The 72,089-nt window shown below is 42.0% G+C and overlaps 1 protein-coding gene across 2 annotated transcripts; it reads left to right on the top strand.

Moving 5' to 3' along the window:
• The first annotated feature begins 25,262 nt into the window (after positions 1 to 25,262).
• Positions 25,263 to 65,334, top strand: PTGFR (prostaglandin F receptor). 2 transcript variants are annotated; one of them, XM_043491112.1, is made up of 4 exons: positions 25,263 to 25,998; positions 28,231 to 29,069; positions 61,590 to 64,379; positions 64,588 to 65,334. In XM_043491112.1, the coding sequence occupies exons 2-3, from the start codon at positions 28,290 to 28,292 to the stop codon at positions 61,893 to 61,895; spliced, it is 1,086 nt and encodes a 361-aa protein (XP_043347047.1). In that variant the 5' UTR covers positions 25,263 to 25,998; positions 28,231 to 28,289; the 3' UTR covers positions 61,896 to 64,379; positions 64,588 to 65,334. The 2 variants fall into 2 exon arrangements, with proteins under 2 accessions (XP_043347047.1, XP_038269605.1); XM_038413677.2 differs by having other exon boundaries at positions 25,299 to 27,290.
• The last annotated feature ends 6,755 nt before the right edge of the window (positions 65,335 to 72,089 follow it).

Genomic DNA, 72,089 nt, shown 5'->3' with positions numbered 1-72,089 from the left:
ACCATTCCAGAGGACATGCTTCCATGCTGATGATGCTCATTAAAAAAAGAATGTGTTATTTAAATTTGTGACTGAACTCCTTGGGGGAGAATTGTATGTCTCCTGCTCTGTGTTTTACCTGCATTCTGCCATATATTTCATGTTATAGAAGTCTCAGATGATGACCCAACAAGTTGTTTATTTTAAGAACACTTTCATTGCAGATCTGAGAAAACACAAAGAAGGTACCAATGTGAGATTTCTAAAGATAGCTACAGTACTCGACCCAAGATTTAAGAATCTGAAGTGCCTTCCAAAATCTGAGAGGGATGGGGTGTGGAGCATGCTTTCAGAAGTCTTAAAAGAGTAACACTCCAAATGAAGAAACTACAGAACTTGAACTACCAAAAAAGAAAATCAACCTTCTGCTGGTGACATCTGACTCAGATGATGAAAATGAACATGTGTTGGTCTGCACTGCTTTGTATTGTTATCAAGCAGAACCCATTATCAGCATGGACGCATGTCCTCAGGAATGGTGGTTGAAGCATGAAGGGACATACGAATCTTTAGCGCATGTGGCACATAAATATCTTGCAATGCAGCTACAACAGTGCCATGTGAATGCCTGTTCTTACTTTCAGGTGACATTGTAAACAAGAAGCGGGCAGCATTATCTCCTGCAAATGTAAACAAACTTGTCTGTCTGAGCAATTGGCTGAACAAGAAGTAGGACTGAGTGGACTTGTAGGCTCTAAAGTTTTCCATTGTTTTATTTTTAAATGCAGTTATTTTTGTACATAACTCTACATTTGTAAGTTCAACTTTCATGATAAAAAGATTGCATTATAGTACTTGTATTAAGTGAATTGAAAAATACTATTTCTTTTATTTTTACAGTGCAAATATTTATAATAAAAAATAAATATAAAGTGAGCACTGTACACTTTGTATTCCATTTTGTAATTGAAATCAATATATTTGAAAATGTGGAAAACATCCAAAAATATTTATATAAATGGTATTCTATTATTATTTAACAGCGCGATTAATTGCGATACGTTTTTTAATCGCTTGACAGCCCTACTTTTTATAAAGTTCTTTGAGATCAACAGATTAAAAGAACAATATGAATGCTAAGTATTATTTAGTAGTAGTTCATCTGTATACATTCCAAACTTCTCAGCAGCTTAAACTTTTCTTTTAAAAATTTTCTTCAAAATTACATTTATCTGAGAGCAAGACAAGCAGAATTCCATCCTGGACCAGTGATAAGTTTACTGTCAATTATCTCACAACTCATATGTATAGAGATGGGTGACAGATACAGTTGGAAAGGAGAGGTTTTCAGCTTTCCATTGGACATTCAGCAATTACTTTTAGCCCTGAAAGATCCCAAAGTGTCAAGCTTTAAAACTACAGAATAACTGTATTGGGAGAAGTCACTTTAGGCAATTTGTAGAGGTTTTGAAAATGTATTAGCTATAATTTTCCTTCTTTTCTAGAGCTTGTACAACAGATCTCATAGTACAAAGGCACCTTACTTTATGAACAGAAAGATAAGAAAATTAGCACCAATCCAATGTTTTAACATATTAAAATATTTGTAAAATATTTTTCTCTATAAAATATGTAGCAGTCACATGATTGTGTGGTGTTACTGGCACTTGTTTAAAATCACCTGCAAAACTCACTCACGGTGAATGCAGTCATTCCATAGTGAGGCTGGGATAAGCCTTATACCATACCAACAGGCATTCTATTTTTTCCCAGTTGTATAACACACATCGAATTTGGTCTGAAGAAAGAGATCCCTAATGTCGCAAGGTAAAGAAACACAACACTAATGAGAAAAAAAAGGGGAGGTAGGCTGGACCAGAACTCTGAATCCTTGTACCCTAGAACTTTCAAGGTATTCAGAAATTGAACCTCGCTGTATCCAAAACTGAATTTTGCAGGTGAAAGCCTCAGATCCTAACACTGGGCTGTTTGAAATCTTTTTGAAGCCCTTTGAATTCTGTCTGATCCATCTCAGCAAAACCAAGCCAACCAACCAAATAAAAATACCAGCAAGCCAAAAACATGTTATAAGTTGATGTCTGAAAAACATCATAATTCCCGTCTTGGAAAACTTGGAATGAATGACATTGTAAAACCAAAATTGTGTTCAAGGAGTTTTGCAGAAATATACGCGTGGAGAAACTTTGTGATAAAAGTAAAATGTCAGCTAGTATAGCAGGCTAATGGGACATAATGGAAAATGTAAATCCACCTATTTATTTATAAAGATGAAACGTAGAGTTTCACTGACATTCAAAGCAAAGCAACATTACAGAGAAATGATTACTGGCAGTAATTATTACTGAGAGAATGTTAAAATTCTTAAGATGAGCATCAGAGTATGTCTTGAAATTCTATTAAAAATCAAAATACAAAATGTAGTGGTTGTAGTGCAAATATATCATCCTTATATATGTTATTAAAGCCCCAGTATAATAAATACATATATGTCAGAGAATCAAAACTGTACAGGAAAATTAGAAATTTTCCATAAGCTGTACTGAACTCCAGCCTGCATTAATAGGTTCAGTTTGTGAGACAAGTGGGGGCTATGGGGAGCAGTACCAAGGAGATGGCAGAACCCTTCCATTCCATGTAAAGAGGGGCCTCTCTAATGCTGCACATGGATTTAGGGAACAAAATTTGGGCCATTATAATTAATATTCCCTTTAGATCTTTATGAGATAGAATTAATAACATTGCAGATACAAAGATTAATTCATGTCTTGTGTGTTTTTAAATGTCACTTTATGTGGATGATATTTTGGTTTTCTTTAATGAACTTTAGATTTTGATCCAACATTTACTGAATGCTGTTGAATTTGGGTTAAATTTCCTTGGTCCTCAACCTGGCCTCTATTTATGGGAATACTAATAATAGGAATTAGCAATCTACCCAATTTGCAGGTGGAATCAGGTGGCCAAAAGGCAATGTTTTATAATGTACTCTTGCAAAAAATGATTGGACCCCAAAATATGGGTCCAAATAATTAAGAGCATAAACATGTGTCTCAAAATGAGAGGTCACCTTTTAAAATTGTCCTTTATCTTCACTATCTGGATGTCAGATAAATTAGTCAAAGGTGAGGCTTGCCCTTTAAATTAAGGTTGTTTCCAAACATTTTCAATAATTTTTCATTTAATTAAACCCCAGCTGGCTTAATGGGCCCAGGAGTTTTTACCAATTACTCACACAGCTGGAGCAAACAATTGAATTAAATTCAGAACAGATTCTGATTGTAATCTGTAATGTCTCTTTAGTGTGGTCTCCTCTCAAGTTTACTTTCTGGACCAGGATGGGTTCCATACTAACGGTCCTCACCAAACACATCCTTGGTATTCTGAACACATTGTCATTTGCTTTTCCACTGTATTCTTCAGTGAAATTTTTATCAGCATCAGCATGAACAGGTTCCATTGGCATGAAAAACCCATGTACTTAAAAAAAATGAGGGAAAAGTTCTTCTTGATATATAAGAAATTAGGAGTAGTACAAAAAAAGTCTAACTTTCATGCGATCTGTGTATTGCCCCTTAGCCCTTGTCTAGCTGCCCCATGAAAAGCGTTTGCCTTTCCTTTCTTATCCTTTTGCATTAGGCATTCACTCTGCTCTATATGAAATATTGGTATTTATGTACTAAAACGTACGTCTTGTCTTTGAGAACATCCCAATAGGACTTATTTTGGGGCAAGTTCTGTTTTGTATATTTAAAGTCAAATCCTTGTGCCAAGCAGGAGTAAACAGGGGACTTGGATGTAATCCTCCTGCTCCAGATCACGCAGCAACAGTGGAGCTTCTCTTTGGCCACTACTGCAACCTTAGGAGTGTATCTACGTCTGTGACTACTGCATCTCCTAATCTGGCTGGAGATTTGGTTGGTGAATCCAGGCAGTCAAAGATCCACAATGCTCAGACCCCTTCCCTGGCCTGTTCCTAACCCAACCTTCTACTACTCTCAAGCAAATAGAGCCCAGAGCTATGTGGAGTCCCCTGTGCCAGCTTCCTCAACCCTATGCTCTAGTGCTGGATGGCCCAATTCCACTCCAAATAGCGCAAGCAAACAAACAACCCCCTACCCAAAGAAATAAAACAAAAACCCCAAACAAACTCCAGTAAGCATATTATTTGGAACTATAGTTGTCCTTCTGATAGTATTGTAGATCATGATTAAATAGTACAATGACTTTTCTGGGGCAAATTAGCTACTTGGTTTAGGGATATAGCTGTACAGATCCCATTAACGTTAATGGGAGTTACAGGATTACATTGCTGCGTACCTCATTGAAAACTAAATCTCTTCTAATCAAGGGAGGAAGTTTGTTTACCAGTTTTCCTCATTCTCAATTCTACTTTGCATATGTCAAAATTGTGACAATGACCTTAAACCATAGATCAGATAATTCTAAATGAAACACACTGAAAATGTCAGGTTTCAGAGCAGCAGCCATGTTAGTCTGTATTCGCAAAAAAAAAAGGAGTACTTGTGGCACCTTAGAGACTAACAAATTTATCTGAGCATAAGCTTTCGTGAGCTACAACTCACTTAATTGGATTGTGAGCTGTAGCTCACGAAAGCTTATGCTCAAATAAATTTGTTAGTCTCTAAGGTGCCACAAGTACTCCTTTTCTTTTTACACTGGAATGTGAGTGCATTTTCTCTGATGTACAAAGAAAACAAAGCTGTCTGTCTTCTTTTATAGTGCTATACCCAAGAGTTTATTAATGAAGGTTACAGTGACAGGCTGTATAATTACAAGACAAAACAAATCTAATACATCACAGTTCTGTCACTGTACACAGTGGAGATATACACCAGAGCTCTTTAATACAACATTGGCACTTAGTAACTAAGACCCCAAATATATGAGTTCTCACTATTTAAAAATTGTCCAGGTGTCAAAGTCTTTTAGAAAGACATAGAAGAGAGAGCTGAGAGAATAGAAACCCAAGGGCTAATGGCTAGATTTCTTCAGTAAATCTGAGGGAAACTCAGAGTTGCTGCAATCTTTTGCAAGGCTATACAGTTGCTGCACCTAAAGGGACTTCCTTTTTCCCCCTTGTTTATGAAAGAATTACAAATAATATTAAATGAATATCAAACATTGATACTATATGATGTGCCAGATACAGTAGTAAAATGGGAGAATTTGATAGAATCTAATATGATGATTAAAATATGTGTAAAAGGGAAGGCAGCTATAAGTGATAACGGCTTTGGGCCAAATCTTGTTAACTTTTAATGCCTAGGTTTATCTCAGGGGTAATCTTGTTAGGGAAATAAAGGTTTTGCTTTCATACTGATTTCTTTTAGTATAGTGACAAAGTGAAGAAGTAAGTCTAATATTTACAATCAAGCATGCCTATGCTAGTTAGTAAAATACACCTGGGTAGAAAGAGGCTCTAAGTAAAAGGAACCAAATACCTTTGGTATTTGTGAAACCAAATAGTGTGTTTATAAGGACACTTGCTCACAGAGTGGAATAATAGAAATGTGGCTCTTTAATTAATGCTGCATTGAGTCTGTGCATTCATATATCCCAAAGGTTTCACCATTGTTAAAACAAGGTGAATGGGAAAGGAAGATTTATACATCTGTTCCAGCCTGCTGGCGAACAATAGTTCTTGAAATGACTTTGCATTGTGTAATGGACTGTTAAAACAAGTTTAAAAAGTATCAAAAAATATGGAGGGACTTAGTGTAAACTATATGAACTTTAAACTGGACATTTCAGCAGCTAGCACAGCATTGATGGAGAAACTGCAACTTAAGCAAGCAGAACTGCAAAATTGGCCAAGGGATGCACCACAAAGGGTCACACAGAAGGTAAGTTGTGGACCAGCTGATGTTCAAGGTATGCCTCAAATAGTTGTATCATCAGTTATGACCTAATTTGTCTTACACCAGCTGGTGTGACAAAATGTGTTACACAAAGAGCCTGGAAAATTCCAGTCCCAGTTGCAAGAACTCAAAAGTTGAAGTTTTGTTCCATGATTGGCTAATGAGAGAGGATGACTGTCATTTTGGTTGGACATTCAGAATCTTTGGAAGAGGTTTGGGTCACCATCTGATCGATCCACACCAGCATTTCCAGGAAAAAGAACCAAGCTGGACCACCCGGAAGAAATAGAATAAAATGGCTTGTCTGCTTCAGCATGTTGCTTCCTGGAAGCTGAGACCTTCTGGTGACATCAAATACCTATCTTGGATAGGCATATTTATTAGTCTCTATTTTCCAACAATTTGGGTTACTCAATAATAACTTCAATAATTAATTTCTTTCCAAAATGAGATGTATGGGACTAAATCCTGATAACATCTGACCTCTCTTTTATTAATAAATGGTAACAATTTTTCAAGTAAAAATAATGCTACCAGTCAGATGTTCCCCATGTATTGTTACATTTGGTGCAGGTTATGTCTTTTAAGTTGACCAACAGTGTCCGATGATTTTTCTTTTTCACCTACATCTGTCAAAAGAGACATGATCGTTGTGTATGTCTTCAGAGAAATACATTTGTACTGAATTTGTAGAGTGAAAAATGCAGGATAAAAAGATCAGGATTAGTTATCAGGTCCATTTTCAGTAGTGGGTATACTCTCAGGAATCCATGCAGATATAGTATTATCATAGTATCACCAATAATAAACGCTATTTCCATTTTTCTTCTGAGCCAACCTCCTTTTATTGAGGGCCATTAGTCCCTGGGTGGGTATAATGCATTCTTCTTGAAGAAGATTGCTATTTGTATAGTAGCTCGCAGCCTCTTTCATGACTTGTCAGTATAGAACAGGATTTAGGAAAACCACAGGTAGTCACGCTAGAGCACAATTTTTATTTAATCAGCATGGATCCATTCCAAAACCCATTGACTTCAATGGGCTTTGGATGAGGTCCTTTGTGAATTACAAAGCTGGAAAGGATTATAGGGGCTTGTCTATGTCCCACAGCCTGAATAATCACCTTCATGTTCACTACAGCCAAGTCTTGTCTCTCTCCTACCACAAGGGACACTACATTGCCAATCCAGTAGAGTGGCAGAATGAAGTGAAGCTGGAGATCAAGTTTATTACTTTCCCAGTGTGCCTCATGTTAGCCTGTATGGACAGACTTGAGCTTTTGTCTAAAACTGCTGGGCATCTGCTCTAAGCTGGACCTAAAGGATGCTTTAAAGTTCTGCTATAAAGTTCAGTTCATCATAAAGCGATGCACAGGAAGTATTATGAAAAATCTTTATACCACCCCTGTTCTGAAGCTTTAGAGCCTGATCCCCAGCCTGAGCCCAAACATCTACACAACTATTTTTAGGCTGTAGTGTGAGCCCAAGTCTGCAGACCTGGGCTCTGAGACTCACTGCTGCTTGCCATGTAGACTTACCCTTTGTGTTTGTTTTTCTGTTTTGTGTAAGGGGGGGTTGAGCGTGAATGGTTCTTACCTACCTAGCTCACAAGGTTGTATGGCTTAATCACATTTTCAAAATATGATGCAATATAATTAGTCAGCTCTTTCAAAATATAATGCATCTCTGGGCATGATCAAGGCTCTTTGAAGTTAAGGGATAGTATTGTGTTGCTTTCAGTGAGCTTTGGGCATCTAATAGCCAACAGTCATATATAAAAGAGAATTTAGTGAAAACATATCCAAGACTTCTGTACATCCACCTAAATCCTACCCTCAACTTGAAGTCTTTATTGAATTTTTGATGTTGGCATGACACAATACATGTCTAGCACAAAGTTGATCCATAGGCAATGACATACTATACAAATATTAGCTCTGATATCATGGCCCAGCATATGTAAAAATGAGGAAATGGTCCCATTTCAGATAGTGTGTTATTTTAAAATAAAACTATTGGTAAATTGTGTAGATTATTCTGAATTCATAGCACCCCATTAATATATTTGTAATATGAAATTCTGTGAGCTTTTACACCAAAAAGAAATGGTTGCTGTTTTAAAAAAATGTAGCTGTGTACAGTTTCCTGATGCTTTCAGTAATCAGAGCAGCTATTATTTATCCAACCACCTTTCTGTCACAGAACCGTAATCTGGAAATGCATGCTCTTTTTTTTTTATACAAACACAAGCAACATTAGTCACAGATTATTAAACCACAAAGAAGAATTTCACTCAATCACAGCTCTGACAAACCTAGAGTTATGCTCTCATAAGCAATACCAAAACCCATACTGACAATGAATTGCATTTTTCATTTTTCACACAGGCAACTCCCTTGAAGACTTGTTCAGTTTAAAACCCGCTCCCATTCATCTGAGGGCATGGCTACGCTTGCAGATGTAGAGCGCTTTGAGTTAAACTCACCTTCGTAGAGCACAGTAGGGAAAGCGCTGCAGTCTGTCCACACTGACAGCTGCAAGTGCACTGGCGTGGCCACATTTGCGGTACTTGCAGTGGCATTGGGAGCGATGCATTATGGGCAGCTATCCCACAGAGCACCTCTTCCCATTCTGGTGCTGTGGCTTGTGGGAAGGGGAAGGAGGGTGCGGGGCATTCTGGGTCCAGTCCCAATGTCCCATGATGCATTGGTTCACATCCCAGCAATCCCTGTGCTTCCATCCACATTTGATGCCATCTTTCAAAGTTTTTTGTACTGAGCGCTCTGTCTTCCCTTTTGGTCTGTGGGAATGAAGCCCAAACTGCTGAGGAGTATGCTGACGAGTCTCGCCAGCATGTCACATTTGGCAGTTGAGTTTTCTTATGATCCAAAGTGACAGTGAGGGCTCCAATGACGAAATCGACTCGAGTAACGCATATGACATGAATTTGCTTGTGGCATTCACAGACATGCTCACCACCATGGAATGCCGCTTTTGGGCTCGGGAAACAAGCACTGAATGGTGGGATCACATCGTCATGCAAGTCTGGGATGACGAGCAGTGGCTGCAGAACTTTCGGATGAGAAAAGCCACTTTCATGGGACTGTGTGAGGAGCTCGCCCCCACCCTGCGGCGCAAGAACAGAAGATTGGGAGCTGCCCTGACGGTGGAGAAGCAGGTGGCTATTGCAATCTGGAAGCTGGCAACTCCAAACAGCTACCGATCGGTCTCTAACCAGTTTGGAGTGGGAAAGTCGAGTGTTGGAATTGTGTTGATGCAAGATTGCAGGGCCATTAATCGCATCCTGCTCAGAAGAACCATGACTCTGGGTAACGTGCATGAAATTGTGGATGGCTTTGTACAAATGGGTTTCCCTAATGCGGAGGGGCAATAGATGGCACACATATTCCAATTCTGGTACCAGCCCACCTAGCCTCTGTGTACGTTAATCGGAAGGGGTATTTCTCTATGGTTCTCCAGGTGCTTGTGGATCACCATGGGCATTTCATTGACATTAATGCAGGCTGGTCTGGAAAGGTGCATGACGCATGCATCTTTCGAAACACTGGCCTGTTCAGGAAGCTGCAAGCTGGGACTTTTTTCCCAGATCAGAAGATCACCGTAGGGGAAGTCAAAATGCCCATTGTGATCCTTGGAGAATCCCTCCTGGCTCGAGAACAGCTCCTGGCTGCATGCATCTAGGGATTCTGGGGTGTCTTCCTCTGCCTCAGCACTCTCGCTCCCGCTTTGCTCCTCCTCCTGCCTTGGTGTGCTGGGCTCTGAAGTGTCCATGGGTACTCGGAGTGGAGGTGGGATCACCCCCAAGTATCGCATACAGCTCTTTGTAGAAATGGCAAGTCATGGGGGCAGCACCAGAGCAGCTGTTTGCCTCCCGGGCTTTGCGGTAGGCATTCCGCAGCTTCTTCACTTTAACCCTGCACTGCAGTGCATCCTGGTCATGGCTTCTTTCCATCATGTCCCTTGATATCTGACCAAAGTTATCGTAATTCCTATGGCTGGAGCGCAGCTGGGACTGGACAGCTTCCTTCCCCCAAACACTGATGAGGTCCAGCACCTCGCCATTGCTCCATACTGGGGATCGCCTGGTGTGTGGAGGCATGGTTACCTGGAAAGATTCACTGAGAGCACTCCATGCCTGGCTGAGCAAACAGGAAGGGGATTTTCAAAATTCCCAGAGAATTTAAAGGGCAGGTCTGACGGTCACCTAAGGGCAGGGCAGTAGACTTCAAAGTGATGACCTGAGTGGCTAGAACAGGCATTGTGGGACACTTCTGCAGGCCGATCAGAGTGCACTAACAGACCAGGGCATCCACACTGGTGCCGCGGTGCTCCAGTGAGGGTGCACAAAACGTTATTCCACTCGCTGAGGTGGAGTACCAGGAGTGCTCTAGCCATGGAGTCAGAGCGCTCTACGTGCCTTGCCAGTGTGGACGGGTAGTGAGCTAGTGCGCCGGGGGCTCCTTTAATACGTTTTAACTCACAAGTGTAGCCAAGCCCTAAATCACAATACATGTTCCTGAATATAATGACTTGCATGTAGAAAACGAAAGAAGTTGTCATCATCATACTTCTTAATTTTTTTAGAGATAAGAGTTTGAGGGGCAGTGAGGTTTAGTGCATGGGGCCCTGGACCGGGAGTCAAGAGACCTGGTTTCTCTTCCTGTCCTTGTGCAACTCACTTTACCGCTCTTTCCCACTACTTTTCTATTTAGATTGTAAACTCTTTGGGGAGGGCCTTTTCTTACTATGTGTCTATACAATGGGAACTGATCTTTGGGGCTCCTATGCATTGCTGTAATATAAATAATAAGACCATCATGTGCATCTTCTTCCCTTTCCTCCCGCCCTTCCCTCAATAATGAACTTTGTGTGGGATGCTACATGAGTTGGAATTACTAGAATCCACCTAACCTGAAGACCTTTTTTGGGAAATGGGGATCTAGGAAATGTTTTGAAAATTCCATCCATCTGGTTAAATCTTGTTCTTTTCAAAAGCAGAAGACTTGTTTTTGAAATGAATTATTATTATGCGCCTCAGGAATAAGTCATCTCTGTCAGGGATGATCCAGAATTCAGGGAGGAATGAACTCCTGGAGTGGCAGAGAAATGAACCCAACCTTCTAGTTTGGTGGCAGAATTTTAACAAGGGGCTTGTGGGAACTAGCAGGAGGCTTCTGGGACCTATTCCACCATGTCACTACAAAAAAAATTATTGGGCAATGAGATTGTCTAGAATTAACTTCTTCCTATAAAATCACAGTATTGTTTTAAATATTGTCTCCTTTCTTAATTACTAAAAAAGCCCCCTGCATTAGTAACCGCCCTCATTTAGTAGCTGTCCCTTTACCAACAGACCCGCAAAGGAAAGCAATTATATTTAACAGAAGCCCCTGTTGTTTTGAGTTCCCCTCTTTGATTTAAAGCTGCAGGGGGACATAATTAAGTATAACATATGGCGCATCCTCCAAAGCTATGTGGTATCACACAATTAAAAACAAGAAAGAGCTCACAGAAACAACTGATCATAGTTAAATGTATTTATATGTTAGTGTTTTATCCTCAGGCATATAATGAAAGAGTATAATTATAATATGGTTTATTGAAGTGCTGAGAGAATCTTAATTTGTTGTAAAATTACTTAAGTGACAAAATCCTATAAGATAGTCTCCTATCTTCTGGATAAAACTAGAAATTAAATTGTGTCATAATACAGGATTTTAATTAGATCCATAACGTATGGGCCATCAATTTTTAAGGAGAACTCTTCACTGAAATGACTGGAGAATTCTCGTTGAAAGTGACAGAACAATAGGGCCCTATGCATTTATTTTAAAATACCATTTTCTAGTGTTTGAACCATATATTAAATCTTTGAAAATGCTGCAGTAGCCAAATAAATAATACCACATAACTTGATGAAAGCGTACAGCAGACATACACTAATGAGATTTATTCACATAATGGACTTATTTTAGCAGTTATGTCACATGTCATAAACATAATATGTTAAGACAGTTTGAAGGAAATGATTTCTTTATTTAATTTAATCTGAGCAGAATCATTGAAGAGAATAATAGATGATTCCTTCTGGTTTAGACTTCCAAGAAAGCTTATCTCTTGCTATGTCTCCATTCTGGAAAAGAATTAATATGACACAGCATTTAATATCACATTGCAGGTTTTTTGTCCTTATGCATCAGAATATTAAAGAGGTGATGCATAAGATAAGATATTGTACCGAACATTTTAAATTATCTCAACTATGTTATAGTGACACCATAGTTATGGATAGGCTAGTACTTCCACCCTGATGTGGAGAGCTTTCCCAATGATCAAAATGGGTAAGATTCAGATCTGCAGCATGCAGTGACATCTTGTCTATACATGAAAATGATTCAGCTCTGAAGTCTAATTTCTCAGGGCCTTGCTGTGCTAAAAATAGGAACTTTGTGATTGGAAGGGGAGATTGTTTGCTTCTATCCATTGAGATGCCATCATATTGGACTTTAAAATTGTATCTTTGAAGTCATTTTCCATCATTTCTGGAGATGTTTATGGCTCCCTGTGAGTCCTATACAGTTCGGCTCAAGGACCAAGATTTTCAAAAAGTAGGAGTTGGAAGTCAGGTTTCTAAATCCTCATGTAAATGTAATAAACAACAAATACTTTTAAAGTCAATTAGAATTTTCTATTGATTATGGCCAATTAGATGCTTGGGGAGACAGGTATCAAATTATAGCATGAAAATCTCTAGAAATGTCCATAGGAAGTGCATAAATCCAAAGGTAATCAAGACTCCATTCAATCAACTTCAAATAGAGTTAATTAAAAAAAAAGTATTAAAAGAGGTACCTGGGACAATACCTGCTGCCTTGTTCCCCCGCCTATTTTTTGTGATTTTACGATCACATTTTCATATTTTTTTCAAATATTCCTTTCTCCCCTTCTTCTGTGTGAAAGACCCACACAAACAGCAAGGAACACTCACTGATAGCACAAGGAAAAAGTGAAATTCATTATATACAAGGGATTGGGTATCCTCTCTCACAAGTTTTGCAATGATGTAATGAAAAAAGAATCAGTTTCAACTTCCACAGTGTTATCAAATATACAAACTAAGCAAACCCCAGAAGAAAAACAAGATTATTTTTTCTTTCAACACTTTTCAGGTATAGTAATTTTAGGAGTCCCTTGTAACTCTAATAGGTCAAACAACTTAGAGGAAAAGTATCATTATTAAATTGACCATGTCCCTTTTAGGAGAAAGAAATGTCATTAAATAAACTGATATAATGAAAGGCTTCAGTGGCCATGTCCAAGATTTACTATTGGCTGCAGCACTCTGTTAGCAAGTCAGTTTTGTTTGCAGTGTTGTTGTAGCTATGTTGGGCCCAGGATATGAGAGAGAGAAAGAGAGAGAGAAAGAGAGAAAAAAGGTGGGTGAGGTAATATCTTTTATTGGACCAACTGCTGCTGGTGAAACAGACAAGCTTTTGAGCTACACAGAGCTCTTCTTTAGGTCTGGGATTTATTCCTTGTATTTAGCTGACACACTCTGATTACCATTTCAAGACCTGAAGAAGAGCTCTTTGTAATTCAAAAACTTCTCTCATTCATCAACAGAAATTGGTTGAATAAAAGTCAAGATATTACTTGGCCCATCTTGTCTCTCTATCACTTGGTAAAGTTTCATCTCAGATGAGGTAAGATGCTTTAACTACCCTTTGCTAAGCCACTATATAATTACAATATAATAATAATAATAACTTGGAGCCTCTCAGGCTCTCTCTTACAAGAGACATATTTTCTATAAATCACAGACACAATAGTTTATTGTCTTGGCACAGAATAACCAAATTTGTTTGAAAGGGTTCATCACTGCATGCCTCATTGCTAATGTTTCTAGTTGTCTGTTGCAGATTTTTTCTTAAATGGTGCCAATGCATAGTGTTACTGACACATCTCTCTCATCCTCAAAATTGTATACTACACCCACCATTATGGTATCTGACAGCAGTATCTATCCCAACTGCTTACACGTTCCTTGCTTTTTCTGGTCTCTGTTCTGACAATTCAGATGATGTCCAGCTCCTCGTATTCTACAAACGGTGCTGCTTTGAAGGAAAAATCTGTGGGCCATCTTTTCCACAATTCTCAAATGTCTTGGAAGGGCTGTCTCCCGCATCTCATCCATTCAGCATGGTTTGTACAAGTTGGGAGCAAAATAACTAAAGCTGGGATTTTCAAAGGTGCTCAATTCCCATTGGAATTTGATGTCTAGGAATTGGATGTCTAGGTGCCCAGCTCCCTTAAACAGCAATGAAAATCCCAGCCTAAGGAATGAAAACAGGGTCTTGGCTTGCAGGCCCCCTGAAGAGACTTCTGGGTTAGTGCCTCGACTCTGACAAGGTCAAGACTTACATTAAGACCCTTAATTTAATATAGTTTCCTGTTTGTAATAACAATAAAAAGAATTCTAGCATGGATGCCCCACCCTCCGGCAAAGAGAACAACATCGTTCTTTTTGTGATGACTCTAAAACTCACCATGTGGATTATACACATTTTTTTCCTTAGCTCTATAAAGGGCAGAGATTCTTTTGTTTGTCAGAAGACATGCATCACCACCGGGATGGTAAGACTAAACTTCTTAATTGTGAGACTTGGTAGTGGAGGGAAGGAGAGGGATGACAAAAACCTAACAAACCCCACAAAAATCCCACAGTTGTACTTCCAGTACAAGCAAACATACCTTGTTCCTTTTTAGCAGATAGAGATTGTATCAGAAAGATGTATGTTTATTCAGACTATTTCTGATGACATTTTGTTTTTTATTCCACATTGGTAGGAAACGAACACTGGTGTGTTTTTACTTCCTGAATTAATTTAGGGCTTGTTGTTACAAACTGCCAGTTATTTATATTTAATTACCAAGGAATTTCCTCCGCCAAGAACACAGGAAATATTCAGTCCAGGATTAGTGACCCGTATCTTAGAACCTGCCAGGACCACTATGTACATGGTATATACAGAATACCCTGATGGTGTGGCATAAAAGTTTGAGTGGCCTAGATAAAGGCTGGTCACATTACCTGAGTGGCAAAGCCAAGAATGAATTATTCAGGTAATCCCAAATGAGAGTATTCTGCTATGCCATATATTTTACAGAAAAAGCATTTAAAAATATTAGAGAGAGCTTTAGAAATTGTTATTGATAGTATTTATTTTACCCTATTGCCTCTAAAACCAGACAACCCTATTACTATGAGATCAGCTGTACAGAGCACTGAAGGAGAAATTCCAACTCAATCTCTGTACTAAGTATTTAATGCAGTATTTCTGACATGAGTGCACACAAGAAGTAACTTTGCTTTATTTACACAGCCCTACAGCCTTTATTTTCTAACTCAGGTAGGAACTTATAAGTGTCAAACCAGCACAGAATTCACAAATGGTTATTGATCTTAAAAAGGGCTATCATGAATGGATAATTCTTTAAAGAATTTTGGTTTTGGTTTTTGTTACAGTATTTTGTACTTTTGAAGACTTATGGATTGGTGACATATTGTAGTAACTAGCTAAATACATTTAGAGCAATATTATTATGTACTTTGCCACCTGCCATATCACTGGCCTCATTTCCTGACAACATATTCCAGACATGAGGTAAAATTAATTTTTGATGCAAAGACAGTCCAGCTTTAGGGCAGGTTTGCACTTAAAATGCTGCATTGGTGCAGCTGCATCACTGTAGCTGCACCGCTGTAGCACTTTAATGAAGATGCTCTACTCTGACAGGAGAGAGCTCTCCCATCTGCGTAGTTAATCCACCTCTATGAGCAACAGCAGCTATGTTGGTGGGAGAAGCTCTCCCGCTGACATAGCACTGTCTACACTGGCTCTTAGGTCGGCATAATTATGTTGCTCAGGGGTATGGATTATTCATACCGCTGAGCAACATAGTTATACTGAAGTAATTTTGTAGTGTAGACCAAGGCTTGGTTGTTTCAGAAATGATGTAGTGAATTATCCTTCACTGGCAAATTATGTAAAATAAATGTCTCTTTTAAAATAGGATGCAAAGCCCAGATAAAATCAGACATCCATGTATTGTAAAGCACATCTTATTTTTTGCATACTATTAATAATTCTAAATGGATTAATTGTATTTTTTGTTTTTCTTTTTAACAATAGACATCTCTCTCTTGCTGTGGAACTCTGGACCAGGCACCAAGCTGTGCATCACTCAACCTCAGAGAAGACCAACTGTGGTGAGGATTTGCTGGAACTGCCATCCACTGTTTACCTCAAGGAGATAGAGGACCCATAGATTACGGAGCCATGCCAAGGAAGGGTAGTAGGAAGTAGCCATGGGGAACCAGGCATTAGTCTGGTTGTAGCGCTGAGAGACGAGTCAGCGTGTTTCGGTAGGATCCCCGGTGACCCAATGGCGGGACTACCTGCCACTGTTGGGGCCCTCGGCAGGACCAATGGAGTAGGGTGGCCCTGGGCTCCCTATCTCCTGCTGCGAACCCCACCCCTTGGGTGACGTCCTACTCACCATAGGCCAGAAGGCCTGTGCCTTATCTGTGACTTGCCCCAGCCAGAAGTCTGTGAGCCCCAGACTGTCTTGTTTGCTGTCTGTAATAGCCAGGAGGCTTGGGCTATAGATTGCTCCCTGCTCTGCCCCACCCTAAGGGACAGAGGTCCAGACTGTAGTCCCTATCTGCCCTAGCAAAGAAGCTAGACTAAAGATGATTCTGCTCTGCCCAAAGGGCCAGGGAGGTAGACTGTTAATTGTTGTCTGCCTAGCCAGGAATCTAGGCCAAAGACTGCTAATCCCCTGTAATTTGACTGTTTGATGGAGTGAGGCAGAGTGGCCTCCCTCTGAGCCTGATTGGGAGGGATGGCCATAGAACACTACACAGTCCAAACCTGTGTTCAAGGTCACCCCAGGATCTATCAGTTCCTCTCAATCATATGGCAATACCTTCTCCATCCAGTGTCAGTTTCAGACTGTAGTTGAACGTCCTGTGATTAGTGGTAAAGTAGGTGGAATTTATTTTTGCTGGATTCAGCTGGAATTTATGTTCCTTTGCACATCTAATTACAATTTCCAAGTCCTCATTCAATCATTTTCCAATACCTCTATTTCACAACTCAGGATGAAGCACAATAACACCTGCATACATGTACACAGTTTATTTCAAGCCACCTGACAGTCCAGAGGAGTATAGTAGGAAAATAAGAGAACTTCAAACTGAGTCCTGAGGAACTCCCACCCTGAGTGGCCTGGTCTCCGAAAAAGTACCATTTAATCTTATTTTTATTTTCCTTTTGAATGTAATATTGTAAGGAAAGTGAAACTTTTTGGATTGGACTCCTTGCAGCAAGGACCCTGTGCCAGTTGTCAGATTGGCCAGTTCCTATACGATAGGAAATCTCTTATCTAAAGGTACATTTTTACCAGAGATTCTAATCTCACTGAGTTTCACTAAGAGCTTATCATGTCAAACCTATCAAATGCCGCACTGAGATCCAGAAAGACTCTTATTGATGACTGGTGGCTTTTGTTGGAATCCATCAATACTAGTCTGATAGAAGGCCCACAATAAGTCCATAGCTGAGTACAAGAGACTGTGTGCATTTGGGTAGGTTCTATTTTCCTTTCTTTTAAAAGTCACCATAGAAGCCTTGTTTGAACCATTCTTTCCATTGTCTTTCAAAGGTGAATTGAAGATACAGGGTGATAGCTTCCCAGAGAAGTGGCATCCTTGCCAGTCTGAAGAAGAGGGACAATAACTGCTAACTTCCACCATTTAGGTATCTTCCCTTTTAACCATGATTCGTTTATGATTTGTGACAGAAGGCACCCCTGTAGTCACACCCTACAGACTTTGTACAAGGCATGCCTTGAGATGTATCATTTGAAAACTCATAATTTGCTGATCAGTAATATCATGGTAAAATGCATGTAGCAACATTATATGTAAAGTTATGAACATAGGCTTAAATCACGACTGAAGTGTGTTTCCCAGATAAGTCTGGGGAATGGCTCAGTTTCTCCAAGACAAAGGGCAAGCTGATGCCCCAACCAGGTGTCAACAAAGCTGAAGGGTCATCACCTATCAATCGGCCATTCTTTGGCAAGAAAGGGGGGCAGGGACAAAGAGATCTGCCTCTTAGCAAAGAAATAGCTGAGGTCTCCTTCCTTCACCAGACACCTGTCTCTTGGTTCTCAGCAGGAAATGCTTTTCAAAGAGGGACTGAAACTATGAAAAGGAGGAGCAAACACCCCAAGGAACCTCTCTTCCTCTCCCTGTTCATCTCATTCTTCACACCTGAGAAGACAAAGGAAATAGCTACTGGACACAGAGGGAAGAGTCCTGACCTGAAAGTTTGGTCAGTAATGCTGTTGGAAGCATGTGGTGAGAAACTTTGCCTTGAATCTAATATAGTTTGTTAAGCAAGGCACTAGAAAATGTTTTTAATCTTTATTTTCTTTTAACTATTTCTGACTTTTATGCTGTATTGCTTGCACTCACTTAAAATCTGTCTTTGTAATTAATAAACTTGTTTTATTGTTTTATCTAATCTAGAGTGTTTAAATTAAAGTGTCTAGGTAACTCCATTTAAGGTGGTAAGGTGGTGTATATTATTTCTTTAAGGAAAAACAGATTTAATATATTTGGACTGTCCAGGAGAGGGTTGGACAATGTACAATATATATTTGTGGGGGGAAATCCAGGACTGGGAGTGTGTTCGGGTCACCCTGCACGAATGTTAATGAGAGCCGGAGTATAACCCAAGTGTGGCTAGCAGACTGCAGTTACACACAGATACTCAGAGTGTGACTTGCATGGTGGAAGGCTATTTGTGAGCAGCCCAAGTGGGAGCTACTACCAGCAAGTAAGGCATCCAAGATTGCAGGGCAAGGATGACACAGTTCCTCACTGGTCTGGATTGCACCCCGGTATTTCACAGATGCCAAACTACCTGGTTTCAACCTTCTTCCTAAAGTGGAACTATATGCCAAACTGAAAGCTATTCTCATTGAATAATAAATAAACAGAGCAGAAATGGAGGCAGATGTTGTGATTTTTTTTGACTTGTCAGTTCCTTTAGAAGAAACCAGAATGCTATCAACAATGCACTCATAAGGAGGCTTGGAGGATTGAAAGGTGAAGCAATACATTAATTTGTCAATGGATTACATCACACAATGGTATATATAGTAGTGAATAGCTGATGACCTGGCTAAAACTAGAAGACTGGAAATTCAGGTTAGAATGAGAATGGTTGAGGATATTGATGCCCTATGAAGGGAAACATTAGCTGAAATAAATGGTTCAAAGATGAAAGATATACTTATTTGATATCAAAGTATCTTAGACAATAACATCCACAGTCATGAGATTGCAGACAGAGCACACTGCAGGAATGAAAATCTATAGAGATGAGACCAAGATACAGTCATTCTGCAAGATGTGTTGGGAGCAGACTTTAACACCGGTCTATGCTTTTGAAAGTAGTGTAGTTTTAGCTGTGTTAGTCCCAGGATATTAGAGATACAAGGTGGGTGAGGTAATACCTTTTATTAAAACTTCGGTTGGTCCAGTAAAAGATATTACCTCGCCCACATTGTAGTGTATGCTTTTGAATGTAATATTGTAAGGAAAGTGAAACTTTTTGGATTGGACTCCTTGCAGCAAGGACCCTGTGCCAGTTGCCAGATTAATTCTTGAACTGCATAGTGTAGCCCAGTATGCCAGCTTACCTCTATTATATTCACTGCTTTACATTATATTCTGCTTTATTATATTCAGCAGTAATGCAAGGAACATACAGGCTTGTATCCTGTAAGATATTGGCTTCAGCAGTTAGCCTGAGGCCTATGAACTTTGGCATAGATAAACTTAGGTAACTCATAAGTTTTGGAGAACTGAAAGTAGAGTGTAGGGAGGAATTTTGTCCATAATGACATCAGCCAACCACAGAACATGAACTGACATTGGCTTCTGGAAGGTTTTGGACAGAACATCCAACTGCCATGGCAACAAATTGATGTATATGATAATGGGATTAAATCATAAATACACTAACATATAGATACTTACTAATATTTAGTAAACATTAGTAAGGGGAGGAAACACAAATAAGAAAGAGGGGAGAAACCCTATTGAATATGCATTAGGTATGGTAACATCAGCATAACATATTATGAAAGTGGCATCCCAGGGCAGTAGGAGAGAGAAATGTAACACTTGGAAGGGGCCAGAATGATGGCCACTGGTGAAGATGAGGAAGGTGACGATGATGAGGAAGATAATGGCTAACATTTCAAATTGTTCTGCAAGGGATGGTGTGAGTATGGATGTTCAGATGTGCTTTCTGTATTATCTCTATCTACCTTACTGAATTAGAGTGTGTGTGACTTTGCTAAATGTATGAATAATTTTTTTATTTGTAAATATAAAGGAGTTCCTATAGTGTGAGTATTGTATCTATGCACATCGGGGTTCCCAACTATATAATAATTTTAATAATACTGGGCTTGATCTTGGACAAGAACCTGTTAACCCTCAAAGTGATAACTGGGAATAGTCTGCTATGATGATTACAGGATACACAACCACCACCACCACCACAAGGCTAGGTGCCTTACTCCCATTTTGTTTCAACTTTCTTTATTTTCTCACCTAAATATCTTGCTTTTTCACTTGAGTTTATGATTCATGCTGTAAAAGATGATCCTTTATATAAATGACTCTACCTGGGTAACTCTAGTTCTTAGGGGATGGGAGAGCCTGGAGAAAGCACTACTATTCCATGGCCTGCGTTGTGCAGGAGGTCAAACTGACGATCATAATGGTCCCTTCTGACCTTAAAGTCTATGATTCTATAGAAAAGTTTGGTAACCCTTCATGAAAACAGATACAGTGGGATTCATTCATAGCCTAGGAGACCTCGAGTCTTTTCTGTCTCAAATGTTTACAGGCCAAATTATGTGGTTCTCAATCAAAGGAATTTCAATGAGAGTTTGATTTGATTAAGGACTACACTATCTGACAACATGATGTTAACACCACCATATTTATCTTGACTATGTTACATCAGTTAGTTAGAAATAATGAGCAGGCTCAGATTAAAGAAGTATGGGGTCCTGTATGTTATGGACATTGCCGCCCCCACCTTCCTTAAACTAGACAGAGATACACAAGACAATTTCCGCCTTAGGCAAACTTCAATGTGCTGGCCTCTTTCTATCCCCTAGAACAGAGGTTCTCAATGGAGCGGGGTGGGGGGGGCAGGCAGATAGAGTGGCATGCTGTCTGGAGCGGGGCACAGCAAGTCTTCTGATGGCTTGGTGGTTATTGTAAAAGTTGGCGGGGCTTGCCAAATGCCAGGTCCCAGAGCCACTTACTCAGATTTGGCCAAACTAACCTCTCCATCATGATGGGAGGAGGTGGCAGTTGGGCCAAATTTGAGTGAATGTGTTGCAACTTGATATGTGGGGTTGCAGTGCCACTCAGGTTTGGTCTGACCAACCCTCTGACATGATGTAGGGGCAGCTGGGCCAAATTTGATAAGGGTTTGTGACCTGGTGTACAAGGATGCAGCACCACTCAGTTTTGGGGGTTTTTTGTTTTTTTTTTCTGGTGGTCCAGGCCCCTCCTGATAAATTCTAGTATCATCCCATGCAAAGAGCTAAAGAGAGGCTTGGAATCTTGTAAAGAGTAAGGTTAAACGTGGAAGACAACAAAAATATAATAATAACTAACAGACCACACCAGAAATTTAACAGAACCATTAAAGGTAATGTATATACAAGAAAACATACATCTCAGTCCAGAAATGATTCCTTGTCCTGTCCTTTCACTATCTAGATTTTGGATGCTTTGCTTTGTATTTGGTTAGTTGACTGAAATTATCTGAGTAAGTGGAAATGCAGGCTGTCATTTTATCATCACATATTTCTTTTACCAACACCTCTCTATTTTTGTCTCTCCTCCAAGTATTCAAACACGTTGCATCATGCACGGAGCAGGGAACATTTAGCCAAGGTTTCCAGCCTGGACCAGAAACCAGACAACTGTTATGCACCTTCATCATTCTTGCACTGGCTCACAGCTTCAGGAGCTCAAGGATCTAAAATAAACAATACAAACAAACAACTAAGAAACAAACAAACAAAAAAACCTTTTGACCCAAATTTTACACTCCAGTTCACACAGAAATGCTGAAGTCAATAGGAGTTCTGTGAATGCATCCAAGGGCAGATTGTAGGGTTTCTTTTTCTGGCTTTTATGCAAACCAGAGCAATACTGGGACCCCATTAAGCCTCTCCACACAGCTCTTGCACCAAAGGCTTTTCTTTCAGTCCTACCTGTGACTCTCTTTCAAATACAGGTATATGATGGCTGTTTGTCAAACTGCTTGCTGATAGAGTGGAGAGCCATCATCTAGTCCTTGGTGAATAAGAGGTTAATCTCGCCTCATTTTGCCTCTCTTCTTACACAGGTGACCATGGGAGCCTCATTAGATGATTGCTTGGAAGATTGCCTCTTGGAAGGCAGGTTTACAGTTAAACTGAGAGTGTGAACATGTACTGTTTCTCCTTGTTTTGTTGTGGAGTGTTTTGATTTCTGGTTGTAAACATAAAATGCCAGCTTCTCCCTCCCTATTAAATCAATAGTAAATCAATAGTTTTGTTGACCTCAATGCCAATTAACACCAGCTGAGGATCTGGCCAACTACATCCTTTTATATGCTCCCCCCTCACCCCAGACAATACCACTTTATTCCTTGGAGTCTATCACTTCAGTTTTCCCCTAATCTAGCATGATGCATCACTTGCAATAGCCTACAGAGGAGAGCTGGGCTGTAAATATGCCTTCCCCATTCACCTGTATGTCTCTCTACAAAGCTTGCCTATCGGCAGTTCTGAATCATGCAAAGCTGCAATGTTGTGGTTTCTGTGGCTCAAGCCCTCAGAGGTACAGCACTTTCTGCTGCTGCTGTCTCTAGGGAACTGCTTCTAGTTGACGTTCTTTTGCTTGCACTGCTTCTTGTCTTCACTGTTCCTATTTCTGCAAGAACTGAAATTTCACTCTTTCTGCCTTTGACTGAACATTGCCCTTTTCTGGATGAGCTCTATAAGCCTATACTTCTTTCCACCCTTGACTGTATTTCTGCAAGCAGTAAATGTCTCTATCTAAGGGTTTTTCTTACCCTCATAGTCCTCAAGAGAGGAGATGTCTGCACTTCAACCTGGGGGTGCAGGTAATTCCCACCTAGAGGAGACATACTGGTGTCAGGTCTCATGGAGCTGGCATGCTAAAAGTAGAGTGTAGAGGCAGCAGTGCAAGCAGCGGGAGGAGCTAGCTGCCCCATCTATGTTCCTAGGGTCTTGGACGGGCATGCACTCCGGTTGGCTAGCGTCTGGCGCTGCCACAGCTACGTTCTATTTTTAGTGTGCTAGCTGGGAATCACATCCCTAACTCGAAGTGTAGACATACCCTCAAAGCGTTTATCCTCCTTAATAGGAGCCAGATCCTGAAAAATGTTGACTTCACTGGAAACTCTCAGTGCTCAGCACCTAAATTAAGATTCTTTAGGGTTTATAGAGTTTAGAAGTATATTATATTCTGCAGTTGGCTGTGAATAAAAAACATGTATCCCTGACAGAGGCAAATCAGCAATATATAAAGCCTTCCTTTTGCAATAGCAGCCTTACTACCTGCAGGTTTCAGAGTAGCAGCCATGTTAGTCTGTATTCGCAAAAAGAAAAGGAGTACTTGTGGCACCTTAGAGAGTATTTGGTGGAAATGCATCCGATGAAGTGAGCTGTAGCTCACGAAAGCTTATGCTCAAATAAATTTGTTAGTTAGTCTCTAAGGTGCCACAAGTACTCCTTTTCTTCTTACTACCTGCAGCTACCTTTCTTTCGAATTGTCTTTTCCTTCTTAAACAAGTTCTTATTACTGGTGTCTTTGTTTTTATAGGGAACAAGGCTTTAGATGTTAAAAGTGTTGGCAAAATTTGGGCCTGAACTACATGAGAATGATTTTTTAAATTTCTCTTTCACAAAGAATGGGGCTATGCAGTGTCATCAACTTTTTTTCTTTTAAAGAGAACTTTCCACTCATTTCAAGGGGCAAGTTTTGCTTAAAAACTAATGGCATGATATAGCTAACAGTTTGTAATTTCAAATCTTCATCTCAGTTTATGACTTTGGAAAATGTTGAATCAACACTTTTTTTCTAAAGTTAATATTTTATTATATTTTTAAAAAGAATTTCCGGGAATTTATTGGTCCTAATCAGATCAGAATCAAAATGAAATTATTTCTGTTGTGGTTGCAGTTTAGGTCACTTTAGCCAATAGGCCTGCATCTAGTTCGACATGCAGGGTTGCTCCAATAACACGACAACATCATTGGAAGCTGCTCATTCCTCTGGGCAGTTGTGGGAGGAGTGGGGACTCCAGTACACCGCCACTACCTCTTCGAGGTGGCTGAGGAAGGAGAGGGTTGGGGACTTCCCTCTGCTGCTGCCACCTTTCACTGGACCACCCTTCATCTTGCCTGGACCAAGCTGCACTTATGAAGGGGACTGTTCTGGCTGGGCCTCTCGATGTATGGAGCGGCACCTGCCAAGACCATCCTGCCCAGTGGAGGGCTCTGTTGCCACCCCACCCACCTTAGGGACTATGCTGCAGTTTTAAGAGGTGCATCCATTGACAGGACCCTCTTATGAGGTGGCAGGAGGGTGGCCTTTGCCCCTCAGACTCCTCCGTTGGGACGGGGAGGGCTGAGGCCTCCCTGCTCCTTCCTGAGCCCTAGCCCCCCCAGCCAAGGAGCACTGGGCTGGGAAAGAGAGGCCCCAGTTCTCCAATGAGAAGTGCCAGCGGTGGGCCAGAGTATCCCCCTGTCTGAAGCTGGCTCCTGGCAGACTCAGCCCATGCAGCTGGGCAGCTGAGGGGGGTGGGTGCCCCAGGCTGCTGCAGTCCTGCCCTGTCTATCCAGGGCTTTGAAGATGACAAGGGCTACATATTTGTCCCTGATCTTATTAAATCAGCTGCCCGCAGAAATAAACAAGCAACATCTTGCTCATTATTAGTGCCAAGCTCCATGGAGAGGGACCAGAGGTATCCATGAGACCTGACCTCCCCTCCCCTCCCCTCCCCCTCCCCACTAATTCAGCGGGAAGAGGCGGGCGGGGGCTTTTATTTCACACTTCACTGGTGCCAAGGACCCCTCCCCAGGCGCGTGGCTGGCTTCGCCCGCGCTGCTTTCCCCTCCCCCCCCCCCCGCCAGGCGGGCTGCTTGCGGGGGGGGGGGGGGGCGCGCAGGCAGCGTGACCTTAGCGCCTGCCCAGGGGGACGGACCGCGTGCGAGGCTCGGGGTCGGAGGGACGCGGCGGGACAGGAGCCTCCCCACCCGCGTGCGATGCGAGAGGGCAGCAGGCGGCCCGCGGGGCGACTGGCTGCCGCAGCCCCCAGCGCGAGACTGGAGCTGGGGGCGAGCGGCCCCGCTTGGCACTGGAGACACTAAAGGTAAATGTGCGGCCCCGCTTCGCTTCCCCCACAGGGCCGCTGCTCCGCGTGGCCAACTTCCCCCGGCTGGCGCTGAAGCTTCCCGCCGCCGCTCAGCCCGGGGAGCGAGGGGCTCCGATGGGAGGCTCGCTGGGAAGCCCGGCCCGCCGCTGCCCGGGTGGCTACTTTCTCCTTCTGTTCCAGCGCAGGCGCTGCTGGGCTGCCAGGAATCCCCCAGCAGAACAGCGCTGGGGTTGGAGGGGCAGGAAAGGAAACCGGCCGCTGCCCGGGCTCTGCCCCACCGGGGCTCAGCTCCTGGGAGCGGGAGACGCACGTGTCCACGGGGCCGCCCCGAAAGCGCCCTTTAAAGCAGCCGTCGTTGCAACTTCTCCGAGTGCAGCTTCTGCCAGGCTTGCTCGCAATCCGGAGAAACCCAGCTCCGCCGGCCGGCGTGCGGCTTGAGCAATGCTCGCTTAAAGTTCAGAAAGTTGGCGGCCAGAGCTATGTGTCGCAAGGCGTGCGGGGAAAGTAGCGGGGGAAAGCGTCTAGCACCTGGGCTGAGACGTGAGTAAGAGGTGACTGGTCTCGTTGTTGCCCGAAGTGGGATAATCGCTTTCCCCTTGGCTGGTAAGGCAAAGGCTGAACTCCCACCCTGGGAGTTATATGTCATGGGGATCCCTGTAACTCGGCTTGCCAACCCTCCAGGATTTTCCTGGAGGCTCCGGCAATTCAAGATTAGTTTTTAAGGAAGGATTATGTCTTAAATCTCCAGGAATTCGTCCAACTAAAGTTGGCAACCCTACGGTGTGACTCACTCCAGCATATCCCGCAGTACCACAAACATCAGTTTCAATATAGATAAAATGAAGCGATAGCTGGAAGTTGCCGCGTGTACGCAACCCGCGATGCAGGCGGCTGCTGACAGTCTGGTTTTCAGGCGCTGGATGCGGGGCAGTAACTCGCGCACACTTCTGAATAGGACCAACGCTAACACGCTTGAGGGAGCAAAAGGCTGAGCTGGTTACCCGGGATGCACTCTTTAAAAATGAGGATACTTTGCATTCACTTTCCGCTTGATGGTTTCCAACAGTCGGATTCACTCACTGGGATTTAGGCAGGATTTCTGCCGCACGTAGCGCTTCATGGACACAGGGCAGCAGATTCCTCCTCCTCCAGTTGGTTTCTGCTGGCTAATCTAGCCCATTTAATCTAGCGTTGTAGTGCAGGTTCGTTGTGTTATGTCTAATTGCGGGCCTGCGCCTGCCTTGCGTGAGTCGTCCCTGCTCACCTGACTTCAACAGGGCTCTGTCCTCAGGGTGGGAGTAAGCGCCCAAGGGTTGGCAGGGCCGGCCCTGCCTAGCAAATAATGCCGAGAGGCGGTGAAGCTGCAGAGAGCCAGGGCAGAGGGACGCTCCCGCACTTCGGAAGTCCCGCAAAGAGGCAGGCGTGAGGACTTGCGGGGTGGGTTGTGCGTGACTCTCCGCCTGAACTGATCGGCGGGAGGGGGAAGAGGAGGGTACGCAGTGGGCTCTGCTCGCCTTCTCCCCTGGGGAAAGGCACAGCGGCGGCTGGCTCCGCTCTTCGTGGGTACCTGACACCGAAGGCAGAGTGGGAAGCCCCGGAGTTGATCCGGCTGGAGGGAGGGTGGAGAGGAGGAGTGGGACGTTGGTCGAGCTCTTTGCGGAGCCGGCTGCAGGGAGGGAGGAGAAGGAGGGAGGGTCTGGAGGAGCGCGTAGAAACTTTTCACCTTCTGCAAACTTGTCGGTGTGCGCACAGCCCGAGCTGCTGCTCGCGTGAGAGGCAGAGGAAGGCGCCCGGCCGCAATATCGGTTCACGAGCCCAGGCATTCAGCGCAGGTAGGAGTTTAATATTAGGGTCTGTTTCTGTAATGCAAGAAAAATTGCCCCTCCCCGCTGAACAAAAGGCAGCGTCTAGGCGAATGTACACTGCTGTCCCGTCTCCCACGGGGTTGTTTGATCTTTATCTGTGTTTAAATGGCTTTGCGAGATTCACTTTTGCAAGGAGGAGGTGGACGCACGGAGGTCCCCCGGTTTGCACTGAGAGGCGCACGGAAGTCCTGCTGCTGCTGGAGTGTGTTCCCGTGCTTTGCACGGGATTTAATCGCAATCGGAGTGTGGCTGCTGCTGTTGAGCTGCAGTTGATTGAGAGTGGCCAGGCCGATCGCGGACGATGCCTGGAGGAGGCTTGCTGCCTCTTGTAGGGGGATGTTGCAAGCAGGGAAAGCGGTGCGAATTTGCAGGGGGATTTGTTTTACCCAGTCCCGCTTTCTCGCAGGGTGCTGCGGCTTGCACGGGTCTGTGTGTGTCGGGGACGCAGAGGGGTGTGAATTATCTGCTGCCCCAGCTGGAGTGAGAGAATCTCTCGACTCCTTCCTTGGGTGCTGACATCGTGGACTCTCTGCCCACTGCGGGTAGCAAAGAATGGGCAATAGAGAATGCTGCTGCTGGTGGTTGTGAGATAAAGTTGACTGGTACAATGTTAGGTTTTGAATATGGGTGCCTGATCTTATGGTAGACTGGCACACAAGATAAATTTGGGAGACTGTCTCAGGTGTGACAGAATTACTAATTTGAGATCATTTCTGCAGGGCTCCAGCACTATTAAACTTAGCACTACCTCACTATACCCAATGTAACTGCTCAAAGATGTTATGCCACATCATGCACCTGATAGATTAGGGAAATTAGATTTCCATCACAAACTACCTGGAGTGTCTGTTTCAAATATCAAATGAGAGATGTGCCTTTTATAACGTTTTTCTTTTAAATATTACAGATGCCTTTTGATTGTACGACTGCTGAAATGTATTGAGTGCTCCAGCTACTTTTCCAACAATGAACAGTTCAAAATCACCTGTGCTGGATGGATTAGGAAACACAACCTGCAACTCACACAAAAAGATTTCAGTATTTTTTTCAATAATATTCATGACGGTGGGAATTTTATCCAACAGTCTTGCAATAGCAATTCTCATGAAGGCATATCAGAGATTTAGACAGAAATCAAAAGCATCCTTTTTGCTTTTTGCTAGTGGTTTGGTTGTCACAGATCTTTTTGGCCATCTCATCAATGGAACTATTGCCGTATTTGTGTATGCCTCTGACAAAGACTGGATTCGATTTAATCAATCAAACATTCTCTGCAGCGTTTTTGGCATATGTATGGTATTCTTTGGGCTGTGCCCTCTCTTTCTGGGCACTGTGATGGCTGTTGAACGTTGCATTGGAGTCACTAAACCAATATTTCATTCTACAAAAATGACTTCTAAACATGTAAAAATGATTTTGACTACGGTATGTCTCTTTGCTGTTTTTATAGCTTTGCTGCCTATTCTTAGCTTTAGAGCATATCAAATTCAAGCATCGAGGACCTGGTGCTTCTATAAAACAGAACATATTGAGGACTGGGAAGACCGATTTTATCTATTACTTTTTTCTTGTCTTGGGTTACTGGCCCTTGCTGTTTCATTCTTGTGCAATGCTGTCACAGGAATTACTCTCTTAAGAGTCAAATTTAAAAGTCAACAAAGACAAGGCCGATCTCATCATTTTGAAATGATCATTCAGCTATTGGCTATAATGTGTGTCTCTTGCATTTGCTGGAGTCCATTTCTGGTAAGAGCCTAATATGTTTGACAATTTTTAATGCACATCTGTGTCTGAAGCTTGTCTTTTTTTTTTTTTTTTTTAATCTGCAGGTTTTTGATAGTGGCTAGCCGTGGTGAACACCACAGATCACACTTTTAACATCATGTGTTACGCTTACAAGCATCTTATTATTTCAGTTTCATATTGCATGTGGCATTCTGAACTATGCATCTGTAACAAAGATGGTTTTTGTTTTCATTTCTGACTAGAACTGAAATAGATTTAGCAGTAAGCAGAATATGATGATCAAAAAAGTCTGTTTACAGTATCATGCAGTGCTAAAAACTGGTCTCCAGTCTGAAGGAAGGTTAACATGGGTGTTAGTGAAACAGTAGGAGATTCCCAAAAATTGTCCATGTAGATCAGTCTGAAAATACTGTTATAACACTGTTAGACCCCAAACTATTATTTCACAACTCTGTTTATGTGTAGTTATGTTTATTGTGAGTCTTGCATGGGATACCCAGAATTGTGAGCCCCTGTGTTACCCATCTCCGCTTCAGCAAGTGAGAGTTTGCTGCTGCTAAGATGTGTGTCAGCTCCCTGACATAGCAGCTTGTCTGCCTTGCCAGCAAACTCTTGAGGACGCTGCCAGTTTGCTGCAGGTAACAATCGATGAACCTTAGTTCCCCAGAGAAATCTCTTGCAGTGTCCAGTCCCTTCCACTGGACACTCACAGAAGTTAAATTCACTGCCGTCAAAGAGATGGAGCACACACCAGCCTGTTTGGCTAGCTGAGAATTCACTCTCTACTTTTATTACATAGCACTGAGATGGTTTTATAATAAAACAAGAAAAAGTTTATCAACAAAGATCAGAGATTTTAGTGATACTAAGCAAGAACAAAAAACAGGTCTGGTTACAAACAAAATAAAACATGCTTCTAAGGCTATGTCTACACTACACAGCTTTTAAGGACACAGCTGTGTTGCTACAGCCATGCCACTAAAAGTCACACGGTGTAGCTGTTGTTTGTCAGCTCTCCTGCCGACAAAAAACTTCCACCCCCAATGAGCAGCGTTTGGCACCCAATGAGGGTGCTCCTGCCAACAAACAGCTGTTCACACTGACACTTGTCATTGGCAAAACCCTTGTCTTTCGGGGAGTGGGGGGATTAACACCTCTGAAAGACAAAAGTTTTGTCATTCAGTTGCCAGTGTAGACATAGCCCTAGTGATTAAAACTCAATTTCATCAAGTTGCAATCTTTGTCTAAGCAGGATTCTCACTTACATTAAGTCTCCAGCAACGCTTGCCTTTCAGTTCAAGAGAATCCAGCTTTCCTAAGCTCAATGGCAGCTGTATGCTATCATCCCCCAAGTGAAGGATAATTAAAATGTCTCCAGCCCCCTCCCGCCTTATATTATCCAAGATCTATTGTCTCTGTTTCAAGAGCCAGGAAGGTTGTTTTTTTTTTTTTTTTTTTTTTTTTTTTTTTTAAGGGATGTAGATTCTGTTTCTCTCTCCCCCAATGTGATTGTGTCTTCTCCCCTGCTCATTTAGCTTGATGGCTTTATTTGCCTTCTATGTACATATGCTTTCATTGGGTCAAGCTTTGTAAGCCAGAGGACAAACAGGTGAATCCATAGTCCTTTGTCCAAGCCAAACTTGTTTATCAAGTTTGCCCCCAAAATATATTTTAGGAACATGTTTCCAACACACAAGCACAATTATTTATACCCCATCTGCATGATGCATGCACAGTGATACTCATGACCAGTGTGTCACCAGTTTATATAAGATACCTTACATGACACCTTTGAGTTATATCTTATGACAACAATGAGCGTGTCAGGCTTGATGTGAGTTATGGTATGTGGGGGGCAGGGGCTCTGTTAGTTGTGGGCTCCATGATCACAGATGGAGCCTATAAAGCCCACTTTATACCACAAGTTGTAAACCATATTAAGGAAGGTAAAGGTTAGAATTAGTTGTTAATGTCATCTCACTTTTATAGAGCAACTTTCCTTATTAGTTCTCAAAGCACTTTACAAAGGGAAGTTTTATTATCCCCATTTTACAGATGGGGAAATGGGCATAGAGGTGAAGTGATTTGTCCAATTTGTATCCCAGGAGATCAGTGGCAGAGCTGGGAATAGAGTTTAAATCAATGCTTTGGCCATACTGCCTAATATGTTGATGCAAACCATAGGTTTTAAAATCCATTTCAGAATTGTGTTAAAGAACAGTGGTCAAGCTATACTTCTGATGTTTTTGGTAATGGCTTAATTTCAAGTATGGTTTAGATATAAGTAACTTGGTTTAGTTGTAGTCTGAACAGAGCTTTAGCAAGGTTTGTTGCAGATGGGCATTAGGAGTTGGTGCTCCCAGGCAATCCCTCAAAACACAGCACAGAACCTAGTGCCAGCATGTTACTGGCTGCAGTAGTTCTTCCTAACTGCTTAATGCAAGTCAGGTCAGTATAAACCAGTGGTGGGCAACCTGCGGCCCATCAGAGTAATCTGCTTGTGGCCCATGAGACATTTTGCTGACATTGACCATCCGCAGGCACGACCCTCCATGGTTTCCCAATAACTGCGGTTCGTCGTTCCTGGCCACTGGGAGCTGCGGGAAGCAGTGGGCCCGAGGCCATTGGGAGCTTCAGGGGGGCCATGCTTGCGGATGGTCAACATCGGCAAAATGTCTCGTGGCCTGCAGTCAGAGTACCCTGATGGGCCGCATGCGGGCCACAGGTTGCCCACCACTGGTATAAACTGTATCAGAAATCAGAGTTGGAACACACTTGATTATCATATAGTAAAGAGTCCTAAAGTTTCTTACTCTGTCCTATGATGGCATTATAAAGCAAATTTGAACTGGGTCCCAAAGGGTAGTGTGCATGTTCACACACTTATGAAAATGGTTTAACATAACCACGTAAACTCTTTCAAAACAGTTTAAGACATGAGAAACACTGAATCTTAATTCTTCTTTTAGAAAGAGGGCCCCCTGCTCCTCTTACACTGGTGGAAAATGGGTGTGTGATCAGAACAAGAGTATCTGCTATAAATCCTGGCCCTACTGAAATCAAAGGGAGTTTTGTTATTGATTCAAAAGGGTCAAAATAATTTCACCTCTGCTTTTCTATTGATTTCTCTAGACTTGCACTACAATACCATTTTAACTAATCTTTTAGCTTTATGTAACATTGTCAGTTTCATGTCTCTCATACATACTTTGTGGACAAAGTCTTCAGGATAATAATGTAGGCTTTTTTTAGTGAACGATTGCTTCCAGTGAAATAAATTTGAGGCAAGCACAGATTGACTGACTATCCAGAAAAGTAATTGAAGTGATCAGTTTACGTGTCAAAAAACCCCAATGTATTACCCAGTCCCAATATTTATTTTCAGATAAAATATCTGTCCTTAAAGATTGCAATTAATTTAATTCCAGAAGGACTTTGAATGTCAAAAGAACTATTAACCTGTGTTTTCATTCAAAAGATATGTTCTGTTTATGCAATACATGATGAAACACTGAATTACAGCTACTCTAATAGTTTTTCATTATCACTCATTCTTTTCCTTGCTGTGCCCTTTCTGCCTCTTTCTTTCTAGAGGAAAAAATGCAGAACTTTCAATCTCCTAAGTACATATACATATTTTTTTCTAAAGCTTGTAGATGGATGAGTGCTCCCATAAATATTTTGAAATCATTGCACTCTTGATAAAATATTTTGCATCATATAGATTGTAGTTTAAATATGAATTATTGCTGTCTTGACAAGCTTTTCTCTGAATCCTGCTGTTTAGAGCACTCTTCTGTTCGTGATTTATACTGACAAATGATTTAATGCTTAATTTTTGTAATTGAAAATACGTTCCTCAGTGAAGTGACAGCTCTGGTTAGAATTGGGTAGTATTGGCTGGTACTATTGAAATCTTCCTTACAGCTCTGCCAGTGTACCACATTGTGCATGTTCAGTACTCCTGAAATTATAGCTCTGGATGTCTCAAGTCCAGATTGTCATCAAATATTGTGCTGGCTTTTGCAGGGTGGATAACTGTCCTTTGCGGATGAGAATAAAATCACAAACTCACTTTCACATTTGATTTAGAAACCCAAGTGTTGAGGTGAATGAATAGTTCTTTAACCCACAGATTGTTGCAATTCCCAGATTGCTAGTAAAATGAGTACTTAAGGGTGTATTAAATTGCCATTTTTGCCTAAACTTCAGCTTAAACATTTTTTTTAACAACCTGATATTATCTTCTATTGTGTGATTAAGCCATGTTCTTGCAGAGGAATGGACTTAATGGTCTAGACCCTGACCCTGTAGTGACTTCTATGTGTAAAGTTAAGCACATTTGTAAGTCTTTTCAGGATTGGGGATTTACTGTCTTTAACTATTTTGATTCTACTGAGGATATAAAAGTTAATTTCCTGAACTGTCAGCACTTATGCATTTTTGTTTTATTTTAAAAGTTGTTCAGAGAAGATAAACATATCATTACAAGGTAACTACAGTACTACTGCATTTTATTAGAGGGTAGTGGATCATACATAGGTATTGAAAATAATATTTCGTCAAGAATGTGTTATAAACTGGAGACATCTGCAACATGAAACTGGAGCATATCCAGAATACAGCAGTAAGTGTTATTTCTCATGGTAGTACTGAGCTGAAGGGGCATTTTAGGGATGATTCCAAAGAACATTCAGTCAGGCAAAGAAAATCATCTGGGGTAAATGAGAATATGAATACAAAAGACATTTTCAGCATTGAACTGAATAATATAGTAGAGTGAATGTCCTCTTAGCCTTATTCAAGCATAAACAGATACACTAATTTCAAACTGAATATATAGGGTAGTTACTTTTTTTTCTGGTCAAAACAGGCATAATTTTAGTTAACAACTTCAGCAGGAGTTGAGGGCACTCAGCACGTGGTAGGATTGGGTTCTTAATTCTATGTTTTTCTTCTAAATTCAAATTTTGGCTTCAGTTATGTGCATGCATATGTGTTGGGCTGTTCTGCTACCCACCCATTTCTTTGAATGGAATTGAATAGTTATGATGGAGCAAATACCATTTCATTAGTCCATAGGTGGAGTTTTGCTTTCATAAATCAGAACACAAGCATCATGCATATATGTATATACCGTAGATGATAAAATCCATTTATCCAGACTCTATCCCTTCTAAATTTGTGTTGTCTGGTGCGCATCACTTTCTCAGTTCCTTGCCCTGTATTTGAAAGCCAAATATTTTTGACCTTCTCCTAAATACTTTTGACAAGTGGGGTTTATAAATAGATCAGACAGATTTTCCCCATCTACAAACTCCATTTATCCAAAATCTTTTGGGGTTGTCAAATGGATTTGTTTTAGATTATATAATATAATATGCACCTGAATGAATAAGATAAGGCATCAAATCAGACACCTTATTTAGCAAAATATTAAATTAATATTTGTTTCACACTTATCCTCTGGTATAGGGGATTCTTGCTAATATTTAAAGTAAAAATACCTTTTAAATGAGCACATGTCTAAAGTATAGTCCTAGCTTTCCATCCATTTACAATTAATTATTATTTGCTGTTTGGTCACTGAGTAGCCAAAAGTATGCTAGGTGCCGTATTAAAGAAAAGGTGGTAAATACCTTTTAAATGAGCAAGTGTCTAAAGTAAACATAGGCCTAGCTTTCCATCCATTTATCATTAATTATTATTTGCTGTTTGTTCACTGAGTAGCCAAAAGTATGCTAGGTGCCATATTAAAGAAAAGGTAAGGGGAGTCTTTCCATTGACTTCAGTGAGACCGGGGTTCTACTCTCTATCTTGAACTAGTACACTAGAGAGCTTGATGTGAGTAGGAGTTGTGCTGACATGAGTTAGACCTAAGTAGAGGTGTGACAAAGTCTGGGAAGGAAAAATGATGGAGGTAAAGGTGGTGGGGGATAAGGATCACAAATACAAGGGCATGGGTTACCTCAATAGAACTGCACATCTTGTTTTTAATTTCTAATTGAGTTTGTCATTGTTAACTGCTATGTGCACACTACTATGTGTAACTTTCTCCTCTGGTTCAGTAATACCTGTAATACTGAATGGCACTTACTTTCTAAATGAAGATACTCAGTTTTCATTATAAAATCAGTGTTCCCAAATATTGCACATCTATCCATTGATTTATACCCACTGTTAAATATTTTAATGCAATATAACTTTTTTCTTTGTAGTTAATACTTTTTTACATATATGATTTAAATACTAAGTCTTCCTTCTGTGCCAAAGTATCCTGTTTAGATGGCAAGGTCTTTGGGCAGGGACTGTCTGTTTCTATGTGTAAGTACAACATCTAGGACAATGGATCTCGATCTTGGTTGGAGCCTCTAGGGGCTTGTGCAATACAAATACATGCATAATAATAAAAATACCCATGACTCTTACCTAACATACATTGAGACAGTGACTTTGTTATGCTTCCCAGCCAGAAATGAGCAGGTCACTGATTAGCAGGGCTGTGAAGATGCGCTTTCTGCCCTCATGCGGGAGCCTTGCCGCAAGGGAGCGGGAGAGAGTGCAGATGCAGTGTAGAGCACCGTCTTCATGGTCTCCCATGCAGCTCTTGGGGGATCTGCTAGTTTGGGGGGACTGAACGCCCTGCTTATTCCATTCCTCTTTCATCATGATGGGAGAATTCATAGGAAACTCCACAAGAAGAAACTAACCTATTTTACTGTTCCCTGTGTGGGCATGACCCACTTGTGGGATGAATGGTCCCAATGACTCTATGCTTGTTGTGGATTACCAGAGACACAGTTGATAATCTGAAATACTGTTTCATGATAGTATTTTCCAAAAATGTTAACACACAACTTCTATGCTGAACCAGGTTGTGTCAAGTCATGTTTTGTGTTGCCAAAGGTCAATTCCTGCTCATCCTTACGCATCAAAGCAAATGGGGAATTTTTTTGAGTAAGGTCAGCATGATTTGGCCCCAAGAGGTTGGATTCCCAAATAAAGCAGAAGGGATTGCCGCATTTTGTGGCATGCATGTTAATGACAATCTATGCTGTTACTCAGAGCTGCTCTTTTGACGGTGACGTGCTGCCTAGCCTATTTCTTGAAATGCTTGTTTTTTGGAGCTAAGTTGATCTGAACAGATTCTGACTTTTATCACATAAATTCTCTGTGGCTGAAGGGATAATTGCATTTTTCTCAATATTTTGCTATTTGGAGAAGTAAAATGTACTTCCAGTAATTACATCTGGGATGGGTCTGAGAGTAAATTTTTGTACAGGATCACATTCCGGCTATGGAGAAACATCTTTTCCATTTATTTTAATTGCAGTTCTCTGAAGTTACTCTAACTCTTCATTGTCCTTTTTTACCTTTTTTGAAATGCAAGAGTGGTGCAGTAGTTACAACAGGGAGCTGGGTTTCAAGGCTCCTGGTCCCGATTCCAGTTAGCTGCTCCTCCTCCCCCTCCGCCCCCCAGTTTAGCTAGTTTAAAGGGACTGTAAGCTGCCTGGAACTGGCCACCTTGGGAATAGCACACGTGGGAAATTTCCTTGGGTAGAGTACAGCTGGCAAACCCTTGTGCCTCTTGTTATGAGGTGAGAAGGGAGGGGCATGTTAGTGAAGGAGGCTGTATGGTTGGAGTACAGTTTGCTGCCTCTGTTCTGCTGCATGTAGAATTCCATCACTGGGGCCAGATTCTCAGCTGATGTAAATCAGCAAAGGTTCTTGGAGGTCCGTGGTGCTGCACTGATTAACATCAGCTGAGGATCTGGCCCTTAATTATTACTAGTATAGTAGAAAGCATTCTTACCGCCTTTGTTTTTCAAGAACTTCTTCTATACATATCACTTCGTCTGTGTGTACATACATGTTTTAATACAGTGGTATTACCTTGCAAGTCTATATCCAATGTATTTCTCATGCTAACCCTGAAGTCTGTCTCTGCATTACTGCTTTCTATATCACACTTTTGTGTCTTGGCTGATCTCTCACATTACCTTATGTTGATGTGTACTAAATCTTATCACATTTATATCTGCTCATTGCTTTTTTTCCTGCAGTTTATCTCCAAAAAATGCTGGAAGCTCCTTTTATTTCCTGACACAATAAAATGGCTTTAAAATATAGTAGATTCTCTCTTATGGTCTCTGGCAGGTGATTTTTGGTAACTGAATCACGCATTTGAAAAGGAAGGTATTTCTGAATGGAAAATTTAATAAAGAAGGGATATCAGTGTTTATTTCATGAGCTTCAGGCTAACTTTCTGGAGGATGCTGCATCCCAATGAAAAACAAGGATATTTGAACAAGGATAAATTAGTCTTTAAATTAGTACAAATGTGTTTCTGAAGATTGGTGGTGGTAATGTTAAATCTCTTCACTCATCTGGCCACGCAGCTCTTTAAAAGTTGCTACTACAGAAAAAAACAGTGCCATAAATGGTACTCTGAGAATTTCTGTTCGGCAAACTCGAGAGTGTAAAATGGAACCAGTAGAAACTTTTTTTAATCATAGTGTTTTCCTCACTTTTGTTAGTTTGAGATGTTTGAAATACATGGTTCTTTTTTCTGCTGCAAAGGGAAAGATAAAGAAAAAATGTCTCGATAGGACATAAATTATAAATTTAGTGCAAGACCTTGCTAACACTACAACCTGGCTCTGCAGAAGGCTGACCCATCCAGGGAAAATGCTGACCTGGTACACAAGCTTAAAAAGAAATGGCCATTACTCTCCCGAATCCAGCACATGGTCCCAATTCAAGCCCATTTCAAGAGCTTGCTTACATTCACCTCATCTAAAAGAAGTGAACTAATTTTATAGGGGAAAGAAGGAAAAAAAAAAGAAAGAGGCTTTTGCCTGGAAAAGGTCTGCAGGATCTGGCTCATTATCTTTACTCAATAGAATTAATATTCTAAAGATTACTATCCTCTAGAGATTTCTTCTTCAGACCTACTACTTAGCCCAAGTAGGAGGATCTGTGAGACTGAAAACAGGCTTTTCTGAGTCCTTATGGAAAAATAAATCTTCTGTTGTACGTTGATCAGGCTTGCAAGCTTCACTGGCAGAAACAGGCTCATTCTTCCTGCTCTGGTGGGCTTTGAATGGTCAGACAGCTGTTACAGTATGTCCTTTAGCGTAGGGAGAATTCAGTTATCATTCCTAATTGATTTCCTCTGAATGAACTGCTAATGTACTAAATGGCTTTATTATTGGAACATTGCTATGAACCTTTTTATGAGCTCATGTTTTTAGGTGTTTATAAATTTCTGGGGAAAAAATTGGCTGAAATTGCAGCTGCTTATTGTCAGCGCAAAGGAATTAAATCAGAAATTCTTTCTATACGAGTTTGGTAGACTCTCTCTCTCTATTAAATTTATATCAAGTTTGTTTTTCAGTTTACAAACTAACATCAGGAAATTCAAAGCTCTGATTTCTGCAGCAGCCCCAATTAAACCATGGTAGTATATATACATAAATAATTATGGTTGCTGTGGGAATCAGAGCTTTGAATTTCCTGATGCTTTCACATATGTATAAACAAAATTCACAATGCTTTATTTAGAGGGAGGTAGCTATGTGAACCATTGGGCAGATTCTAAACTCATATAAATCTGCATAGTTCCATTGATTTTTACTGGAGTTCCAACTAGTTTATACCACATTTGGAACGGATGCAGCCTCTAATTTAACGATTTCCCACCCTACCCTCAGAAATAGTTTCTTTAAATAAATATATCTTTGGTGGAATCATAACTATGCCATATCTTTCTCAGTCATAGCATCACATTACATGAATTGACTATAAATAGCTCTGTGTGTGTGTGTGTGTGTGTGTGTGTGTGTATAATATATAATTTTCACTGTGAATAATTAAATCATGGGCTTATGCTCTATTATATATACTTGGGGTAATGCTGGATTTTCACAAATGTTGTCTGTCTTCATAAGTGGTTTTTTTTTTTTTTCCCCTCAAGTTTTTGGTAAAACTCCAGTTGGCCTCAGCCTTTCAGAAAAATAATTTGCTGTATGGGACTGATCTGGGTTGCAGAGATTAGACTAGCCACGGTATACAGAGGAGGAGAAATATTTTTAACTTGTTTATGTAGAGTTCATGTCAGTTTTCAAACCATTTCAAACGAGGTATCTCTGAATGCTTTCTAAAAGTAGTCATGGTATAGTTTACTCACTGACTATTTAGAAATTGTTCTTCTCCGGATTTGGCAGTACAGTACTCAGGAGGTTGGGAAGAGAAGAAAGCCAGATAAAGACCGTCATCACAGTAGTAAAAAGGCTCTGGTAGAAAAGTAGAATAGTAGAGAATCTCTTCTCTTGCAGCAGCCAAGTGGCTCCAGAAGGGAGAGGAGCTTTGACTTTATCAGATACTTACCAGACTGAGACTAATATTTAAGACAGAGCCCTAAAATAGTGACATCACTTGTAAGCTTTCTGGGGCAGGGACTGTCTTTGCTCTCTGGCTATGTCTACACAGCCTGGGGAAGTGAGCCTTCCAGCATTGGTCAATAGACTCACACTAGTGGGGCTCCCACTTGTGCTCTAAAAATAGCTGCGCAGATAGCGCTTTGAAGTTGTGACTTGGGCTGGAGCTCAAGCTCTGAATTCTGGGGGGGGGAGTGAAGAGAGAAAAATAAATCATCCTTAAATGAAGATTAGATCTTTTTTCCTCTTCTCTCTTTAATAATAATAATAATTAATTAATAATAAGATGAAACAGTTTCATGACCATCCTTATTAGGATTTATAATGTGATTACTTTGTTTGTCAACAGTTTAAAAAATAAAACCTCTTTAGTTGTAACTTATTTATTCCAGCTAAATAAATGTAATAGCGATTCACTCTCCCTGCTGTTTTAGTGCACAGCCTTTAACAAACACTTATGTAAAGCTATTTGTATAAAAGCGAGCCAGTTTTTTTTTAGAGGTTTTGAGAATTTTTTTACCAGGCTAAAAAAAGCCACATTCACTTTTGCTTAGGCCCAGGTCTGTAGATATTATACATCGCCATAACTCCACTGGCTTAAATGAATATACGTGAGTATTTAGTGTGTATTGTTTAAAATATATCTTTGTTTTCTCAAACCTACAAGACACATGTACTATAAACAAATAATTATGAATAAATGTCCATTTCTGTCTTTCTAATGACCACCACTATGGGTTACAACCAGAGATCAAACCCATGATTGCCAGAGCTAAAAGCAGCAGCCTCTGCCTTTTGAGCTAAGGGAATAATTCTTCTATCAGGCAGCCAACACATTACCTCTCTGGACTAGTCATTAGATGGGGATGTAGGACACACTGAACAGTGGGTTTCACTGGCTCACAATTCAGTAGACTGCTTGAAGTCCTTGGGAGATCTGTGCATCAAAGGCTTGCAAGATTGGGCCCCATGTCAATGTATACAGTGTTTTTTGCACTCTAAAGGCCAGGGAGGGAAAAAGGCCTTCAATATGTACTTATGATCTATTTCCCCCTGTTTGAATGCTCCTTCTGAGCATGAGTCTGATTTTTTTTTGTGGCATCCTTTAAGTTAGTGGGAGCAAGGAACGCTTACGGAATTCAGCCCTATATTGAATTCTTGCATAATATAGGCACAAATAATAGACTTGAAACCTAAGAAGCATATGATATTTATAAAAAATACTACACATAACCTCATTCTTCATACTTTACAAACAGCCTTACAAGGGCAGTTTCTTTAGCTGGCATCTTTTTAGGCACTATGTGCCTTTGCATTGTATGTGGAGTCATCTACTATTTTCAGCTCCAAAATTTCTTAGCTTTCCACTAAAATAACCCAAGAATATTGAGACTGTAACTGATTTTAGGGCTTGTCTACACAAACATGTAGTTTGTGGCAAGGCATGGTGTAAATCTACCCTGCACTAGCTTGCCATGCACTAAGGCTACATCTACACTCGTAGCTAGGGGTGTGAGTCCCAGCTTGCATGAACCTACTCTTGCTTGTTCTCATTGAGTACTGTAGCCATGGAAGCACAGGTAGCAGCAAGTGGTGGCACAGGCCAATTGCCCTGAGTATGTACCCACAGGGTCAAGATAGGTTTGTACTCAGAGTGGCTAGCCACTGCCCTGTGCTACACTAGTGTGCTAGCTCGATGATAACTAGTGCGAGGATATCTGTGCGAGCTGGGACTCATACCAATAGTTCCAAGCATAGACACAGTGTAAGTGTCCATGTGGACCTTCCTATCACACACTAGAAGTTCTCTAGTGTGCTTTAATCTATTCTTGTTTCAAAGAGAGGAGATCAAAGGGCATTTAGAGAACTTTCAGTGCATGGGCAGCAGGGTCCACAAACACACTTTGTGCATGGTAGGCTAGCCCAGGGTAGATTTATGCACTGACTTGCTGCAAATTAAGTATTCATGTAGACAAGTTTACATTGAGGATACGTGATAAAAAATTTAAGACTGTATTCTTTCTCAGCATGGACCTGTTTCCCAAGCGGGTGCCCCCAGGCAGCTTTGCACACAGGATCCAGACAAATTATTTCTGTTAATACAAATGATACATAATAAAAGCATGAATAATCTGTGTAGGTGTTTGTACACAGAGGTCACTGCCTTTTCAGGGGCGTACATGGAGATAACATGCAGAAAAGGTCTTTGTGCCTCATTATGGAATGCTCCAGGAGGGTTGCGGTAGACTACTTCCTTCTTGTGGTCTCTTGCTGGGCACAGTTTGGTGCCTGTGTCCTAGACAAATTTTAGATCTTTGTGCTTAATTATATCTTTCCCCAATTTTCAAACCTGCTGTACAATGAACTTCTGTCCACAGGGCTCTAGTAGGCAGTTGATTTATTTTAGTTAACCTGACCTTCTTGGGACACAACATAGAGGAGAGAGTCAGAACTCTATTAACTTTTTTGTAGTTAAAATGCTTAATCTTGTGTACACAAAATAACTTCCTCTTGATAGTTTACTTTAATATTGTATTCATATCTCCATATACAGCATCATAATGTCAATAAATTGTAACAAAAGAGACACTAACTATACTGGTCACAGTAGCAGCCGTGTTAGTCTGTATTCGCAAAAAGAAAAGCAGTACTTGTGGCACCTTAGAGACTAACAAACTTATTAGAGCATAAGCTTTCGTGAGCTACAGCTCACTTCATCGGATGCATTATACTGGTCAGGATGTTTGGAACGTTTATCTGGTAGTTTTGATATATTCTTTTGGAGTCTGTTGCTTTTACACTTATGTCTGATGGCTACTTCCATAAAAAGCTCATGGTAAATTATATTATTTATGAGTAATTGTTCAGAAAATGTATTCCTGTCTCTAAATTTGTTGCATAAAAGCTGTAAAATTGCAGATGGTGAAAATATCCCAGAAACTTTTAATAGAGCATAACAAAATAAACCGTAATTGCACTGCAGACTCTTTCATTTGGGAAGTCATGAAGAGCAGGATTTTATACCAGCTCAACAACTGCACCAAGAACTGCTTACACTTCTAGGTCAGAAGTAGCTGGATTGCCAGACAGCAAATTATCACAGCGACTTATTTTAATCAAAGTTATGCTGATGTAAAGCTGGAATAATTTCTTTGACATTACAACAGTATAACATTTGTGTGAGATCAGAATCTGTCCCATGAACTTTACAGGATGATCAGTGAGACTACCTCTAATTCTCTGATCGGAGTTGAGAGACTGTATACAAATGTGCTACTTGAACAGTAGTATGTGCATATAGCAGTATTCTCTGCCCTAAGACTTTTGAATGTGTCATCTGACTCACTGCTAATAAAAGTGACCTTTTATCATTTGATTGGAATTATATTAATATAACTATAGGCTTTTCCTCTGGTATTTCTCAGCACATTGATGTATTTGAGCACCTCACAAACATTAATGATTTTAGCTTCATAATGCTCCTGAGAGTTATGTTGAACTCTGAACACAGGAAGGCCATGGCAGGGCCAGGAATGGAACCCTGATCTCCAGCCATATTGCGTTACCCAGACTATAGAGGTCTTATGGTTATCCTCAACCAAACCTGGACCTCAGAATCTTTTCTGAACTTTGGATATTTGATTTTCTTAATTGGTAGCACCAGCTATCAAGGACTCTGCACTTCCCTTCACCATATATTTTCCTAGGATAGTGTCCTTCACACCTACCTAGTGCATGACTGCTCTTTCTCAAGGTAACTGTGTTCAGAAGGATAAGCAGTTAATTGATGTATGTAGGTGAGTACATATTAGCAGCAAACTGACATGGACTTGAATATACACACATTGGGCCAGATTCCTACCTGGTGTAGTTTTTGGTATACTGTCAGATTTCAGTGGATCTATGCTAGTTTATACCAGCTGAGAATCTGCCCCCTTGCATCTCATTTGCCTCTAGTACAGTGGTTCCCAAACTTTAACAAACCCCTTTCACTAAATTGGGAAATCTCGTGAACCCCCTCCTAAGAATGAATATTTCCAGGGATTTAAGTTTAAATTTCCTCAGTGTGATGGATGCACTTCCTTTGCTCTGCATAGCTCTTGGAACTCCGGAACCACTGGAGGGAGAAAGTCTCAGGTCTGGTTTGGCATCAAGTCTGTTTCTCTATTTGGTTTTCAGATGTGCATACGAGGAAAACGCTTTCTCGCATAAGTATGTTGTTGAAAGTGGTGGTAAAACTGCAGCAGCATTTTCTGCCAGAAGGGGGTACTCATTTCTTAAACTCAGCGAAAAGTTGATCAATGACAGATTTCTGAAACTCCTTTTCGGTTCGTAATCACAGGAGAGCTCAATCAATTTCTCTGTTTCCTCAGTGTTCAATATCTGTGTTGAGAAAGTGGTATCATCAAAGGAGTTGCGAATGCAGTCATGATCACCTGACATAGCTGGAAAGTATTCCCTGAAAGTAGTGCAAAGTCCTTTTAGGTGTAGAGTTATATAGGTTTTAGTGCACTGATCCAACTGAAGTTTATGTTCTGCCAGGAAGTCATGAAGATTACTGAAACACTCAGTTTGATTGTTTTCCAAACAACTTTCCCAGAACTGCAACTTCTTTATCATGGATTCAACTTACTCTTGCACATTGAAAACTGTTATATTGAGGCCTTGAAGAGATAAATTTAGGTCATTAATTCTTGAGAAAATATCTGCTAAATAGGCTAGGCTCTGGAGCCAGACATTATTTTCCATACAGCTGGCAAGGTGGAAAGGGTGGCTGTTGAAGGAAACTAGAATTTCTGTTCTAAGCTCAAACAAGCGCACAAGGATTTTGCCCCATGAGAGCCATCTAACTTCAGTATGGGTCAACAAACAATTGTGTATACTACCCATTTCTTCACAAAGTACATGAAATATTCTGGAATTTGTTGGCCGTGATTTTATGAAATTCACCATTTTCACTGCATTGTCCAGTACTTCCTTCAGTCCCTCAGGCATGCCTTTTGTTGCAAGGGCTTATCTATGGATGCTACAATGAGTCCAAGAGACTTTTGATGCAACCTTTTTTTGTTTGAGCTACAAATCCAGTATACTTCCCTGTCATTGATGTGGCCCCATCAATGCAAATGTCTAGGCAACGGGACTAATCTATTTCCTTTTCTTGAAAATATGCAATAGTCAGATTGAAGGTATCTTCTCCAGTTGTATGTTCTTTCAATGGTCGGCAAAACAACAAATAGTCTTCAACCATACCTTCATTCACATATCTTACAAACAGTAGCAAAATAGCTAGATTAGCTACATCAGTTGATTCATCCAACTGTATAGCATAATACGGACTTTTTCACTCTGTGTAGTCTCTACATTATTTGACATGTCATTAATTCTTCGTGACAATGTATTATTGGACTGAGGTACCATGTCAATCCTTTTTGCAACCTTTTCTCCGAGCATGCAATGAATTACGTCTTTTATACATGGACCAATCAAACTCTCTGCTATGGTATGGGCTTCTGATGCTTTTGCTACTCGGTAGCTCACGTGTATTATACTTCAAGTGCATTTTCATTATCAGAACTTGCTTTGGATATAAAACTGGTAATGTCACTTTTCCTCTCAATTGATTTTTTGCTTGAAAAAATCAACAGGCTTGTCGAGTTGTGCAGGATGCCTAGTTTCTAAATGGCGCCGAAGTAGAGAAGGTTTGAGGCTGCTGTTTGCTAGAACATCACCACAAATTACACACACAGTGTTTTGGATGTTCTTGATCACGAATGCATGTAAAGCCATATTTTATATAATCATCATCATATTTTATTTTATTTTTTTTGTAAGTGACTTTCCAGGACCATCATGATCATTATACTTAGATTTTCCACAGTGTGGACTTGAGGAAACACTAGATAATTCTTGTATCTTTACACTTTCCTTTTTCAGCCACTTATCCATTGAACTTGGTCTTCTTTTTATTTGAACTTTTGTACACGAGAGAATGCTAACAACCAGCAAACCAGAAAATAAGAAGATTCACTCGTGTCTCACTGAAGCAAAACAACACTCCAAAGAGAATGACCAAGTATCGAATTACTGAGGCACTGTAACGTTGCTACACTGGCTACAACTTGGTTCCGGCTGGTTTGGCGCGCAAACACCTTTTCTTCCACCACTAGGGCCGTCCCTAAGAGGGTGCCCTGCGAGGGACAGATTAGCCTTGACCACCCCCCACATACAGCATGGCCCCTGTTCGCTTTGCCCTTCATGCTGCCTAACTTCCCCTGTCTGCCAAGGACTGGTGTGCAAGCTGCCACCTGCAGACCTGGGGTCCCAGCCGCTGCCCTGCCCACTAGGGGGCTCCGGCTGCTGGCCACACGCCAGAGTCTGGGCTGCCCGCTCAGCACTCCACTGAGCTTGGGCTGCCGGTCCCCGCCGACTGCTGGGGTTTGGGCTACTGGCCCCAACTGCCCAGCCCCGCGCTCCATGTGGCTTGGGCTGCTGACCCCATGCTGACTGCTGGGGCTCAGGCTGGCGGCCCCCCGCTGACTGGGACAGGGCTCGGGCTGCTAGCCCCAACTTCCCAGCCCTGCTCTCCATGGGGCTCGGGCTGCCGCTCAGCACTCCATGGGGCTCAGGCTGTGTGCCCTGGAACCGGGTCCCACCTGCTGCCTCCTATGCCTGGGGTCCTCTAGCCGCCAGTAGGGAAATTTTTCTGGTGAACCCCCTGTAACCTTGTGTGAACCTCCAGGGGTTCATGAACCCCAGTTTGGGAACCACTGTTATAGTACAAGTGTTACATGGTTAACTTTATGACATTATTCCTGATTTACAGCCATGGAAAAGAGGAGGAGAATCAGGCCATTTATTTTTCACTTGTTAAGATTTGTTCTTGCAGCCCTTACTCATGTGAGTAATCTTTACTCATACAAACAGTTCTACTGACTCACTTTCACTTTCTAAAAACGAACAAAAACAGGTGCCACATTTCCTTTTCTCCTGTTAGCTTTCTTAGCCACAGTTCTATATAAAAGCTGCACCCTTGGGTTTAATTTAACTACAAGGGCCACATCCACAGTTAGTGTAGAAGAGCACATCACATCTACACCAGATGAGGATATGGCCCCTAGTTTTTAAAATAAGGAGGGAGAGATCATTAGGGAAAAATAAAAGCTGTAGACCAAACATTATCGTAAATACTGCAGTGTAAAACTAGGGGTGTGTGTGTGTATTTGAGTGGCAGCAGAAGTACATGCATCATGTGGTGGTGATCTGGAAACTCCTTGCTTTTTAATTGACAAATATAAAATAAGAAACCAAATCAAAATGTAATTATTGCATGGACTCTGCTTTGGCTCAACAGTAACTTGCATTCTCCATTTCCAAGCAGTGCTATAGGTAAGTTGGTGTCAGCACTTCTTTGATAACCCCTAGGTTTCAGGGAATATAAAATTGTAGATAAATGATGTATATGACTTCTTAAAAATTCCATTGTTGATAAAAAGAAAAGGAGTACTTGTGGCACCTTAGAGACTAACAAATTTATTAGAGCATAAGCTTTCGTGAGCTACAGCTCACTTCATCGGATGCATTTGGTGGAAAAAACAGAGGGGAGATTTATACGCGCGCGCGCGTGCGCGCGCACACACACACACAGAGAGAACATGAAACAATGGGTTTATCATACACACTGTAAGGAGAGTGATCACTTAAGATAAGCCATCACCAGCAGCAGGGGGGGGAAAGGAGGAAAACCTTTCATGGTGACAAGCAAGGTAGGCTATTTCCAGCAGTTAACAAGAATATCAGAGGAACAGTGGGGGGTGGGGTGGGGGGGAGAAATACCATGGGGAAATAGTTTTACTTTGTGTAATGACTCATCCATTCCCAGTCTCTCTTCAAGCCTAAGTTAATTGTATCCAGTTTGCAAATTAATTCCAATTCAGCAGTCTCTCGTTGGAGTCTGTTTTTGAAGCTTTTTTGTTGAAGTATAGCCACTCTTAGGTCTGTGACCGAGTGACCAGAGAGATTGAAGTGTTCTCCAACTGGTTTTTGAAGGTTATAATTCTTGACGTCTGATTTGTGTCCATTCATTCTTTTACGTAGAGACTGTCCAGTTTGGCCAATGTACGTGGCAGAGGGGCATTGCTGGCACATGATGGCATATATCACACTGGTAGATGCGCAGGTGAACAAGCCTCTGATAGTGTGGCTGATGTGATTAGGCCCTATGATGGTATCCCCTGAATAGATATGTGGACAGAGTTGGCAACGGGCTTTGTTGCAAGGATAGGTTCCTGGGTTAGTGGTTCTGTTGTGTGGTGTGTGGTTGCTGGTGAGTATTTGCTTCAGATTTGGGGGGCTGTCTGTAAGCAAGGACTGGTCTGTCTCCCAAGATCTGTGAGAGTGATGGGTCGTCCTTCAGGATAGGTTGTAGATCCTTGATGATGCGTTGGAGAGGTTTTAGTTGGGGGCTGAAGGTGATGGCTAGTGGCGTTCTGTTGTTTTCTTTGTTGGGCCTGTCCTGTAGTAGGTGACTTCTGGGTACTCTTCTGGCTCTGTCAATCTGTTTCTTCACTTCAGCAGGTGGGTATTGTAGTTGTAGGAATGCATGATAGAGATCTTGTAGGTGTTTGTCTCTGTCTGAGGGGTTGGAGCAAATGCGGTTATATCGTAGCGCTTGGCTGTAGATAATGGATCGAGTGGTATGATCTGGATGAAAGCTAGAGGCATGTAGGTAGGAATAGCGGTCAGTAGGTTTCCGACATAGGGTGGTGTTTATGTGACCATCGCTTATTAGCACCGTAGTGTCCAGGAAGTGGATCTCTTGTGTGGACTGGTCCAGGCTGAGGTTGATGGTGGGATGGAAATTGTTGAAATCATGGTGGAATTCCTCAAGAGCTTCTTTTCCATGGGTCCAGATGATGAAGATGTCATCAATGTAGCGCAAGTAGAGTAGGGGCATTAGGGGACGAGAGCTGAGGAAGCGTTGTTCTAAGTCAGCCATAAAAATGTTGGCATACTGTGGGGCCATGCGGGTACCCATCGCAGTGCCACTATTTGAAGGTATACAGTGTCATCAAATGTGAAATAGTTATGGGTGAGGACAAAGTCACAAAGTTCAGCCACCAGGTTAGCCGTGACAGTATCGGGAATACTGTTCCTGACGGCTTGTAGTCCATTTTTGTGTGGAATGTTGGTGTAGAGGGCTTCTACATCCCTAGTGGCTAGGATGGTGTTTTTAGGAAGATCACCAATGGACTGTAGTTTCCTCAGGAAGTCAGTGGTGTCTCGAAGATAGCTGGGAGTGCTGGTAACGAAGGGCCTGAGGAGGGAGTCTACATAGCCAGACAATCCTGCTGTCAGGGTGCCAATGCCTGAGATGATGGGGCATCCAGGATTTCCAGGTTTATGGATCTTGGGTAGCAGATAGAATACCCCAGGTCGGGGCTCCAGGGGTGTGTCTGTGGTATGCTGACAGCTTGTGCCACACACTCTCAAAGAAACTGCGGAACCACCTGATCAACATCCTCTACAGCAAACAGGGAAAGATTAAGAATGAGCTCTCAAAACTGGATACTCTCATAAAGAACCAACCTTCCACACAAACTTCCTCGTGGCTGGGCTTTACAAAAACTAGACAAGCCATTTACAAAACACACTTTGCTTCTCTACAAAAGAAAAAGGACACTAAGCTATCTAAACTACTATATGCCACAAGGGGCCACAACAATGGTTCCCGTAACCCACCCAGCAATATTGTTAATCTATCCAACTATACTCTTAGCCCAGCAGAAGAATCTGTCCTATCTCGGGGCCTCTCCTTTTGCCCTTTCACCCCCACGAACATGATACACTTCTGTGGTGACCTAGAATCCTATTTTCGACGTCTCAGACTCAAGGAATATTTCCAACACACCTCTGACCAACATATTAACCCACAGAGACCTTCCTGCCAACACTACAAAAAGAAGGATTCTGGGTGGATTCCTCCTGAAGGTTGAAACAGCAGCCTGGATTTCTACATAGACTCCTTCCGCCGACGTGCACGAGCTGAAATTGTGGAAAAGCAGCATCGCTTACCCTATAACCTCAGCCATGCAGAACACAGTGCCATCCACAGCCTCAGAAACAACTCTGACATCATAATCAAAAAGGCTGACAAAGGAGGTGCTGTCGTCATCATGAATAGGTCGGAGTATGAACAAGAGGCTACTAGGCAGCTCTCCAACACAATGGCTTGTAGAAAGTGGTGTTGGAGAGCTGCCTAGTAGCCTCTTGTTCATACTCCGACCTATTCATGATGACGACAGCACCTCCTTTGTCAGCCTTTTTGATTATGATGTCAGAGTTGTTTCTGAGGCTGTGGATGGCACTGTGTTCTGCATGGGTGAGGTTATGGGGTAAGCGATGCTGCTTTTCCACAATTTCAGCTCGTGCACGTCGGCGGAAGCAGTCTATGTAGAAATCCAGGCTGCTGTTTCCACCTTCAGGAGGAGTCCACCCAGAATCCCCATCATCTCAGGCATTACCAGCACTCCCAGCTATCTTCGAGACACCACTGACTTCCTGAGGAAACTACAGTCCATTGGTGATCTTCCTAAAAACACCATCCTAGCCACTAGGGATGTAGAAGCCCTCTACACCAACATTCCACACAAAGATGGACTACAAGCCGTCAGGAACAGTATCCCCGATACTGTCACGGCTAACCTGGTGGCAGAACTTTGTGACTTTGTCCTGACCCATAACTATTTCACATTTGGTGACAATGTATACCTTCAAATCAGCGGCACTGCGATGGGTACCCGCATGGCCCCACAGTATGCCAACATTTTTATGGCTGACTTAGAACAACGCTTCCTCAGCTCTCGTTCCCTAATGCCCCTACTCTACTTGCGCTACATTGATGACATCTTCATCATCTGGACCCATGGAAAAGAAGCTCTTGAGGAATTCCACCATGATTTCAACAATTTCCATCCCACCATCAACCTCAGCCTGGACCAGTCCACACAAGAGATCCACTTCCTGGACACTACGGTGCTAATAAGCGATGGTCACATAAACACCACCCTATATCGGAAACCTACTGACCGCTATTCCTACCTACATGCCTCTAGCTTTCATCCAGATCATACCACTCGATCCATTGTCTACAGCCAAGCGCTACGATATAACCGCATTTGCTCCAACCCCTCAGACAGAGACAAACACCTACAAGATCTCTATCATGCATTCCTACAACTACAGTACCCACCTGCTGAAGTGAAGAAACAGATTGACAGAGCCAGAAGAGTACCCAGAAGTCACCTACTACAGGACAGGCCCAACAAAGAAAACAACAGAACGCCACTAGCCATCACCTTCAGCCCCCAACTAAAACCCCTCCAACGCATCATCAAGGATCTACAACCTATCCTGAAGGACGAGCCATCGCTCTCTCAGATCTTGGGAGACAGACCAGTCCTTGCTTACAGACAGCCCCCCAATCTGAAGCAAATACTCACCAGCAACCACACACCACACAACAGAGCCACTAACCCAGGAACCTATCCTTGCAACAAAGCCCGTTGCCAACTCTGTCCACATATCTATTCAGGGGATACCATCATAGGGCCTAATCACATCAGCCACACTATCAGAGGCTCCTTCACCTGCGCATCTACCAATGTGATATATGCCATCATGTGCCAGCAATGCCCCTCTGCCATGTACATTGGCCAAACTGGACAGTCTCTACGTAAAAGAATGAATGGACACAAATCAGACGTCAAGAATTATAACATTCAAAAACCAGTTGGAGAACACTTCAATCTCTCTGGTCACTCGATCACAGACCTAAGAGTGGCTATACTTCAACAAAAAAGCTTCAAAAACAGACTCCAACGAGAGACTGCTGAATTGGAATTAATTTGCAAACTGGATACAATTAACTTAGGCTTGAATAGAGACTGGGAATGGATGAGTCATTACACAAAGTAAAACTATTTCCCCATGGTATTTCTCCCTCCCACCCCACCCCCCACTGTTCCTCTGATATTCTTGTTAACTGCTGGAATTAGCCTACCTGCTTGTCACCATGAAAGGTTTTCCTCCTTCCCCCCCCTGCTGTTGGTGATGGCTTATCTTAAGTGATCACTCTCCTTACAGTGTGTATGATAAACCCATTGTTTCATGTTCTCTGTGTGTGTGTATATAAATCTCTACTCTGTTTTTTCCACCAAATGCATCCGATGAAGTGAGCTGTAGCTCACGAAAGCTTATGCTCTAATAAATTTGTTAGTCTCTAAGGTGCCACAAGTACTCCTTTTCTTTTCTCCACAGATAGGATCTTATGCTGGTCTGTGGTGAAACTTATGGGAGGAGGAAATGTTGCTCCAACCCAGAGATTATTATATTTCTATATAGAAAGTGGGATCCTAAGCCATTGCTGGTGCTAGCCCATTGGGGGCTCTAAGCAGGAATATTTGTGTGGGCCCCCCCTCAGCACATACTAATTAATAGGGGGTCTTCCTTGACCTGCTTGGGGCCCAAGCAATTGCTTAGTCTGCTTATGCCTAGCGCCAGCTCTGCTTTCCAGACCCATCCTCTCTGTCGCCTGCTTTTATGCAGTTTCTTGCAGCACAGGTGGGAGCAGTGGGAGAGAGATGGGTTTGGAGCAGAGGTGGGCAAACTATGGCCCACGGGGCCATATCCAGCCCGTGGGACTGTCCTGCCCGGCCCTTGAGCTCCTGGCCGAGGAGGCTAGCCCCCAGTCCCTTTGCCGCTGTTCCCCCTCCCACACAGTTTCAGCACGCCGCGCCCCGCCACCAGCGTTCTGGCCCCCCGCTCCTGCCCACCGGTGGTGGGGCTGTGAGCTTTGAGCAGCATGGTAAGTGGGCGGGGAGCAGGGGGTGTGTGGATAGGGGGCAGGGGTTCCTGGGAGGCAGTCAGGGGATGGGGAGTGGGGGGGTTGGATAGGAGGTGGGGTCCTGTGGGGTGGGGGTGTGGATATGGGGTGGGGCAGTGAGGGGACAGGGAGCAGGGGGAGGTTGGATGGGACAGGTTCTGGCGGGGGCGTCAGGGGATGGGGAATAGGGGAGTTGGATAGGCACGGGAGTCTGGGGGGGGCTGTGGGGGTGGGGGTGTGGATAGGTGTCTGGGCAGTTAGGGGACAGGGAGCAGGGTGGTTGGATGGGGGGCAGGGGTCCCGGGACAAGGAGCATTGGGGGGTTGGATGGGTCAGAGGTTCTGAGAGGGGCAGTCGGGGGGTGGGAAGTGGGAGGGGGTGGATGGGAGCAGGGGCCAGGCTGTTTTGGGGAGGCACAGCCTTGCCTACCTGGCCCTCCATACAGTTTTGCCACCCCGATGTGGCCCTTGGGTCAAAAAGTTTGCCCACCTGTGGTTTGTAGTGTTTAGGCTCAATGTACAAAAACCAGTAACACAGTATGTCCTGTTTCATAACTAGCTGTGAAGTGTGCTTTTTGTTTTGACTGGTTGATTTGTAGGTCTCTTAATAGTGACGAGAAAGCAACTAGTTGCTGTGCCATTTAGCCTATTAGTTGTTCTCATGCCATCAAGATCCAACTGGAAGTGAAACACAAGCTATGTGATATTTATATTTGGAATGTGATGTGTAATCGTGGCACCTTTTTAATTTTAGTTGCATTGGTGGAAGCCTTTATGGGGTACTAACCTTTTGCAGAGATCTGAAGGATGTAAAGTTGGCTGAGGGGGGATTTATTGAGGAAACTGTTGAGGAAAATGTTTTAAACTTTTTTCATCAGACATGTTGGGTGTTGCAAAATGAGCCTGCGTTTTGTGAAACCAAGCATAGGAAGAAGAGGTGGAGCTGCTACTCACCGTATATTATCCCCTTGCTCTGCAGTATTGAAGTTCCTTGGTTCCACACATTCTTAGTTTCATGGGCAGGGAATTCTCAGGTTGTTCATCTGTGCCAACATCCCCCAACAGAATCTGGGCTCTCCTTTCTCACTTTTTTGTTTTCTGAGGTTAGGGGTCAGGGATGAGTATGCAAGTGGCCTCCCGCACTTATCTGGCTCTTCCTGCACCTTTTATCTGAGGAGCTAACAAAGAGGCCCCCTGCCTCCTCACCATAATGGAGGCTGTTCCGGGACAGGAAGCAACAACATGACTGAGGCACGCTTCTCCCAGGCTTGCTGTTCTGGCTGTTTAAAAACTATGGGGCAGAAATACTTATGGTAATGCCACCTATGATAGGATTTGGGGATGGTTTGCTTCAGTTAGCCCAGTGCAATATGGCTGCCTCATAGAGCTTAAAAGGCTGGGATAGCAGGTAGAGAAGGAGCATTTTCCTGGGCCCACTGAGCTTGGACAGTGGATGGGGTAACCACTAGAAGGGCCTTACTTGGTTTTGGAAGGTGGCATTGGCTTTCAATGCTGGCTTCCTGATAAAAGAAGATGGGAGAAAACAACTTGCTTCTCAAAGAGCAGCTGAATTTAGTAGGCAATTATGCCTCTTCAGAGGTAACCATAGTTAAGTATGGGGATAGCCTGCACAATTGGGAGTGGTCTAATGGAGAAAGAGGCTGGGAAGATTTTTATTTTTTCCAGTCCTCAAGCTTCAGTGGGGGTATGTAGCCCAGGATCTTGGACTTGGTCAAAAAAGAAAGAAGAGGTCTCCATTGGGTTTGGTTGCTGGTTGGAGAGGGGTGAGGCAATCAAGTCTGAAGTAATGAATTATTGGAATGTTACATTTATCTTTAAGGAATCTGTTTCTGCTTACCCCCACAAATCGTGAAAGCTTCGTGTAATAAATGTATATAATGCTTAGTGACTAGCAAGTCAAGTTCTCTTCCTAATATTGAAATGATAAAGTTCTAGTGGGTTTGGAAATACATTTGCTCATGTGTAGTGCAAATACTACTAAGGAGGGGAAGGGATTACTTAACATGATCAAGGAGTAATGGGCATAGCTGTGGTATTTAACGTACTATGTCTGTCAACTGTATAGTACAAATTATTAGCAAATACAGATTTCCACTATCTAGTAATGAGAAAGTTAGAAGCACTATGGTAATACAAATAAAAAATATTTTGAGAAAGAAAAGAAAAACTTGGGCCTGGTCTACAGTAAGCGGTTATTTTGGAGTTAGCAGAGTTAATTCGAAATAAAACTGATTCTGTTCATATGACTAAACTGGTTTTTTCAATTTAAAGGGCTCTCTAATCCAATTTCTGTACTTCACCTCGGCAAGTGGAGTAGTGCTAAAATCAAGATCGCAGTTCCGGATTACAGGTACTATGGATGCAATTCAATGTTGTTGGCCTCTGGGAGCTATCCCAGAATGCTCCCTTGTGACTGCTCTGGACAACACGCTCAATTCCGATGCACTAGCCAGATAGGCAGTAAAAGCCCCAGGAACTTTTGAATTTTATTTCCTGTTTGGTCACCATCAGCACAGGTGACCATCAGCACAGTCCACCATCACAAGAGACCACGCAGTCCCAGATTTGCAGACGAACGCCAGCATGGTATGAATGGAAGGTACTGGATCTCATTGCATGTTGGGGAGATGAATCTGTTATGGCAGAACTACGTTCCAAAAAAAGAAATGCAAATACGTACACTAAAGTCTCCAGGGCCATGACGGAAAGAGGCTACTTCAGGGACACAGAGCAGTGTCGTACAAAAATCAAGGAGCCCAGGCAAGCGTACCAAAAAGCCAGGGAGGCGAACAGGCGCTCTGGGTCACAGCCTCATACGTACTGCTTCTTCCATGAGCTGCATGCAATTATGTGGGGTGATGCCACCACTACCCCACCACTATCCATGGACACCTGCCGGGCGGGAGTTGCATGGAGCAAGGAGGATGGGTTATTGGAGTACGAAGAGGAGGAGAAGGACAACAGTGCACAGGCAGCAAGTGGGGATCTGTTTTTCCCCCCTAGACAAGAACTAGTCTTAATACTGGAGCCAACAGCCTCCCCCCACTCCCAAGGCGGGCTCCCGGACCATGACCCTGGAGAAGGCACTTCTAGTGAATGAGAGCCTGATCGGAGCTGAGGGGTGGGGGGAAATCCAGCTGCACTGGGCTGTTCACATTTAAAGGGCTCATCCCTGCTCAGAGCCTCATCGGAGCCACGTGATGGGGGGGGTGTTGTATGAAGCGATCATCCCAGAGAGCCTGCAGGCAAACCCACCAGGCATTGCTTGCTATGGGAAAGAGGGACTGGCAGTTTGAAAGCATTGAAATGAATGCGGAAGAAGCAGAACCCCACATGCTCATAGAGCTTACCATGGCTGCCCACAAGCTGAATTCTGTTGCCTGGCTGCGTGTGATGGCGTACTCACACCAAAGTGGTAGGCTCTTCAGTATAAGAAGCAAAATGTGACCTTGTACAGAAAGAACATGTGCTGTGTACTATGAGTTGCCTGTTTCACTGAGAAAGAGTGTCCCCTTTGTTCTCTAAAATGTATCTTTTAAAATATTATCCTCCCCTTTTCTTCTCCCGCAGGTGCAAATATTTCAACGCAGCCCCATCTCCTCTGTCCCAGAGGCTGGTCCAGATTAGAAGGCGGAAAAAACAAACTTGGGATGACGTGTTCCCCACAGTCCTCCCGCACTGATAGGGCCCAGCTGAATGTGTGGAGGCAAATAATTGCGGAGTCCCGTAAAGCATTTAAATGAACACGAAGAGAGGAGGGACGCGTGCATTGAGAGCAGGCAGGATGCTATACTCAAGTTGGAGGAGCAAACTGACATGCTCTGCTGTATGGTGGATCTAATGCAAGAAAGGCTTCTATCTTCTGATTTCTTTCAATGTGAACATCAAGAGAAACAAACAACTGTCACACCCTGGGCAGGTCATGAAACTGGCTTTCAAAGCCGCTCTGATGCGCAGTGTGCCTTGCTGTGCTCTTCTATCCGCCCTGGTGTCTGGCTGTGCATAACCAGCAGCCAGGTGATTTGCCTCAACCTCCCACCCCGCCATAAACGTCTCCTCCTTACTCTTACAGATATTGTGGAGCACACAACAAGCAGCAATTACAATTGGAATATTGGTTGTGCTGAGATCTAACCGAGTCAGTAAACTGTGCCAGTGTGATTTCAAATGTCCAAAAGCACATTCTACCACCATTCTGCACTTGCTTAGCCTATAGTTGAACTGCTTCTTACTACTGTCCAGGGTAGTACAACAAGGGTGTCTGTGTACGGCTTCATGAGCCATGGCATTAAGGGGTAGGCTGGGTCCCCGAGGATAACTATAGGCATTTCAACATCCCCAACGGTAATTTTCTGGTCTGGGAAGTAAGTCCCTTCCTGCAGCTGTTCAAACAGACCAGAGTTCCTGAAGATGGGAGCGTCATGCAACTTTCCCAGCCATCCCACGTTGATGTTGGTGAAACATCCCTTGTGATCCACCAGTGTTTGCAGCACCATGGAAAAGTACCCCTTTACATACTGGTGTTCCGGGGCCAAGATAGGGATATGCGTTCCGTCTATCGCCCCGCCGCAGTTAGGGAACCCCAACGCATTAAAGCCATCCACAATGGTCTATACATTTTTCTAAAGTCCCTACCCTTGATAGCAGCTGGTCAATGATTGCATTGGCTACTTGCAGCACAGCAGCCCACTCCAATCTGATTCCCGACTGACTGGTAGCTGTTGGGCATTGCAAGCTTCCACAGGGCTATGGCCACTTGCTTCTCAACTGTGAGGGCTGCTTTCATTTTGGTGTCTTTGTGCTTCAGGGTAGGGGACAGCAAGTCACAAAGTTCCATGAAAATGGCCCTACGCATACGAACGTTTCGCAGCCACTGGGAATCATCCCATACCTGCAACACTGCTGCGGGCCCAGAATTGGTATTCCACGGCATGAACCTAGCCCAATACCACCATGATCTCCCGATCACCACATGCTGTGCTTCTAGGAACATCTGTGTCCATGTTCTCATCAGTATAGTAATTGTGCTGTTGTCGCTTCCTTGCCCGGTTTTGCAGGTACTGCATATACTGCTAGATAACATGCAAGGTATTTACAATGGTCAAAACTTCAGCGGAGATCTGAGCGGGCTCCATGCTTGCCGCGCTATGCATGGGTAATCCTGGAAAAAGGGCACGAAACATAGGAGAGCAGAGTGGCAGCGGAAGAGGTGCTGTTCAGTTCACGATAGCTGAAAAACGGGAAATGGTTGTCTTCTGTAGCTTTCACAGAGGCGGGAGCCCAGGACAGACAACATGGAGAAGATCGGTAGCGTGGCAAGAGTGGGAGAGAAGAATTGGCGGCGGAAGCTGTGCTGCTTGGTTCACGATGTCTGAGCAGAGTTGGCAGCGGAAGCAGTTGATGAGGAAGAGAGAGAGTAGATACTTATAGAGATTACATAGAAAGACGAGAGGAAATGCAAGGTGGATTCATAGTACCAGGAGAGAAGCAGTGCACCGTACTGCACTGTCTGCTGAAAGAAGTTTGGCGTCTGCATGCCAAAAAGGCGCGAAATGGTTGTCTGCTGTAGCTTTCACGGAGGGAGGAGCGACTGACGACACACACCCAGAAACACCCGCAAGAATGTTTTTGCCCCATCATGCATTGGGAGCTTAACCCAGAATTCCAGTGAGTGGTGGGAACTGTGGGATAGCTATCCACGGTACACTATTCCGACATTTGATGCTAGGCTCGGAACTGTGGACGCACTCTGCTGAATTCACGCGCTTTAGTGGGAACACACAAGACCAAATGTATAAAATTGCTTCTAAAAATTCAAATAGAATAATTTCGAAATTTTATACTGTAGACGTACACTCTAAGTATCAAAAAGCCTTTCCTTTTGGTGAGATCTATGAAATTGAAATCTTCCAAGGAAAGTAATGGGAGCTTTGTTATTGGGCACATTTAAAACTAGACTGGACAAAGCACCAAAAGTCTCTAATTTATCATGCACTTATCATAATAGTGTCTAGGCACCCAGTTCTTCCTCCCCAAACAGATTGTAGAACAATCTGGTATTGGCAAGGGAATAGACTTAATTACCTGCTAGGCATTTTCCATTGCTGGTTTCTGTGACCCTGATTTCCAGAATCTTTGGTAGTCTTGCATTTGGCATAAGCAATTTGCGTGTTTGCATGGTTAGATTCTGATCTCACTGGTTTTGTCAGTGTTATTCTCTTGTACTCCTTTTAAGTAGGATCAGAGTCCAAACATATGACTAATAATCAGAAAATGTTATTTTATCTTTCATTCTACTGAACATAAGCTGGAACTCTATGTAGAAAGTATTTTAAATAACATGGTTGTGAAGCAAAGTTTTATAGTTATGAAAGTTTTTAGATAACATCTCTTTATCTCGACATGTTCTATGTAAGGATTCCAAAGCTGAATTATTTCAGCACTTTCTGGAGTATATAAATACAAATTTTTATTTGGGGGGTTTGCATATGTCCATTTTTTTGCATAGACCAAACTTGCTAAATGTAGATTAATTGTCCTAGCAGTTACACCTTACCAAATAATGTAAACCATAAAAATCATATATCCAATTCAGGTATCTTTTTCTGATCTTAAAATGATACAAAGGAATAAATCCACTATTAAAGTAAATATAATTTCCCTATTTCAGCACTATAAATAATGGAAAACTGATCCTCTTAAAAGTGATTCACACTGGAATGGAAAAGAATCATAGAAGTTTTATAGATTAATATTCTAAAATTCACTGTGTGTGTGGAAGAAAAAAATAATACACAGCTTTAAAAAAAAATAAACAGAAATTCTGTTTCTTGGAAAGCTATGCAATCCCTTTCCCCAAAATGTACAGAATTCCAATTTGTATTGCTTAAAATTGTAGAATCCAAATTTGAACAATAACGGATGGATTTTTAGAAAGTACACGTAAATAAGAGGCCTCAGGGTATGTTTGAAAACTATAAATCTGTATTTAAAAATCATATAGTGAATAAAATAGACACACTTATATCTGCTTTTTCAATTTCTACCTTTTTGTTTTAGGTTTAATTTTGCTACTTTTTCTTGTGCTTCCTTTTGCTGTAGACTAGTTTTATGGAATGAGTAAGTGCTGTGTGTGTGTGTGTGAGGTTTGCAGAATTGTGCTTCTAATAACTAAAATGAAAAGCCTTCATGAGAACAGATCCCATGCAGAAACCATAAGAGTCCTCCAACTTTCGGTGGACTGTTGATGTCAGAGGGGAATGTGCCTAATGATTGTAGAGTGAAAAGCAGGTTCAGAGAAGCTGGCTTAAAGCTGTTTATACTGGCATGGCACTCAGACATTCCTCACTTTTACACCAGTTCCCAGCCATCTTCTTGCCAAGCTTACCAGCTTTTTTCAGACAGTCTCTGTAGGGTCCTCCAGTTCTCTTTCACATGCTCATACAGAAACATTCATACAAACAGATTCAGTCACAGTTCATGTTCTTTCTCTGTTGCACCCTTCAACTTATAGTCAGATGCAGTGCTCTACCTCTTTGCAGCAAACCAGGTTCAGGAGCCAGGAATACAAAAGGTTATTTTAAAAATGTCAAATGACTACTGCTGAAGAATCCAACTTGTTTTTCTTTCCTTACTCTCTCTCCTTTTTTCCTTTTTCTTTTTTTTTTAACATTCCCTGTTTGTGCAAATGCCAGACTAGCACTTGAACAGACTGACCCATCCTTACAACACCTAATAGATCAATGTAGTCACAGTGTCAGTTATAAAGTATCTTGTTTCCTAATTACTTTGTCTAACTCACTTTATGGGCTTTGGAACTGGTACCCAAGAGTGTTGCATCCTTTTTTGAGTCTGATTTGGAACCTTTACTCCTACTAAAAATGTCTGATGCTTTTAATGTTGTTAATATAAAGAAACAATTTAACATTCCCCAGCAGACTCGCTCAGCCAGAGGAACCCATGTTGCAAGTCCTTGGTGGCAGAAAGCCTACATGAAGAAGCAGGTGTCTCAGTGGCACAAGACACTGTCAGTCTTTGCTTATTGAGTGGTGTGTCAAAGCTACCCACAGCAGCCCAGAAAGTGGGTGAGATCAGCCATGAAGAGGGCCTGGTCATGGTGCCTTTGAGATGCAGGGAGTAGCAGTAATGGAATACAGGGCAGGGAGTAGCAGTAATGGAATACAGGTGTAATTTACTCCCAGTGCTTCTGAGGATGAATGAAATCCTCTGGGTGTTCGTTAGCAAGAGGGGATGGATTATTGGCCCACGCATCAGGTTTGCAATATATAGGCCCTTTGCCAAGATTCAAACCAGCGGATCCAGAGACAGTTCAACCCTTTGTTTTTTGAGGTAGTTAAGTTGCATTGCATTGAAATCTTAGAAAACGAAGGTCCTGTGCTCTAGACAGATTTATATTTTCAAAATGTGAGAGGCTAGGTCTGTATGTAAAAAATTTCCCAAGTGAAAATGGCCAATATCCGTATAAATAGAAATCTACATCTAGAGAACCCATGGAATATTTTGTAAGACCAAAGATTTACCTCGGTATCATTGGCCACTGTATCTACTCCTCCCTATTTTGCAGCTGGCTGCCAGCCAGCCCCCATTGCAGGAGTGGTTGTATTTTAGAAGCTAACCATTAGAACTGTGCAGGGAAAGGTAATTCTGTTTCAGAGAGAATTTTGGTAGTTTGAAATCTAGTTCCATTCTAATTGGGAATGAAACAAAAAATTCTGAAATTCTCTGCAAAAGTGAATGGAGTTCCAGGGCAGTTCTCGTGGTGGGGAGGGAGTGGGGGTTGCCAAGAAGCCAGGTGGCTGCGCTGGCAGAAAGCTAGCCAGGGTACTGAACCTTGCCTGGGTTCTGTTGGAACTTCAGCAAAATTGGGCTGTCTTTGCAAAATCTGATTTTGCTGAATTAGCAAATTTTATTGAAACAGTGCTCTGCTGGAAATTTTCTGATTACCTCCATTAAACATATATATTGTTTATAAAATCATTTTGGGATTTTTCAGAATTGAAATGTACTATTCATACAAAGAATTATTTTGTTATTGAGCATTAATCTGTGGGAGGATTATCGGTTAATGCTTAGATAGTAATTTGAAATAATCACTTTAGTCATTTGCATGCTGTCTTAAAATGGCTTTCTGATATTTAATTAAAAATATTCCATTTTTCAGGTGACAATGGCCAATATCGGAATAAATGAAGATCGTTCAATGGAAACCTGTGAAACAATACTTGTCGTTCTCCGAATGGCAACGTGGAATCAAATATTAGATCCCTGGGTATACATTCTTCTAAGGAAAGCTGTGCTGAAAACCCTCTACAAGATTGCCAGGAGATGCTGTGGAATTCACATCATGAACTTGCATATGTGGGAACTCAGCTCCATCAAGAATTCTTTAAAGGTTGCAGCAATTTCAGAGTCACCAGTTAGTTCCAAACAAATAAATCAACAGCCACTCAGCTCAACAGGGCAATAAAATCAAACACGTGGTATGAAGAAATAATGGGGGTGTAATGATCACGCACTGAGAATACCTTCAAATTTGTTAGTCTTTGATGTAATATGAGGGTAAGTGGTTTGGTACTTTGTTTCAGATTGTGTGTGGTTTGGTCTTATTGTTTACCAGTTTGATATTGCTATTCCAAGATGTGCACTTGAGTAACTGTGGTCACTCTAAAAACACTTTTGGGTGAAAGTGTCTTTCAGAAATGGGGTGTAATCAGACAAGATGGATATCAGAGCAGAGTTAGTTCCACATCGCCATGCCTGCAGCATCAAAAACACACTCATCCCCTGACTACAGAGCACAATGGCAGAAACTGTTAAGCTGGGTATCGTGAAGACAGATGGTCACCAGCACTAGGCTCAAGGAGCACGTGAGGAGAGGGTGGAGGGAAGAACTTGTTGGTTAGTAACAGAGAAGGTAAACTTTTGTGTTATAGTGGTACCTCAGTAGTTAAGTGTCTTCATAGCTTTTTAAGGTCAGAAGGGATAACTATGATCGTCTAGTCTGACCTCGTCCATAACATAGGACTTCTCTAAATTAATTTCTACTTCAAATCCAATAGTTATGGTTAAATGAGAACATACCTTTTTTTAAAAAAAAAAAATAAAAAATCCAATCTTGATTTAAAAATGTGCCGTAATAGAGAATCCACCGCAACTCTTGATAAGTTATTCTGATGGCTAATTACCATTCAGATGTAATTTCTAGTCTAAATTTGTTCTAGTTTTAACTTTCAGACATTGGATCTTATACTTTTGTCTGACAGATTGAAGAGCCCTCTGTATCAAATTTCTGCTTCTCATGTAGGTACTTATAGACTGTGATCAAGTTACCCCATCCCTTCTCCTTGAGTCATTTACTATAAGGCATGTTTTCCAATCCTTTAATCATCCTTGTGGCTTTTCTTTGAACTCTCTCCAATATTTCAACAGCGGTCTTAAAATGTGTACACCAAACTGGATACAGTATTCCAGTAGCAGTTGCACCAGTGCCAAATACAGAGGTAATATAACCTCTGTACTTAATATTCCTCTGCTTATACTTTTGAGGATCTCATTGGCACTTGTGGCCACAGTGTTGCCCAGGGATGTACTGTATGACTTTACACTTTGCCATGTTAAAATGCCTGTTTGCTTTTACTAGTTTATCAAGTGATTCAGATCACTCTGTATCCGTGACCTGTCGTCTGCGTTATTTACCACGCTCCCAATCTTTGTGTCATTTTCAAATTTGATCAGTAATGATTTTGTTTTCTTCCAGGTCGCTGATAAAAATGTTTAACTAGCATAGGGTCAAGAATGGATCCCGGAAAGACCCCTCTAGAAACACACTCCCTCAATGGTTCTTTCCTGTTTACAATTACATTTTCAGATCTGTCAGGCAGTTTTAAACTCATGTAGCATGTAGGTTTATAACTAGTCTGTTTATACCACATTCAAACTCAGCATGTAGTTTCGCAAGACAGATGGAAAATTATGGGCCCAATCCTGTAACACTTACTCGTATGAGTATTCCCACTGAAGTCTGAAGCAAACAAATTTAGATCTAAACCCATGTGAGCCTACATAAAGAATAAAGTTGATCAAAAAACTGTAACACATTTCTTAAAAGGTGTCACAGATGCATCTGCAAAAATACATTATACAGTACACCTGTTTTGTCTGCAGAGGCCCGTATTGGTGCATGCAAACAAGAATTTGCATGAACATAATGGGCACCTATGTGAGCAAATGTAGGGTGTGGTTTGTGGAGCAAGGAGTACTCTCAATTTTTGCACGGTATCTGTGCCTTCCTTTCCAAACTTAGAATCCAAGGCTGAAGTGCTGAATGCCTACAGTGGAAGTTGAGTACCTTGGTACCTATGTGGAGGCTCCCAGCACCTTGCAAAAGAGCCCTTCACAATTAATTTTACCATCCCATTTTTATATATAGCCTGTATGCTTATTGTTGTTCACTCCTTTGATATCAAAGTACAGTGTAACTTTGAGTTCCAACTGTCTGAATGTCATTTGTTCAATATTATGAAAATAAAAAGTACAGTAATCTACATTCCTATGTCATTTAAGTAATGCTACTAGTTGCAAATTATTACGTGCCAAGTATCAGTTGAGTATTTTGGAAGTCATTATACTAACACTAGTTACAGACATTCATTTTATACTCTTAGGGGTATTTTGCTCCCCCCATTGAAGTCAGTGGCAAAACTCCCCTTGACTTCAGTGAGAATAGGATCAGGCCTGTGGAGACTGTTGGAATTCACACAGGATTGTGTGGTCAACATGTGACGTTATTATATAATAGGCAGGCTTTCTTGAAGAGCAAGAGATTGATACGAATGATAGCATTGCTATGCAGTATCTACTGAATATGATCCAAAGGAGGAGAATCTACAGCTGCAGTCCCAGTGTTATCCTAAGTTGGATGAAACACATTGTAAGAAGAAAAGGAGGACTTGTGGCACCTTAGAGACTAACAAATTTATTTGAGCATGAGCTTTCGTGAGCTACAGCTCACTTCATCAGATGCATCCAATGAAGTGAGCTGTAGCTCACAAAAGCTTATGCTCAAATTAAATTTTAGTCTCTAAGGTGCCACAAGTCCTCCTTTTCTTTTTGTGAATACAGACTAACACGGGTGCTACTCTGAAACCTGACATTGTAAGAAGTGTAAGAACTCTGCCAGGTGATTGAAAGGTGTATCCTTTCTCACATTTTTCAGCAAAAGACATGCGACTGTCTTGGATACAGAGAGGATTACTAACTAATGCACATAATCCATCAAAGACAAAAAAGCACTTAATAAGCACTTATTAGTCTTATTGTAACATAATTGATCATGCTTACTCTTCTCTTGTTTTTAGAAGGAAATGAATAAGGGAGAAGAAGCTCTGATTTTGTGACTGTACTGTGTTAATACCAAAATGGTGGTAGAGTAGAGTTTATAAGCAGGAAAGAGTTGCTTCTGGATGGAAAACTATAGTGTTCACTTCACCTACTTCACTTCATATAACTGTTCCACTTTGGCAAATTGTTTGTCCAGAATCAGTGCTGACACCCTCCCCATGTGGTTGCATTGAAATGAATGTAGTATGATTTAGTGCTGAATGTAGCCTCCTTACCGTACACAACCTGTTGTAAATGTGTCTAATAACATAAATAAGTTGCTCATCCTTTTGGAGTGAGAATTTTGCTTCATCGGCTGCAGAATAATGTTAGACTGAGATACTTGACAAGTGAATGAAGCATATCTGCGTTCCATTGTGTTGTGAATAAATGTATCTTGTGTACTTTCATACTGTCTGAATTGTAAAAAGGTTTAACTTTATATGTATATGTGTTTTCATATATTCGGTGTATTGATATCTATTGAATGTAAATTGTAGAGCCTCATTAAATTTATTAAAACAATATCTTGAGAGTAATGATATTTTACATTGGTAATAGAAAACCTAAAATACTGAAAAATAATTGATTTAATTGATTACAGCTTCTAATCATATCCCTTCATCACGAGAGGCACATTGGGTTCTTGACCGTCATAAATTTCAGTTTTGGTAGCAGTGTGCTTTGAATAATTAAAGCTGAATCCTTGTTCACATTAATTTCATGAATAGCCGCATTGAAGTAAGTGGGGCTGCTGCTGTAAGTAAGGCAGGCTGGATCTGGCTCTGATGTCCCAGTCTTGCAAAATGCAATTTCCACTGGAGTTGATAGGGTTCAGCATATTTCCGGAAGCACCCAGCTATCGCCCCCACAAAATTGGGCCTTCTAAGGGGTAGAGCTTGGAACTTCAGGGAATTTCATCTTCAGAGGAGACAGGTAGAATTAGTGGGATTCTTATTCAAGCACCTGTATTTAAACCTCTGCAGACTGTATAGCCAAAATATAGCCTAACCTCTGCAAGTGCCACTAAGTGAGATTTTTGACTTAAATAAATCTTTTGCTGTTACTGTTTTGTTTTGTCAATGATGGAATAGGGGGTGAGGACATAGTAAGACCCATTTTATTTAAACTCCATCAATCTGTCAACAACAGCAGCAAAAAAACAACAACAAAGCTCTGTTCTCACTTTGGTAAGATAGATCTTCCGACTCCCAGTTGTGTGACTGTGGCTGGGAGGAACAGTCCTTTTGCTTGTAACAGAACAGTGTTACTGCACAAGAATGGAATATTTGAAACTTGGCCAATCTTAAATACTGGCAGCGCAAAGTTCTGACCTGGTGTGCATGAATGTGAGCAGCAGCATTTCATATTCTTGAGAGAGTACTTAACTACTACTCTTGTAGAGGATAATAATGCGATAAAATTGTAGTACACACTTGCAATAAGAATTTGAATGTATGCTTCAGATGCCAAAATTGCATTGTAGTAATACATTGATATGTCCGTTAAAAAACAAAATTCAGTTAATCCTACCTTTTATGTAAACAATTTTCAATGGTAGCTGAGTTATCAGAACACAGTGTGTGTTGGGAATTAAGCATGCATATGAACAGCCCATTAGCAATGATCAGGGTTATGCAGGTGCATCAAATGAGAGACTATATTGTGTCTACTGAAGCATGGCTAGTTAGCACTAGTCAGCTTTCTACATGAATGGGAAAGGGTACATTTTTCTAGATTGCGGTAGTTACAGTAGTCATAATACAGCTGCTGTACCATGTGGAGGAAAGCTATGTTGCAAAAAAAAAAAAAAAAAATAGTGGAAATGGGTGTTGGTGGTTATTTGGAGCGGAAAGGTGAATATGCTATAACAGACTTTCACTGCTCTGGAGCACAAGTCTGTGCAACTTAGTGGCCAGGCCCAGAGTGTTAGAGGGGAAAGGAAGTTGGAAGAGAGCTGCTAAGCATAAAATATTCCCCTCTCAAGGAGTTTACAAGACATTGCTTCATAGGTTATTGCATGCCTATAATAATGCCATAAAAGTTTGTCCAATAAGGCCATAAATGTCTGTTCCATCTAAGTCTTCCCCCCTCTCCTGCAATCTTTTCGATTTACCAGAATACCTTTCGGAGGCGGGAGGCTGTTGGTCCTTTAAATCTGTCAGAGGCAAACAGCTGGAGCCCTACTGTGGTCATTTAGCAACTGACTGCTGTTTCCTGCATCTTCCTGTCAGTTGAGTATTTTTAATTCCTGTTATATTTTCCTCCTACTTTTTCGTTTCTTATGCCTGAGATACCACATTCTCACTTCATTAAAAGGCTTTTTTATTTTCTTTTTCATATTTAATAGATCACTCAGTCCTACCTAAGTCTGCTCTATTTGGGATAAACGAGTTATAATTTAAAAACGTTCTAAATTGCAAATACTTTTAAATAGATTTTATAGCATTCCCTTTTAATATCACAGATGGATATCTTGAAGTACCACACTCCAAAATACCCTCATTTGCTATTTTCATCCAAAAGTAATTTATTTTAGAACAATTGCAGTTTATGTGGAGTAAACTTCCATTTCCTAGCTCTGAGGCTTGGACTCCTGAGATTAACTGAAAACAGGATTTAGGAGCTTGAATCTTTTAGCTGCTTTTGAAGATTTTACCCCCCAGGCACATCCTTGGCAGGATCTGGATGTGGCTCATTTAATCAATTCCCTGCCTTGCAGGGGCCTGGGGCACCAATGCACCTCCGTCCCTCCTGTTTTCTGACTGTGGGACATAATAGTCTGGTCTCCTGTGGGCTATCATACTTTGGTCTAATTTCAGTTGTTGAGTTTAGTGTGCTGGTGCTGATGGCCTGTGAGATACGAAAGTCAGACTAGATCATTTGGTGGTCCCTCCTGGCCTTAAACTCCATGACTTTAAATCAGTCTTGAGTTATCAACATTAATTCAAACTTAAAAATATTTGTGTCAGTTGCCAACACTAGTATATAATTAGAGCTGGGTGAATAATGAGAAAAATGTTAAATCTGACTCTCAGTTCAATACAACCACAATTGCAATTCATTTTCCCATTATGGTTCAAGCAGCTTGGATTTGTTTACACAAATGTTTGGGGAGGCACCTTTTATTCTTATGAATACAGCAGGTATTCATGTGCAAACAGATACTTACGTGAGCGTATTAATAAGTGAATGGGCATATTTGCACCAGAGCGCTTGCCTTGTCATCTACACATATATATGCTCAGTTACTTGATGGCAATATGGCAGAAGACAAGTGAATGTAACAAAAGCCTAAACAGCCTTATCTTTCTCACTCCCACAGACAGAAAGGAACGTGGATATTTTAAAATCTGGGGTTTGTGTTAAATCATGTAGCTAAATGTAATAATTATGAATTCTTTATATTATACTAGTGCCTAGAGATCCAAACCAGGATCGTGGCCCAAACCCTATTGTGCTAGGCACAGTACATAGCTATATACCTGTAACAAAAAGACAGGTCCTGATCTAAAGGGACTAACTTCTAAGGCCCCAATCCTGCAAACACTTATTATTGTGCTTTACATACTCTAAGTAGTCCCACTGAAATTTAAGGCAGTACTTGCAGTGTGTAAAGTTAAGCATGTGCAAGAATAAGCAAGCTCTTTCTCTCTTCTTTTTTGGCAAAAAAGGATGGGAAAAGATTGAATTTTAAATTTCCCAGGCCAGCTTTTCCTGCAGTGTTTTTTCTCCTTGAAGTTTTCCCTCCTTGCTTCTAGAGATCCAATGCCTCAACGTTTTTTCAAGTTTCTTTCCCGTTTATAAAGGTCAGGTTGTCCAATCAGGGAAGAGAAACCATATCATGTGACTTAGGTAACCAATCGCACAGTTTGTATACTGAGTCCTAAATTTCAAACATTCTAAGAAGTACTCACAGCTTGTTAACATGTTAAAAAAAACTGACCAAAAAGTGCTTACTATTAATAGTTTAAGCAGCTCTACTTGTTGCTGCTTTAAGAACAAATTAACAATACCTCCTTCTTTCCTTCATTTTCTCACTTAGGATGATCAATGTTGTAGGTCCCATATAAAACATGTAATCAGATCAACAGTTAAAATGTAAGAGAGTTAAAAATGTCATTGCCAATGTAATTTAAAAAATCTAATTAATACAAATCTGTTATATGGTGCTGTGAATGTACTTAGTGCTTTGTTTCTTCATCACACAGTGATGGAGACTTTTAAAAATAAGTATTTATTGCCTGCAGTCACAAGGAATATAAACAGGTATCTGTTTAATTTCAGCACCATGGTTGCAAAACAAATATTCACTAGCAAAATGGGCTTTACAAAAAGAAAAGCATGAAGGAAAATGGAATGACTTACTGCCTGTATTAGAGTAACACTTGAGCTATTTGAGGATAAATTGTAAAAATATTATTGTTATAACTTACAATAAGTGTATATATATTAAAGTAGCTCCTTACATTGATTTAACACTATGTCTAGTTCCCTGTGTGCCTGAATGAAAGGGGAGAAGGGGGGGGGCTGAGGAGACAGAATACTGACCTGCAGGAAGGGGACTACCATCACAAATGCAATTCATGAGCTGTCATAACTTGGCTGTTCTGTGCCCCTGGCACCCAGAAGGGCTGGAGGGGTCAGCCAGTAGATCTGCATAATCTCAGATCTACTTATTAAAACCGCTCCTCCTTGATCCCCAAGTCCTCTCTGCATTAGTGTGGATAAAGCCCTCAGAGAATCTGGGTGCACTCTACAAGCTTCCCTGATCTTCTGGCCCATGAAGTGAAAATGCACGATTTGCAGAGTCTTTTGGCCTTTATACACCTATGGCTGGTAGTCAAGATTTAGATTAATATGATGAAATGACTAATGTTCCCAGGTTTATAGTTCTGTATCCTGTACCATTAAGAGCCTTTTGAGGTTCCAAAAGAGCAGGGGAACATATTGAACAATACCAATTCCTGAACATGCCAGTTTCTGGGAGCATTTTGCATCTATAGAATCATGCTTTATGACAAAATTACTGACTTTGGCAGATTCTCCTTCTGCTCTGTATACATCCAGATCCTTGCCACCAGTTACTAAGGGTATGTCTACACTACGAAATTAGGGCGAATTTATAGAAGTCGGTTTTGTAGAAAGCATTTTTATACAGTCGAGTGTGTGTGTCCCCACACAAGTGCTCTAAGTGCATGTAGTCGGCGGACTGTGTCCACAGTACCGAGGCAACCATTGACTTCCGGAGCTTTGCACTGTGGGTAGCTATCCCAAAGTTCCCGCAGTCTCCACCACCCATTTGAATTCTGGGTAGAAATCCTAGTGCCTGATGGGGCTAAAACATTGTTGCGGGTGGTTCTGGGTACATATCGTAAGGCCCCCATTCCCTCCCTCCCTCCGTAAAAGCAAGGGCAGACAATTGTTTTGCGCCTTTTTTTTTTGAGTTACCTGTGCAGATGCCATACTACGGCAAGCATGGAATCCACTCAGCTAACCGTCCCCATATGTCTCCTGGGTGCTGGCGGACATGGTACTGCATTGCTACACAGCAGCAGTTTATTGCCTTTTGGCAGCGGACAGTGCAGTATGACTGGTCGACGTAGTCCTGGGTGCTCTTTTAACTGGGTGCCTGGACAAACATGGGAGTGACTCAGCCAGGTCATTTCCTTTGTTTCATCTCATGGTGATTGAGTCCTACCGGCAATGCACTGTCTTTTAATCTGCAGCTAGCAGAAGACAATGGTCAGTAGTCATACTGCACTGTCTTCTGCTGAGCACCCAGGAGGTGATGATGGCTAGCAGTCGTACTGCACAGTCTGCTGCCAGCATGAAGTATAAAGATAGATGAAGTGGCTCAAAACAAGAAATAGACCAGATTTGTTTTGTATTCATTTTCTCCTCCCTCCCTCTGTGAAATCGACGGCCTGCTAAACCCAGTTTTGAGTTCTATCCTTGAGGCAGCCATTCAGTTTCTCACAAAGCCACCCCCTTTGTTGATTTTAATTCCCTGTAAGCCAACCCTGTAAACCATGTCGTCAGTCGCCCCTCCTTCCGTCAGGGCAACAGCAGACAATCGTTCCACACCTTTTTTCTGTGCTGACGCCATACCACAGCAAGCATGGAGCCCGCTCAGATCACTTTGGCAATTAGGAGCACATTAAACACCACACACATTATCCAGCAGTATATGCAGCACTAGAACTTGGCAAAGGGAAACCAGGTGAGTAGGTGACATCAGCGCGGTGACGAGAGTGATGAGTACATGGACACAGACTTCTCTCAAAGTACGGGCCCTGGCAATGTGGGCATCCTGGTGCTAATGAGGCAGGTTCATGCGGTGGAATGCCGATTCTGGACTCGGGAAACAAGCACAGGCTGGTGGGACCGCATAGTGTTGCAGATCTGGGACGATTCCCAGTGGCTGCGAAACTTTTGCATGCGTAAGGGCACTTTCATGGAACTTTTTGACTTGCTTTTCCCTGCCCTGAGGCACAAGAATACCAAGATGAGAGCAGCCCTCACAGTTGAGAAGCGAGTGGCAATAGTCCTGTGGAAGCTTGCAACGCCAGACAGCTACCTGTCAGTCGGGAATCAATTTGGAGTGGGCAAATCTACTGTGGGGGCTGCTGTGATGCAAGTAGCCAACGCAATCAAAGATCTGCTGATATCAAGGGTAGCGACCCTGGGAAATGTGCAGGTCATAGTGGATGACTTTGCTGCAATGGGATTCCCTAACTGTGGTGGGGCCATAGACGGAACCCATATCCCTATCTTGGCACCAGAGCACCAAGCCAGCGAGTACATAAACCGCAAAGGGTACTTTTCAATAGTGCTGCAAGCACTGGTGGATCACAAGGGACGTTTCACCAACATCAATGTGGGATGGCCGGGAAAGGTACATGACGCTCGCATCTTCAGGAACTCTGGTCTGTTACAAAAGCTGCAGGAAGGGACTGTCTTCCCAGATCAGAAAATAACCGTTGGGGATGTTGAAATGCCTATAGTTATCCTTGGGGACCCAGCCTACCCCTTAATGCCATGTCTCATGAAGCCATACATAGGTAGCCTGGAGAGTAGTCAGGAGCTGTTCAACTATAGTCTGAGCAAGTGCAGAATGGTGGTAGAATGTGCATTTGGACATTTAAAAGTGCGCTGGTGCAGTTTACTGACTTGGTTAGACCTCAGCGAAACCAATATTCCCACTGTTATTACTGCTTGCTGTGCGCTCCACAATATCTGTGAGAGTAAGGGGGAGACGTTTATGGCGGGGTGCGAGGTT

Source organism: Dermochelys coriacea, chromosome 8, assembly GCF_009764565.3.
Source record: "Dermochelys coriacea isolate rDerCor1 chromosome 8, rDerCor1.pri.v4, whole genome shotgun sequence".
NCBI lineage: Eukaryota > Metazoa > Chordata > Testudines > Dermochelyidae > Dermochelys > Dermochelys coriacea.
Note: the sequence above shows the minus strand (reverse complement) of the source record. Positions and strands in the feature narration are given on the sequence as shown.

Excerpts from the sequence above, each read along its gene's own strand:
- PTGFR (XM_043491112.1), top strand. The coding sequence starts at position 28,290 with ATGAACAGTTCAAAATCACCTGTGCTGGATGGATTAGGAAACACAACC. Across the intron at positions 29,070-61,589 it reads TTTGCTGGAGTCCATTTCTG|GTGACAATGGCCAATATCGG; the intron begins GTAAGAGCCTAA and ends TCCATTTTTCAG.